The 72,089-nt window shown below is 37.0% G+C and overlaps 5 protein-coding genes across 5 annotated transcripts in view; all 5 read right to left on the bottom strand.

Moving 5' to 3' along the window:
• Nucleotides 1-9,192, bottom strand: part of LOC130829453 (olfactory receptor 6M1-like) — a 10,222-nt gene extending 1,030 nt beyond the window's left edge. Inside the window, exons 1-2 of the mRNA XM_057696000.1 lie at nucleotides 8,943-9,192; nucleotides 6,361-7,036 (exon numbers count right to left, since the gene is read on the bottom strand). Coding sequence (XP_057551983.1) covers nucleotides 6,361-7,036; nucleotides 8,943-9,192 — 926 coding nt within the window. The remainder of the gene's footprint in view (nucleotides 1-6,360; nucleotides 7,037-8,942) is intronic.
• Nucleotides 9,193-18,744: 9,552 nt separating this feature from the next.
• LOC130859868 (olfactory receptor 6M1-like) lies at nucleotides 18,745-19,692 on the bottom strand. The gene has a single exon (XM_057747330.1). The coding sequence runs from the start codon at nucleotides 19,690-19,692 to the stop codon at nucleotides 18,745-18,747; it is 948 nt and encodes a 315-aa protein (XP_057603313.1).
• A 17,216-nt stretch (nucleotides 19,693-36,908) lies between these two features.
• LOC130859869 (olfactory receptor 6M1-like) lies at nucleotides 36,909-37,856 on the bottom strand. Its single transcript, XM_057747331.1, has one exon. The coding sequence runs from the start codon at nucleotides 37,854-37,856 to the stop codon at nucleotides 36,909-36,911; it is 948 nt and encodes a 315-aa protein (XP_057603314.1).
• An 11,424-nt stretch (nucleotides 37,857-49,280) lies between these two features.
• LOC130860961 (olfactory receptor 6M1-like) lies at nucleotides 49,281-50,228 on the bottom strand. Its single transcript, XM_057749482.1, has one exon. It carries the CDS (start codon nucleotides 50,226-50,228, stop codon nucleotides 49,281-49,283), a length of 948 nt encoding a protein of 315 aa, XP_057605465.1.
• A 16,098-nt stretch (nucleotides 50,229-66,326) lies between these two features.
• On the bottom strand, nucleotides 66,327-67,295 carry LOC130829142 (olfactory receptor 8D4). Its single transcript, XM_057695367.1, has one exon. It carries the CDS (start codon nucleotides 67,260-67,262, stop codon nucleotides 66,327-66,329), a length of 936 nt encoding a protein of 311 aa, XP_057551350.1. The 5' UTR covers nucleotides 67,263-67,295.
• Between the last annotated feature and the right edge of the window lie 4,794 nt (nucleotides 67,296-72,089).

The raw sequence follows: 72,089 nt of genomic DNA, 5'->3' as shown, positions 1-72,089 counted from the left end.
GCACTTATAGGCCATTTCTGTTTTCAACCCGGGAACTCACACTAACTAGGCACAGGTCGCAGTGGGTCTGCTCCCAGGTTCAGCTGCTTCTCCTCCCACAGGCTCTCCCCAAACACGAGAGCAGCAAACCACGGTGCCTCACAATGCTGCGATAAAAGGATTCCGCCCTGTGACCCCAAAGTCCGGACTGTGCTCCAAAGGCCAAGTTCTGGGGGTCTGTGGCCAGTTCCACCGATTCAGGTCACACCAGAGCCTGGAGTAGTCAGTGTCACAGCTTCAGCTCCAGGTCATCTTTTTATTTTTTATTTTTTTTTCTCCACCCCGCCCCCCTGCCGTGGAGCATACGGGATCTCAGTTCCCTGACCAGGAAGTAAACCTGCGCCCCCTGCAGGGAAAGCGCAGAGTCTTACCCACTGGACCACCAGGGAAGTCCTCCAGGCAGTCTTGTTAAATTACTCGGATTTAGGAAGATGATGACATTAAACAGATATCACAGCCCTTTGCAGCAACCGGCTTCCCCTTCCGTCAAAGAAAAGGCAGAGACTGCCCTTAAAGCTAGCCCGTCCCCCAGCCGGCGTCCAAGACACAGGTGAACTTGGGCCAGGCGATCACAGGCGATGCCAGACGAGGAGTGGTGACGGTGTCACGACGGGTGTTCAGAAATGCGATCCTGGGGAAGCAGCCTGGGGGGTCCCGTGATGTCCCATATTCCTGAGGCCTTGCCAGCTGTGGCGGGTTAGCTCTGCTGGCTGCAGTCTGTGACGGTAGCCTTCTCGGGTGTCTTCCCCCCAAGAGCCGAAAGAGTCTATTTTCCTCACAACGTCCACGCCCTCTTTGACGTGGCCAAACATGTGTGCCCTCCCACCAGCCTACCTTCACGGTACAAACGAGGTCCCGGGAGACGCCGGTGTCGGCGCCGGCATTTGCCCCGCACAGGACACCTGGTCCCACGTGCTTCAGGTTGCAGTTCTCGGCAGGAAAGCTGCTTCCGTAGATAGATGTCCTCCCTGTGCCTCTGTGGTGGGTGAAGTCGCGGCCTGGCACAGGAAGAAGCGAATCGCTCTGCGAAAGGTGGAGCCTTTGGAGCCGAAGCCCTTCTCTCCGGTGCCCAGGGCTCTGAAGTTCTCTGCTGTCTTGGGGACGCCATCTGCCTTCAGCTCCAGCACCACGTGGCCCAGGGACTGCTCGTCCTACCCACATCCAGGTACAGGAGCCGGTTCTCGGAGGAAGAGGGCGGGGGGCGGGCATGGGCGCGGCGGCGCAGAGCGGAGCGCGGGCCGGCGAGCAGGAGGGGTCGCCGCGCAGCGCGGGCATCGCTGGCGCGGGTATGAGCCGGAGAGCGGCGCGGCCCGCTGAGACCGCAGAAGCCAGGGTCACGCGCGCCCAGGGGTCCGACAGCTTATCTAAACTTTGGACACACCCCAAGCAAATACCTTGCTATAGTTCATTGCATCCCTTGAGAATTTTTGTGGTTTAACTGGGATGTATGTTCACAGCTGTTCTTACTGAGAAATCTGTAACAGCTGAGTCAGGAGGAAGGCATTTATGAGGATTAGGAGGAAGGATAGATGAATTCATTACATAGCATAGTGGTTCTCTGATTGAAATGCCCTTTATCCATAGTTGGAGGGATATACTTTATCTAGCAAGTGGATATTGTTTAAAATGTCTACAGGTTATTTTGGTATATTTCCCCCCTCCATCTCCGATATTGAAAAACTAGTCACAGGTGAATATTGGAAAAGTGAAGAATTTTCTAGCTGTTTCAAAATTTGGTATAAGTTGTTCCCATTTTCCAAGTAACCCTACTAATTAGAATCAATGTATAAACAAATATCATTATCTGCTATTATAACAAGGTTGATCTTAAGCATAGCAAATCATCAAAGTGCAACAGTATACTTATACTATTTTTCAGAGTTTATGAAGTCTTTTTGTACTTTCAATTACAAGACTGGTCCAGCCTAAAGCCAGCTCTATTTGGGTACCTAAATCATGTTTATTTATTTATTTTTTTATAAATATATTTATATTGGCTGCATTGGGTCTTTGTTGCTGCACATGGGCTTTCTCTAGTCTCAGTGAGTGGGGGCTGCTCCTCATTGTGGTAGCTTCTTTCCTTGCAGAGCATGGGTTCTAGGCACATGGGCTTCAGCAGTTGTGGCACACAGGCTCAATAGTTGCAGCTCATGGGCTCTAGAACGCAGGCTCAATAGTTGTGGACCACGGGCTTAGTTGCTTTTTGGCATGTGGGATCTTCCTGGAGAAGGGATAGAACCCATGTCCCCTGCATTGGCAGATGGATTCTTAAACACTGCACCACCTAGGAAGTCCCTAAATCATGTTTAAATTGCATTATTTGTTCAGAATTTTCTTTTCTGTATTGGTGATATCCGAATGGGGCTTTTGAGTAACATGAAATTAGTTAAAAAGTTAAAACAGCACAAAGGGCCAACTATATTATCTTTACTTAACAATGACTTAAACCAAAACAAATACTTGATTGAAATAGGAATTTCCCAGTTATTTTGCTGCTTTTCAGTCTTTCATATTCTGTGGCTTGTAAATTCTTCTGGTTTTACAAGTGATGCAAATGATGAAAGAAAGAGTTTAGGATTTAGTATTGTCTTTAAAAAAACATACTGTGTCGTGTTCTTTACTTTTACATTCTTGCGTCATTAACACCAGCAATTTAACACAGGTAAGTAGAATAATGGCACCTAGATGTATCCTTGTCCTAATCTCCAGAATCTGTGAATACACTCCTCCATTGGTATCCAAGGGGGATTGGGTCCAGCACTTCCACACCAAAATCTATAGATGCTCAAGATGCTTATATAAAATGGCATAGTATTTGCCTTATAGACCTGTGTACACACTCTTGAAACTTTACATCATCTCTAGATTACCTATAAAACCTAATACAATGTAAATGTTATGTAAATAGCTACCAGCATGCGGCAGATTTAAATTTTGCTCTTTGGTAATTTCTGGAATTTAATTTTTTCCAATATTTTTGATTGATGGTTGGTTGAATCAGCAGATGTGGAACATAAGGATGTGAGGGGTCAACTGTATGCTGCTTTATTTGCAAAAGGGACTTTACAGAAGTAATTCAGGATGTGAACCTTGAGTTGGTGGTATTATTGTGGACTATCTGGGTGGGCTCACACCAATCAAATGAGTCCTTAAAAAGGAAGAACTTTTCCTAGCTGAGTCAGAGAGGAGATGGCAGAAGAAGGAGGAGAGATGTGAAACCTGAGAGAGACTTGCCCCCCTGTTGTGGGCTTTGAAAGTGGCAGAAGGGGGGCCATGAGCCAAGACTGCAGCACCTTCTAGAAACTGGGCCTGGGCCTTGGCTGATAGCCAGCAACATAACAGGGCCTTGGTCCTACAACTTCAAGGAACTGAATTCTGTCCACAACCCAAATGAGAAGGAAATGGATTTTCCCCTAGTCCTTCTAGAAAGGACTGCAGCCTGCTGATGTTAGCCTGGCGAGACCTGTATTGGACTCCTGACCTATAGAACTATAAGATAATAAATTTATATTGTTTTAAGCTACTAATTTTGTTATGGTAGCATTAGGATACTAAGATAGTAACTTTCAAAATCCCATCTTAATTAGTTTCTGATTATGAGTACAGAGCAGAAAATTTATGGATGCTTCATTCCTGGTGATGTTGTTTTACCTTCTTTTGCTCTTTAAATATTTGTCCACTCGGGATGCCCTCCTTTTCTCTGTTGGCCTGGAAACTTCATTCCTTCCCCACCTGTGAAGCAGCTCAGCTCCGACGTTACTACCTGTGCGAAGCCTGCTCCAACAGTCACCTCTCATACAAACAGAGTGTGTCACCCTCTCTTGTAACAACGGGAATATATTTCAATTGTTGATGGCAAAAAAAAAGAAAATATTTGTCCACTGCTTTGTCTTTTGATGGCCTGTGTTATTCTATAATATATAACTGTAATATTCTGAATCCATTCTGAAGATAGTACTTTCTCTACCTGCTCTTGCATGATGGATTCCTTGCCAGTTCTTAAGGTCTTCATCTTTGTCTTTGTAGCTAGAAGGTCAATGGTCACACTGGTAATGACCTATTTTGATCTTTGAGATGCTGCTTGTCTTCTCCCTGTTCCTAAGCTCTCCTTTTAGATTGCACCTGCTCAGTGGCTGTGTGGATGGAGGGCAGTTTATCTCCTGCCAAACCCTTCCTTTTACAAAGAGTGAATCAGGGGAAGACATCTCTCTTGGATCATGACAAAAAAGCGAATCAGGGGAAGACAGCTCACTTCGATCAGACCAATCAGATCCTCTTTCTAGGAATTTGGATTTAGAACTCAGATAATTTAAAATATATATCCACATAAATAATGTATATATCTCAATATATTTAAGTGTATTCAATATGTGTGCAAGCATACATATTGAATATATCTATGATTTAAATATACATATATTTGTGAATGACTGAAGTGGCCATTACCTTCCATCTCCACTGAGAAGTGTAAAGAAAGAGTCTGCAGAGAGAGAAACACCAATCAGGTATGTACTAATTTGCTGTGATGCTATAACAAGTTACCACAAGCTTGGTGGCTTAAAATAACACTAATGTATTTTGTTACAGCTCTGGAGGAAAGAAATCCAAAGTCAGTTTTACTGGGCCTAATAGGTGTCAACTGGGCCATGCCAGAGGCTCTAGGGGAGAAAGAATCCATTTCCTTGCTTTTTCCTGCTTTCAGATGTGCAGTCCTTGATGTGTGGCTCCTTCCTTCATTTTCAAAGCCAGCAGCAAAACATCTTCAAATCTCTGCTTCCAAGATCACATCACCTTCTCTTGTGTGGTAAAATCTCTCTCCTCCTCTCTCATATGATGACACTTGTGGTTACAGCTAGTTACCCACCCGGGTAATCCAGGATCATCTCCCTTTTGCAAGATCTTTAATTGCATCTGCAAAATCCCTTTGCCATATAAACTTTATATGTTACTTAGAGTCACAGGTATCAGGGATTAGGTCTGGATATCTTTCTGGGACATCATTCAACCTACCACAAGATATATGGGAAAAAATCAGTAACACAGAGACCAAATGACCCCTGAGAAAACTAGAGAGAGATCAGAGATTCAGAGGGAAGAGAGTGCCTGCCTTGGATTTTTAAGGATTTTTAAGGACCCTGATTCTAGTGCCTTAGCAGGTCTTGCTGTTTCTTACCTTCTGGGATTTCATGTGGCAATCTTTATGATTATAATAACAAATACCCATTTTACTTAAACTAATTTGATTACCTTCTGTTTTTATTTTTGCCAAATGCATCCTAGGATACTAATTCTTCTGTACATGATGGCCACATTGGCTAGTTGCCACAGGTGATCAGTCAGGACTCATTGTCAGTTACTGCTTGTGAATAATTGGTTTTCCTTTCAAACCTTTGCTTCTCACAGTCTCTTCTCACTCATCCTGATACTCCCTGGTCTTTAGGTTTTCCAGATAATTTGGACTGGTAGGGAATGCTCTTGTCTCAGAAAAAGTAGGTAATTTCCATGTTAACTTCTGTTTCCTGTCCTAAGTTTCTTGCCATTTCATATTTCGTGATATAAGGAAGTGCTAGAGTAGGCTGGAGTTCACATATATCTGCACATATATATTTAAAACCAGAAGTATAGTTTGGGGCAAGATGCTTAACCTCAGTGAACCCCAGTTTTCTCATCTATAAAATGGAGATAAAAATATCAGATTCTCAAGGTTAAGAGGATTAAATGAGATATATATGTACCTATTTAAGTACACTGTACAACACTGAGATATACTACTCTTCTTCCTTGTTTTGTTGTTATTTTTATAATGTTATCTACAGTATTTGGCTGACAGGGATGAAGCCAATGTCTTGCAAATTATGAAAATCCCAGTAATAAGAGTTCACTTTTAATTACACGTGGTTGCATGTCTTAGACTACTTTCGTTAAGCCTACTTTCACAAAAAGAAAAAGGAAAAGCACAAACTGTATTCCCTACTTTATAGATGGGAAACTAAGGTCAGAGAGCTTAACAGTTACCTAATAAAAAAGTAATAGAGCCAGGCTTAAAATTCAGGTTTTCTGACTTCGGTTTAGTATTTTTCTTTAATCGATGATATACTGTGTGTGAGATGGTCCAATAATAGAGTTCAGAGCATGTTATTTTCTCTGTGGTTGAATTGCCTCCTTTTAGCCTTGATTTTGCATCTGATGTGGCAAGAAGCTTTTTCTTTTCCTGCTATACATTTTTGATTTTATAGTCTTCAAGCATGCCTTTTCCCACATTCTGTCCAAGAGTTGAAAATGCCATTTTTAGCAAACAACCTTTCAAGGTTTCCTGTGAACATAATTTTGTTGATGGCATCTCTCAAAACTTCCTTTACTGTTTCATTCCTTAGACTATAAATGAAGGGGTTCAGAAGAGGGGTCACCATTATGGTGAGGACAGCTGTCACTTTGTCAAAATCCAGGGTATGATTCTGGCTGGGCCTCACGTACATGAAGATGTTGCTCCCATAGGCGATGGAGACCACAGTGATGTGAGAAGCGCAGGTGGAAAAGGCTTTCTGACGTCCTTGGGCCGAGGGGATGCACAGGATGGTAGAAATGATGTAGGTGTAGGACATGATGGTGAGCACCAGCGAGGTCAGGAGGATGAGAGAAGACAAGAGGAAGCTTATCATCTCAAGGAAATGAGTGTCTGCACAGGCCACCTGCAGCAGAGGGGCCATGTCACAGAAGAAGTGGTTAATCTCCTTATGGCAGAAAGGCAACCTAGACAGCAGAATCACTGGGCAGAGCACTGACAGGAAGGCCCCCACCCAGCAGCCCAGAACCAGCAGGAGACAGACCCTGCTGTTCATGATGATGCTGTAGCGCAGGGGGTTACAGATGGCCACGTAGCGGTCAAAGGACATCACCACCAAGAGGATAAACTCCACTGTTCCCAGGAAAAAAAAGAAGTATGTTTGGCTGATGCAGCCTGCAAGAGATATGGTCTTCCTGTTCTCAAGAAGACAGGCTAAAATACCTAGGAATAAACCTGCCTAAGGAGGCAAAAGATCTGTATGCAGAAAACTTTAAGACATTGATGAAAGAAATCAAAGATGACATAAACAGATGGAGGGATATACCATGTTCCTGGATTGGAAGAATCAACATCGTGAAAATGACTGTACTACCCAAAGCAATTTACAGATTTAATGCAATCCCGATCAGATTACCAATGGCATTTTTCACAGAACTAGAGCAAGAAATCTTACGATTTGTATGGAAACGCAAAAGACCCCGAATAGCCAAAGCAATCTTGAGAAGGAAAAATGGAGTTGGTGGAATCAGGCTTCCTGACTTCAAACTATACTACAAGGCCATAGTGATCAAGACAGTATGGTACTGGCACAAAAATAGAAAGGAAGATCAATGGAACAGAATAGAGAACTCAGAAGTAAGCCCAAACACATATGGGCACCTTATCTTTGACAAAGGAGGCACGAGTATACAATGGAAAAAAGACAGCCTCTTCAATAAGTGGTGCTGGGAAAATTGGACAGCAACATGTAAAAGAATGAAATTAGACCACTTCCTAACACCATACACAAAAATAAACTCCAAATGGATTAAAGACCTACATATAAGGCCAGACACTATCAAACTCCTAGAGGAAAACATAGGCAGAACACTCTTTGACATACATCAAAGCAAGATCCTTTTTCACCCACCTCCTAGAATCATGGAAAAAAAATCAAGAATAAATGAATGGGACCTCATGAAACTTAAAAGCTTTTGCACAGCAAAAGAAACCATAAACAAGACTAAAAGGCAACCCTCAGAATGGGAAAAAATAATTGCCTATGAAACAACGGACAAAGGATTAACCTCCAAAATATACAAGCAGCTCATGCAGCTTCATACCAAAAAAGCAAATAACCCAATCCACAAATGGGCAGAAGACCTAAATAGACATTTCTCCAAAGAAGACATACAGATGGCCAACAAACACATGAAAAGATGCTCAACATCACTCATCATCAGAGAAATGCAAGTCAAAGCCACAATGAGGTATCACCTCACACCAATCAGAATGGCCATCATCACAAAGTCTGGAAACAACAAATGTTGGAGAGGGTGTGGAGAAAAGGGAACTCTCCTGCACTGTTGGTGGGACTGTAAGTTGGTACAGCCACTATGGAAAACAATTTGGAGGTTCCTTAAAAAACTACAAATAGAACTACCATATGATCCAGTAATCCCACTCCTGGGCATATACCCAAAGAAAACCATAATCCCAAAAGAAACTTGTACCATAATGTTTATTGCAGCACTCTTTACAATAGCCAGGACATGGAAGCAACCTAAATGCCCATCAACAAATGAATGGATACAGAAGATGTGGCATATATATACAATGGAATATTACTCAGCTATAAAAAGGGATGAGATGGAGCTATATGTAATGAGGTGGATAGAACTACAATCTGTCATACAGAGTGAAGTAAGTCAGAAAGAGAAAGACAAATATTGTATGCTAACTCACATATACGGAATCTAAAAATGGTACTGATGAACTCAGTGACAAGAACAGGGAAGCAGATACAGGGAATGGACTGGAGAACTCGAGGTATGGGAGGGGGCGGGGGGTGAAGGGGAAACTGAGAAGAAGCGGGAGAGTAGTACAGACATATATAGACTACCAACTGTAAAATAGTCAGTGGGAAGTTGTTGTATAACAAAGGGAGTCCAACTCGAGGATGGAAGATGCCTTAGAGGACTGGGGCAGGGAGGGTGGGGGGGACTCGAGGGGGGGGCGTCAAGGAAGGGAGGGAATATGGGGATATGTGTATAAAAACAGTTGATTGAACCTGGTGTACCCCCCCAAAAAAAAAATAAAATAATAATAAAAATAAAAAAAAAAAAAAAAAAAAGAAGACAGGCTAACAGTTTTGGGGTAACTGAGCTAGTGTATAAAATATCCAAAAATGACAAATTACTGAGGAAGAAGTACATTGGGTTTTGGAGGCGATTATCAGCCCATATTAGGGAAATGATGACACCATTTCCTGTTAGAGTAAGCATGTAAGTAACCAAGAGGGCCCCGAAGAGGAAAATCTGAAGCTTTTGGAGAGCAGGGAAGGCAGTCAGGATAAACTCAGCCACTGTGGTCTGATTGTACACATCCATTGCACGCAGTGCAAGGTGGGCAGCACGTCTCTGGAAAAACAATAAAATGAAAAGATGAAAATCAGCTTAAATAAGTTTCAGCTGTCAATATCATTGATAAGATGCAGTAGAGGAAGGTCTGAATGAAGTGTCGAGAGTGATTTGTTTTCATTCTGTCTCTGACCCTAATGAAGTAAGGACCTTGGTTAAATAACATGAGTTCTCTAAACAGTAATCTTGTATTAAACATTTTTGATTGAACGAAATTATCTTCATGGTTCCATAAAGCCTAGTCTTAATGACTTTATTCTTTTTTTTTTCACACAAATCTTATTCCCTTTTCTTTTACTCTTCCTAAACTGCTATTTTCCCAGTTAAGTTCTGTGCCTACTTAACTGAGAATCCAATCAATCGATTTGGAAAATGGGAAAAAGTGAATGTTAATAAAGTTGAGCTACTTTTTGTCAGTTATTTCAGTGTTTCAGGTACTGTGTAAATGGAAAAGCAGAGATAATGAAACGTGGACAGTCAAATGGAAGGGATTCTGTTTGTGTCCCTCCTCACTTTTGCTATTGATATTATGTTGAGTATCAAGTTGTACCCAGGTTATTTTGGTGTAATAGTAATTGATCTCTCCATGAGGCTGCATAGGTTTTCTTTGTTTTTATTTCCTATAATGATATAAATTTTTATGTCTACACTGTTATACAAGTAGGTCAATGGTATATGTTTCATAATTTGCAAAAGTGATTTCATATATTTTGAAAAGATGTTTTTTGGGAGAATGGTCAATGTGTTTCTTTTAGGCTCTTTGCAGTGTTATATCTATGGCAACATCCAGACGAATAACAAAGTTTCTCCTCCCAGTCCCCAACTGATTCTTTTTTTTTATCTTTAAGAACTTTTATTGAGACACAATTGACATATAATAAACTGCATATATTTAGTGTACAATTTGATATTTTTTTTCTTATTAGTAATGTACATATGGCAATCCCAATCTCTCAATTCATTCCCCCCCCACCACCAAGCTTCCCCACTTGGTGTCCATATGTTGTTCTCTACGTCTGTGTCTCTATTTCTGCCCTGCAAACCGCCCCAACTGATTCTGATAGGTTTTATCAAATAGAATTCATATCTTATATTCTTTTCAGCCATTTGAATATCATGTTATTAATAGTAGTTCAAATATGGATGCAGACAGTGTTTGAAGCACTCAGCTTAACTGATACTGCTTAACTTTGCTGAACATCTATTGTATGTCTATAGAATGCAGTTGACCCACTGTCCTTTGTTTTATTATTTTGTAACTAATCCTTTAGTTTCAAGTTAAAACAAGAAACTTATGAACCCTGAGCTGGGTTCTTTCTAGGTTTGAAACTCACCTGGCTCCTCTTTAAAGGAGGTCATTTAGTTCAGGCTCTATTTGGAATAAGTAACTCCTAGCAACTGTTTTTGCCTTAAAGACTCTTTTTTATTTTTGTTTGTTTGGTGAACAAATTTCCATTTGAAAGGTTGGCTGTGGTTTTTGTGGTCCTGTGGGGAACCTCTTTTATTTCTATTCAACCCTCATTTATCCCACTTATCAATTTATCCTTATTATTTTAATAACAAGTGTTTTGTCTTCACCTGCTCTGTTCTAGGCAGGAAATATTGATATCTTAGAATTTTTAACCTTTCTAGGTTTTTGGTAAATAAACTCCTCTACAAATGCATAATTGTTTCTGTCCATCTCAGAGTAATCTTTGAACATAGTAAGATTTGAATCACTTAACTTGCTGGTGAATTTAGTAGTAGAGCTCTTTTTCTTCCTCTTAAATCGTTGGCCCCAGTTTCTACATCTATAAAAAAAGAGTATTGATCATCTACATTTTGCTTTCCAGTCTAAATACACTTCTTGTTTTCCATAAAGGCAGTCACACTATCTATTTAAGATTATATTTAAGAATGGGGCTTGTGGCCCTATTCTTTGGCCACAAGCCCTACTCATTTATTAAATAAATAAATAAATAAATAAATAAATAAATAAATAAATAAATCAGAATTGGTGATCCTCCTCCCTTAAGCATAGGGTTGCAGCTGCCCAGATTAAGCAATGGTAAGCTCTATAGTCTGCATTTTCATGTACCAGATACAGATTTTATCGTAACCTGTACCCTCCTGGTATATGTCACCCACACTGGTTGCTAGTGTGGGATCTGTGTGGTTCTAGATAACTGATTGCTGCAGTGTTAATGCTGGGCATGGGGAAGGGACCCAACACTAATATGCCTAATAGATCTAGTCTTTCAGGGTCTAGAGGTAGGGAGGGTCACAACAGGGGAAAGTCTGGGGTAAAAGAGAGCAGTTTACAACTGCAAGGTGCATTACTCCATTTCTTTTAATAGTCTTCCAAATTGTTACAAAGCAGTTTGTTTCATCTTCTTTTAAGTTATCAAAGGTCTTCAAGGGGTCTACCCATTGGAATAGGCTCTTGGTACCAGTAGGAATTCTTCCCACAACAAGTATTCTAATATTCACTCCTCATCCACTGCTCTTGCACCCAGATAATAAACTTCCAAACTGTTTACTACTGCAGGAAAGGCATAACAATATCTGGGTGAACAAGTGTTAGTATAATAGTAGAATGGAGCACACTTTGTAGAGAAGTAGAAATACCTTAAAATTCCCTTTCATTTCCAGGTCCCCATCTTGATCACTGACAACACTGGAGAATGACAGGTATCTTAACAGAAGACTGGGGGTTCTCATGAAGCTGCCTCTCATCTGTTCTATTGTTTCTTCCATTTATCTAGTTAATTGTTTCACCACCCGCATAATGTTTTCAATTTGCGTATATGGTCTTTGATGGCTCTGATAGGAGCTTGAATCCCCTCTAGTATTGTACATTGTGAATAATTTGATAGCTTCAAAATCATTATGCCATTTTAAAGCCTTTTTAAAAAAAAATTGGTTCAATTATAATTTTATTGTTAATGACACTTAGGTTTTGAATAAATCCACTCTAGATTTTTTTTTTTTGGCTGAGCCAGGCAGCATGCGCGATGTTAGTTCCCTGACCAGGGATCGAACCCTTGCCCCCTGCATTGGGAGCTTGAAGTCTTAACCACCGGACTGTCAGGGAAGTCCCCATTATGCCATTTTTTAACAATAAAATATGGAATGTTTGAACAGAAATGGAGTTGCTGTTTGCCGTGATTGTCCTAAGATTATATAACTATGGAAAAAATGGCTTTGAGGACTTTATATTCTGTATTTTGGTCAAATAAACTTCTCTGAGAAGAACTAACGATGTAGCATTGCTCTCCTTTGTAGAATCTCTCAAGTTCATGATAGTGAAAAAAACATGGGTTTGTGTTAGCTTTTTCTAGATGATCTTTGTGCCCTCAGGATCTCATCATGTCCAGGACGCAAGTTTCTGGACCATGACAGTCTCTGTAAAACAATTTAATTGCAACCTTGCCAAATGAGGGCTTTCTTTTGGTGGGGGGGCATTCTTCTCATTGTCATTTCTGTGGATTGTTACAGAACTGCCTAAAATCGCACATTTCAAGGATCCAGATTTAGTCAGAAAAACGTGGAATGATGGAAAGAGCAGAGCAGGTCTCAGAATTGGAGATCCTGTGTTGCATTTTTTTTTTGACCCCTTAGAACTTTGAGATCTTTAATAAGACTCTCAAGCAATCTGAGTCTTATCATCCTCAGCTCTAAAATGAGGATAGTTGTAATGCCAGACTGATGGTCCTAAGACAGGAGCTATGACAGCTATTTATACATACTTTGTGTTCAATAAATATTTAGGAACTTAGTGTTGGGGAAAGATGAAGAGAGAAGGACTAAGATGTGGTGAGGATGGGGAGATCTGCGCTATCAGGAAAACGTGAAAAAGTTTAATTGTAACTGATGTACATTAAAAACATGAATTTATATAGTCATGGGAAAGCTATCACATCTGACTTCTGTCATAAGTAATTTTTTTTGGTGAAGCAGTAATTGGATTTTAACTCATAAAATATACATGTAAACAAATTTAGTAAGACTCAGACTGTTTAAAATATAAATATGGACAACTACATAATAAAATATACTTACATCATACTGATTGCAGAACAGGTGGTATTTTCTTCATTCAAATATTAAAAGCCTTGAATTTTGGCTATTATCTTCTTATGCCTTCTATCTATTATTCTTTAAATTCTTTCATTGCTTCAATTTTGAATTCTATATAAATCTCTCTCAGTCTTAGTCTGACACTCTTCCCCATTTGATTCACACTCCTTTTTTCAAAACCACACCAAATGGTTATTCAGTTTTTGCTGAAATACATCATCTACTTCATTTGAATGAAAAACTGTCCTTTTTTAAGCTCTGATTACTTTTCTTAGCTTTTTTCTTATTCTCACAGAAAAAGTCTAAGTTTTGACTTGTACTAAGTCCAAGTATTAGATTATCACTTAATCTTTTTTTATACATGAATTCTGGATCACATTTTTGCCAAAATGGCAGAGTGGTGACTTTGATGATGACTCAGGAAGTTAGATCCAATGAATTAATGGCAGGTCCTCTGACTTGTAATTTAGATCTCTGGCACAAAGACTGGAAGACTTTCTGACTGAAATCTTCCCAAGTCTCAGATCTTTTTTTTCAATATGGAAATGTAATTTCCTGACAATTCAGTTAATTTCTATATATTCCGTGGATCTATCCAGAAACTTGGAACTATTCAAAACCATCGACTATCAGGTTGGAGGAGAACTAAAGGGCATATGAGAGAGTCTGGTTCTAAAATATTCTACCCTGTCTTTGTTGTCTAGTGATGTGCAACTTACTGTTTCCTGAGGCCTCTCATTCTACTCTATAAGGTCCTGATTGTTAGAAAAATTCATATTTGCATTCACTGAGCTATCACTCTAAATTTTCTCTTTGTTTACTCACTCTTGTTCATTCATCAGGCATCTTGTGACTTGAATTTAGACATATCCACCTTATTTACTTTCTTCAGGAAATAATATTATCTTGTGATTTTTAAAGTTATTACAACCGGAAAAACTGTGATATTGAAAGATTTTTTTTAAATTCAGCTTTAGAGATTTGGTCTAGAATGGCTCTTGGGATTCTGGCATTAAAAAAGGTTAATTATTATTGTAATCCGGATGTTAGAACTCAAGTTACTAATCACAGTTAGAAAGTTAAGGTCCCTTGAGAGACTCTCTTGGGTGTTTATTTATTTAAAGAAAAACTTAGAGAGCTGATTTAAAGCCTCAGTGAACTAGAAACTTGCAAAACTTAAATTAAAAAAATATTTATAATGAGTTTAATAAGCTTTAAGATGCTTTTCAAAATGAGATTACTTATATAGATATAGGTCTAGTACATATTAAAAACATTTTATTGAGATAAGATTTATAGACAGTAGACACGTTTAAGTATATAATTTGTTGAGTTTTGACAAAAGTACACAGCCATATAGTCACCATTACCATTACAACAATAGTTTAAAATATTTACATTATCTTAAACATTTCTTGTGACCTTTGCAAGTAAATGTTATACCCTCCCTACCTCAGCACTTGACAACCACTGATATGTTTTCTCAGAGTAATTTTGAATCTTCTAGAATATTATATAAATGCAGCCTTACAGTATATAATCTTTACCTTAAAAAATTAATCTGATACTTTGAGATTAATCCAAATATTACAGGTATCAGTATTACAGAGGATTATCTATTATATAGGTTGTGTAGATATAGGACAACATGCCTATCTATTCACCAGATGATAGGCACTTGAGTTGTTTTCAATTTTTGTGTATTATGAATAAAGCTTCTATGAATATTTGAATTCCTATTTTTATGTGAATATTTGTTTTCATTTCTGTTGGACACATTCCTAGGAGTGGAATTACTGTGTCATGTGATAAATGTATGTTTAATTCTGTAAGAAACTGTCAAAATATTTTCCAGAGTTGTTGTACCATTTTCATTTGTACTAGCTATTGTGAGAGTTCCTTAGATCCACACCATTGCTAATAGTTAGTGTTGTCCGTCTTTTTTTTTTTTTTTTCAAAAAGGTATTTTAGTGCATGTATAGTGGAATCATCTAATTTTTATTTATTTCATTTTTTAGCTTTATTGAGGAATAATTGACAAATAAAATTGTATATTTTAGTGTACGGTGTGATGATCTGGCATATGTCTTTTATGAAATGAATATCACAATCGAGTTAATTAACACATCCTTCACCTCACATAGTTATGATTTTTGGGTGTGTGAGATGCTTAAAGTCTACCTTCATGCAACTATCAAGCATACAATACAGTATTATTAACTATATTTACTGTGTTGTCAATTAGATACTCAGAGCTTATTCATCTTATAACTGAAGGTTTGTACCTTTTGACAAGCATCTTCCCCCAGACACTGGTAACCACCATTCTACCCTCTGTTTCTATGATTTTGATTTATTTTTCATTACACATATAAGTGAGATCACACAGTTTTTTTTTTTTTTTTGGGGGGGGTACATCAGGTTCAATCATCTGTTTTTATACACATATCCCCGTATTCCCTCCCTTCCTTGACTCCCCCCCCCGAGTCCCCACCACCCTCCCTGCCCCAGTCCTCTAAGGCATCTGCCATCCTCGAGTTGGACTCCCTTTGTTATACAACATCTTCCCACTGACTATTTTACAGTTGGTAGTATATATATGTCTGTGCTACTCTCTCGCTTCGTCTCAACTTCCCCTTCACCCCCCGCCCCCTCCCATACCTCGAGTTCTCCAGTCCATTCTCTGTATCTGCATCCTTATTCTTGTCACTGAGTTCATCAGTACCATTTTCAGATTCCGTATACATGAGTTAGCATACAATATTTGTCCTTCTCTTTCTGACTTACTTCACTATGTATGACAGATTGTAGTTCTATCCACCTCATTACATATAGCTCCATCTCATCCCTTTTTATAGCTGAGTAATATTCCATTGTATATATATGCCACATCTTCTGTATCCATTCATTTGTTGATGGGATCACACAGTTTTTATCTTTTTCTGGCAAATTAAACTTAGCAGAGTGTCTTCTAGTTTCATCCATGTTGTTGCAAATATTAGGATTTCCTACCTTTTTTAAAAGGCAGAATAAATAATAAATAATATTGTATATCTATGTCTATATCTATCTATCTATCTATCTATCTATCTATCTATCTATCTATCTATCTATCATCTATCATCTATCTATCTATCATCTATCTGTTCTTCTTTATTCATTCATACAGCAATGGACACATGTTGTTTCCGTATCTTGGCTAATGAACATGAAATTGCAGCTATCTCTTTGAGATACTGGGTTTGTTTCCTCTGAATATATTCCCAGGAATGGAATTGCTGGATCTTATGGATGTTCTATTTTCACATTTTTGAGGAGTCTCTATACTACTTTCTATAGTGCCTGTACCAATTTACATTTCCACCAACAATTCACAAGAGTTCCCTTTTTTCCACATGCTTGTCAACAATTGTTATCTGTTGTCTTTTTGATGACAGCTATCCTAATGTGTTAGGTGGTATCTCATTGCGGTTTTGATTAGCTTTCCCCGATGATTAGTGTTGTTGAGTGTCTTCTAAGGTACTTGTTGTTTATTTGAATACCTTCTTTGGAGAAATGACTGTTTAGATATGTAAAACAAGTACTATCATTTACCATTCTGTTATACAAGGATTAACTCATTAGCTACAGCAGTCACTGCCCTGCTCTACATCCTGAAATGAATTCAAGGCATTATGTGCTTTGAGATAACAGGCAAAATAGCCCTTAGATAGTTATATTACAGGAAAATTTTTTTATAAGCTCAGATTCTTGCATCTTCCCATATTTAGAAAATCACTAAAATCATTAACTGAGATATCTCTTTCTTATGATAGGCAGTGACTTTCTACCAAGGTGTATGCTCGATTGCACATACTTCTCAGCCAAAATCACATAGGTACTGGCTTCTATCCCTACCTCTTTTGAGCAGTTACTCAGAGCTATTTGAGAGGCTTTTCCCAGGCTATAGTCCTCAATAAGTCCCTGAATAAAACTGAAACTCGCAGCTCTCATGTTGTGTGTGGTGTGTGTGTGTTTGTGTTCTAACTTTCAGTTCACAAATACTTTGACCATTTTTAATTGGGTTGTATATATTATTTGCTATTGTGTTGTGTAAGTTCCTCATGAATTTTGGATATTAATATCTTATCATTGCCTCATTTATCAAAGATAAGGTGCCCATATATGCGTGGGTTTATCTCTGGGCTCTCTATTCTGTTCCATTGATCTATATTTCTGTTTTTGGGCCAGTACCATAGTGTCTTGATCACTGTAGCCTTGTAGTATAATTTGAGGTCAGGAAGCCTAATTCTACCAACTCTGTCTTTCCTTCTCAAGATTGCTTTGGCTATTCGGGGTCTTTTGTGTTTCCATACAAATCATAAGATTTCTTGTTCTAGTTCTGTGAAAAATGCCATTGGTAATTTGATAGGGATTGCATTGAATCTGTAAATTGCTTTGGGTAGTACAGTCATGTTCACAATGTTGATTCTTCCAATCCAAGAACATGATACGTCTCTCCATCTGTTTGTATTGTCTTTGATTTCTTTCATCAGTGTCTTATCGTTTTCTGCATACAGGTCTTTCGCCTCCTTAGGCAGGTTTATTCCTAGGTGTTTTATTCTTTTTGTGGCAGTGGTAAATGGGAGAGTTTCCTTAATTTCTCTTTCTGCTTTTTCGTTGTTAGTGTATAGGAATGCAAGAGATTTCTGTGCATTAATTTTGTATCCTGCTACTTTACTAAATTCATCAATTAGTGCTAGCAGTGTTCTGGTAGAGTCTTTAGGGTTTTCTATGTATAATATCATGTCATCTGCAAAGAGTGACAATTTTACTTCTTCTTTTCCAGTTTGGATTCCTTTTATTTCATTTTCTTCTCTGATTGCTGTGGCTAAAACTTTCAAAACTATGTTGAATAATAATGGTGAGAGTGGGCACCCTTGTCTTGTTCCTGTTCCTAGAGGGAATTCTTTCAGTTTATCACCATTTAGAATGATGTTGGCTTTTGATTTCTCATATATGGCTTTTATTATGTTGAGGTAATTTCCTTCTATGCCCATTTTCTGGAGAGTTTTTATCATAAATGGATGTTGAATTAACTCTAACTAAAAAAAAAAAAAAAGAAGGAAAAGCACAAACTATATTCCCCACTTAACAAATAATGTATTAGTTTCAGAGAGGCTGTCACCTGATTAAAAAAATGATAGAGTCAGGCTTAAAATTCAGGTTTTCTGACTTCAGTTTAGTATTTTTAAAAAAAAAAACCCATGATATTATGTGAGACTGTCCAATAATGGTTCAGAGCATATTGTTTTCTCTATGGCTGATTTGCCTCCTCTGGACCCTGACTGCAATACTTTGCATCTGATGTGGCACAATGCTTTTTCACCTCTTCCCACACATCTTTGATTTTATCGTCTTAAAGGACGCCTTTCTCCACATTGTGTCCAATAGTTGAAAATGCCATTTTTAGCAAACAAATTTTCAAGGTGTCCTGTGCGATAAGGAGATAATTTTGTTGATTGCATCTCTCAAAACTTCCTTTACTGTTTCATTCCTTAGACTGTAAATGAAGGGGTTCAGAAGAGGGGTCACCATTATGGTGAGGACAGCTGTCACTTTGTCAAATTCCAGGGAATGACTCTGGCTGGGCCTCACATACATGAAGATATTGCTCCCGTAGGCGATGGAGACGACAGTGATGTGAGAAGCGCAGGTGGAAAAGGCTTTCTGACGTCCTTGGGCCGAGGGGATGTGCAGGATGGTAGAAATGATGTAGGTGTAGGACACGGTGGTGATCACCAGTGAGGTCAGGAGGATGAGGGAAGACAAGAGGAAGCTTAACATCTCAAGGAAGTGAGTGTCTATGCAGGCCACCTGCAGCAGAGGGGCCATGTCACAGAAGAAGTGATTAATCTCCTTATGGCAGAAAGACAACCTAGACAGCAGAATCACTGGGCAGAGCAATGACAGGAAGGCCGCCACCCAGCAGCCCAGAACCAGCAAGAGACAGACCCTGCTGTTCATGATGATGGTGTAGCGCAGGGGGTTACAGATGGCCACGTAGCGGTCAAAGGACATCACTACCAAGAGGATAAACTCCACTGTTCCTAGAAAAAAAAAGAAGTATATTTGGCTGATGCAGCCTGCAAGAGATATGGTCTTCCTGTTCTCAAGGAGACAGGCTAACAGTTTTGGGGTAACTGAGCTAGTGTATAAAATATCCAAAAATGACAAATTACTGAGGAAGAAGTACATTGGGGTTTGGAGGCGATTATCAGCCCATATTAGGGAAATGATGACACCATTTCCTGTTAGAGTAAGCATGTAAGTAACCAAGAGGGCCCCGAAGAGGAAAATCTGAAGCTTTTGGAGAGCAGGGAAGGCAGTCAGGATAAACTCAGCCACTGTGGTCTGATTGTACACATCCATTGCACGCAGTGCAAGGTGAGCAGCACGTCTCTAAAAAGCAACAGAACATAAAGATGAAAATCAGTTTAAATGAGTTTTAAACTGTCAATGTTACTTATTAGATGCAGTAGAAAAAACTTGGAATGGAGAGTCAGGATTGACTGGTTTTCATTCTGTCTCTGATCCTAATAAAGGGAGGACCTTGGATAAACAACCTAACTTCTCTAAACTCAGTATTCTCATATTAAAATTTTTTGGTTGAATGAAATTGTGTCCATGGTCCCATAAAACTCTATTATTAATACTTTATTCTTTTTTTACACAGTGCTTCTTTCCTTTTCTATTTCACTCTTCCTGACCTACTCTTTTCCCAGCTACACTGTATGCCTATGAGGAGAAACCTATTTAACTGAGAATCCAGTCAATCAATTTGGAAAATGGAGAAAGGGAATGCTCATAAAAGTTGTTACTTTTTTGAAAATTATTTCAACTCTTCAGGTATTGTCTAAATCAAAGGGTAGAGAAAATGACAATTGGATAGTCAGATGAAGGGGAATATGTATTTCTACTTACTTTTCTTATTGGGATTATGTTTTGAGTATTAATGTAATATCTATTTGGACACAAGTTATTTTGATGTAATAGTAATTCTCCACGGGGTTGTATAGTTTTTATTTTTAAAAATTTTCTATTTTTTTAATATGTACACTGTTATAGAGCAAATAGGTTCGTGATACATGATTCAAAATTTGTTAAGCCAGTTTTATATATTTTGAAAAATGTTTTTGGGAAAATAGTCAGTGTGTTTCTTGCTTGTTCTTTGCAGTATTGTATCTATGGCAGCATCCAGACAAATAACAATGTTTCCCCTCCCGTTCTCCAACTGATTCTGATAGGTTCTCTCAAATAAGACTCATATTTTACATTCTTTTCAGCCCTTTAAAGATCATGTTATTAATAGTAATTCAAGTATGGATGCAGATAGTGTTTGAAGCACTCAGCTTAATCTCTGGATACTGCTCAACTTTGCTGAATATCTGTTGTATGTCTACAGAATGCAGTTGGCCCACTGTCCTTTTGTTGTATTATTTTGTGACTAATCCTTTAGTTTCAAATTAAAACAAGAAACTTATGAACCCAGAGCTGAGTTCTTTCTAGTTTTGGGAGCTCACCTGGTTCCTCTTTAAAGGAGGTCATTTTCCTCAGGCTCTGTCTGGGATAAATAACTCCTAGCTGCTGTCTTTGCCTTAAAGACTTTGTTTTTCTGAACAAATTCCAGTTGAAAAGTTGGCTGTGACTTTTCGTGGTCTTGTAGTTGCCTCTTTATTTCTATTCAACCCTCATTTATCCTACAAGTCAAATTATCTTTATTCTTTTAGAAACAAGTGTTTTGTCTTCACCTTCTTTCTTCTAGATCAGAAAATATTGGAGTTTTAGAATTATTTGACATTTCTATGTTAAGTAAACTCTTTTGCAAATGCATAATGGTTTCCGTTCATCGAAGAGTAAATTTCAAACGTGATCGAATCTGAATGACTTGACTTGCTGTTGTATTTAGTAGCAGAGCTCTTTTTCTTTCTTTTAAATCCTTGGCCCCAGTTTCTACATCTATAAAAAAAGAATATCGATCATCTACATTTTCCTTTCCAGTCCAAATACATCTTTTAAGGAAGACCGGCATCCTGTCTATTTAAGCCTCCATTCTTTGGGCACAATTAGCACTCATATTTTTACTAAATAAATCAGTCAGAATTGGTGGCACTCCCCGCTTAAGCATGGGGTTGCAGCTGCCAAGATTAAACAATGGTAAGGTCTATAGTCTGCATTTTCATGTACCAGATACAGATTTTATTGTAACCTGTACCTTCCTGGTACATGCCACTTTTTCTCTAGTTGTTAGTGTGGGATCTGTGTGGTTCTAGATAACTGATTGCTGCAGTGTTAAAGCTGGGCATGGGGAAGGGACCCAACACCAATGTGCCTAATAGATCTGGTCTTTCAGGGTCTAGAGGTAGGGAGGGTCACAACAGGGGAAAGTCTGGGGTAAAATAGAGCAGTTTACAACTGCAAGGTGCATTACTCCATTTCTCTCATCTTGTAACAGTCTTCCAAATTGTTACAAGGCAATTTGTTCCATCTTCTTTTAAGTTATCAAAAGTCTCCAAAGGGTCTCACCTATTGAAATAGGGTCTTAGTACCAGTAGGAACTCTTCCCGCAACACATATTCTAATATTCACTCCTCACCCACTGCTCCTGCACCCAGATAATAAACTTCCAAACAGTTTACTACTGCAAGAAAGGCATAACCATATCTGGGTGAACAAATGTTAATGTTATTGAGGTTTAGTAAAATAGTAGAATGGAGCACACTTTGTAGAGAAGTAGAAATACTTTAAAATTCCCTTTCATTTCCAGGTCCCCATCTTGATCACTGACAACACTGGGGAATGACAGGTATCTTAACAGGAGACTGTGGGTTCTCATGAAGCTGCTTCTCATCTATTCTATTGTTTCTTCCATTTATCTAGTTAATTGTTTCACCACCTCCACAATGTTTTCAATTTGCATATATGGTCTTTGATGGCCCTGATAGGAGCTTGAATCCCCTCTGGTATTATAAAATGTGAGTAATTTGATATCTTCCAAGCATTAAGCCATTTTTTAACAACAAAACTATGGGATGGTTGAACACAAATGGAGTTGCTGTTTGCCATGGTTGTCATAGAACTATATAACTATGGAAAAAATGGCATTGAGAACTTTTTATCCTGCTGTATTTTGGTTAAATGCCCTTCTCTGAGAAGAACTAAAGATTAGCATTGCTCTCCTTTGTGGAGTTTCTCAAGTTCATGATAGTGGAAAAAACCTGGTTTTGTGTTAGCTTTTTCTAGATGATCTCTGAGCCCTCGTGATCCCATCATGTCCAGGAGGAAAGCTTTGGAACATGACAGTATGTCTATATAACAAGTTAATTGTAACCTCGCTAAATCAAGTCTTTCTTGTTTTGGTCATTGTCTTCATCACCATTTCTGTGGATCCTTAAAATTTGGGTAAAAATTGCACATTTTAAGAATCTGGATTCAGTCAGGAAATTGTGGAATGATGGAAAGAGCCTAGTAGGTCTTTGAACTGGAGAACCTGTGTTTTATTTCTTGTTTGACCATTTAGAGCTTTGTGATCTTTATGAGGACTACTGAACAACCTGAGTGTTATCTTTCTCATCTTTAAAATAAGAATAATTGTGCCAGATTGAAGATCCTAAGACAGGAGCTACCACAGTGCTTTATACATACTTGATGTTCAATAAATATTTGTTAAAAGCATAGTGTTGGGGAAAGATGTGGTCCTTTAGTCCTTTTCTTAGTCCAGAAAAGGACTAAGATGTGGTAGGGATGGGAAGATCTGTGCTGCTATCAGGAAGACGTGAAAAAGTTTAATTGTAACCAAGGTACATTAAAAAGATGAATTTACATAGTTATGGGAAAGCTATCACATTTAACTTCTGTCATAATTAATTTTTTGGCAAAGCAGTAATTGGACTTTAACTTATAAAATGTACATGTAAACAAATTTAGTAAGACAGTTTAAAATATAAATATGGATAACTATGTGTTAAAATATACTTACCTCATCTTTACTGTAGAACAGCTGGTATTTTCTTTGTTCAAATATGTTCAGAACCATGATCGTTTACTGTTTTCTTCCTACTGGCTTCCATCCATTATTCTTTAAATTCTTTTATTGCTTCAGTTTTGAGTTCCATATAATTCTCTCTTGATCTTAGTCAGAGATTCTTTCCCAGGAGACCCATATTCCCTGTTTCACATCTTTACCAAATGGTTTTTTAGTTTTTGCCAAAATACTTCATCCACGTCGTTTGAATGAATACCTGTCCTTTTATAACCTCTGATTACTTTTCCCATTTTTTTCTTATTCTCACAAAAAATGTCTAAGTCTTGACTTACACTAAGATTGTGTCATATTATCATTTAATCTTTTATTTTATACATTCAGAGAATCTTAATCTTAGAATACTTTTCTGAGTTTCAAGTAGTATGTATTCTGGATCATGTTTTTGCCAAGGAAGCAGAATGGTGACTTTGGTGTTGACTCAAGAAATCAGATCCAATGAATTAAGAGCAGGTCCTCTGACTTCTAGTTTAGATCTCTGGCAAAAAGACTGAAAGACTTTCTGACAAATCTTCCCAAGTCTCAAATCTTCTTTTTTCACTCATAGGGATGTAATTTCCTGCCCATTCAGCTACTTTCTATATCTTGTGTGGATCCATCCAGAAATTTGGAACTATTCAAAACTATAGTTCATCAGGTTAGAAGAGAACTAAAGGGCATATGAGATAGTCTGGTGCTAAAATATTCTTCCCTGTCTCTGTTGTCTAGTGATGTGCAGCTCACTATTTCCTGAGGCCTCTCATTCTATTTTAAAGGTCCTGACTGTTAGAAAAATTCATATTTGCCTTCATTGAATTATCTATCTAAACTTTCTTCATATTGTTTTAGTTACTCCTGTTCATTCATCAGGCATATTGTGACTTGCTTTTAGATATATCCAACTTATTTACTTTCTCCTGGAAAAAATATTATCTTGTGGATATTAAAGTGATTACAACGAGAAGAACTGTGATATATAATGATTTTTTTTTTTATTCACCTTTAGAGATTTGGTTTAGAATGGCTCTTGGGACTACGGCATTAAAAAAGGTTAATTATTATTATTGCAATCCTGGGATGTTAGAACTCAAGTAACTAGTCACAAAAAGTTAAGGTCTCTTGAGAGACTCTCTTGGGTGCTTATTTTATTTATTTAAAGAAAAACTTATAGATCTGATTTAAAGCCTCAGTGAACTAGAAACTTGGAAAACAAATTTAAAAAATATTCATAATGTATTGAATAAGCTTTAAGATGCTTTGCAAAATGAGATTATTTACATAGATATATGTCTATATAAATTTAAAAACATTTTATTGAGATATGATTTATGCACAAAGGATATTTTAAAGTATATAATTTGTTGAGTTTTGACAAATGCATATAATTATGTAGCCATCACCACCATTACAACAATTGTTTAAAATATTTACATTACCTTAAAGATTTCTTTGTGTCCTTTTGCAAGTAAAGAAATCCCCTTCCTACCTCAGTACCTGACGACCACGAATGTGTTGTCTGTCAATGTAATTTTGAATTTTCTGGAATATTATGTATTATGTATGCAATCTTACAGCATGCAGTCTTTTAATTTTTTTTTCACTTAATCTGATGCTTGAGATTAATCCCATGCTTTAGGTATCGGTAGTTTCTTCCTTTGTATTACTGAGGATTACTTATTATATAGATTGTGTAGATATATGACAATTTGTTTATTTACCAAATAATGGGTACCTGAGTTTTCTTCAGTTTTTGGTTATTATGAATAAAGCTTCTATGGACGTTTGACTTCATGTTTTTATGTGAATATTTTCATTTCTCTTGGACACATGCCTAGGAATGAAATTACTGTGTCATATGGTAAATCTATGTTTAACTCTGTGAGAAACTGTCAAAGTGTTTTCCAGAGTTGTTGCTCAATTTTCATTTGTACTAGCCATTGTGAATTCCATAGATTCACACCCTTGCTAATACTTGGCATTGTCAGTGATTTCTTTTAAAGGAATTTTAGTGCATCTAGAGTGGAATCATCTAATTTAATTTTTTTTTTAATTTTAATTTTTATTTTTTTTTGGGGGGGCTACACCAGGTTCAATCATCTGTTTTTATACACATATCCCTGTATTCCCTCCCTTCCTTGACTCCCCCACCTCGAGTCCCCGCCACCCTCCCTGCCCCAGTCCTCTAAGGCATCTTCCATCCTCGAGTTGGACTCCCTTTGTTATACAACAACTTCCCACTGACTATTTTACAGTTGGTAGTCTATATATGTCTGTGCTACTCTCTCGCTTCATCTCAGCTTCCCCTTCACCCCCCGCCCCCTCCCATACCTCGAGTTCTCCAGTCCATTCTCTGTATCTGCATCCTTATTCTTGTCACTGAGTTCATCAGTACCATTTTTAGATTCCGTATATGTGAGTTAGCATACAATATTTGTCCTTCTCTTTCTGACTTACCTCACTCTGTATGACAGATTGTAGTTCTATCCACCTCATTACATATAGCTCCATCTCATCCCTTTTTATAGCTGAGTAATATTCCATTGTATATATATGCCACATCTTCTTTATCCATTCATTTGTTGATGGGCATTTAGGTTACTTCCATGTCCTGGCTATTGTAAAGAGTGCTGCAATAAACATTATGGTACATGTTTCTTTTGGGATTATGGTTTTCTTTGGATATATGCCCAGGAGTGGGATTACTGGATCATATGGTAGTTCTATTTGTAGTTTTTTAAGGAACCTCCAAATTGTTTTCCATAGTGGCTGTACCAACTTACATTCCCACCAACAGTGCAGGAGAGTTCCCTTTTCTCCACACCCTCTCCAACATTTGTGGTTTCCAGACTTTGTGATGATGGCCATTCTGATTGGTGTGAGGTGATACCTCATTGTGGCTTTGACTTGCATTTCTCTGATGATGAGTGATGTTGAGCATCTTTTCATGTGTTTGTTGGCCATCTGTATGTCTCCTTTGGAGAAATGTCTATTTAGGTCTTCTGCCCATTTGTGGATTGGGTTATTTGCTTTTTTGGTGTTAAGCTTCATGAGCTGCTTGTATATTTTGGAGGTTAATCCTTTTTCTGTTGTTTCATAGGCAATTATTTTTTCCCATTCTGAGGGTTGCCTTTTAGTCTTGTTTATGGTTTCTTTTGCTGTGCAAAAGCTTTTAAGTTTCATGAGGTCCCATTTGTTTATTCTTGATTTTTTTTCCATGATTCTAGGAGGTGGGTGAAAAAGGATCTTGCTTTGATGGATGTCATAGAGTGTTCTGCCTATGTTTTCCTCTAGGAGTTTTATAGTGTCTGGCCTTACATGGAGGTCTTTAATCCATTTGGAGTTTATTTTTGTGTATGGTGTTAGGAAGTGTTCTAATTTCATTCTTTTACATGTTGCTGTCCAATTTTCCCAGCACCACTTATTGAAGAGGCTGTCTTTTTTCCATTGTATACTCGTGCCTCCTTTGTCAAAGATAAGGTGCCCATATGTGTTTGGGCTTACTTCTGAGTTCTCTATTCTAGTCCATTGATCTTCCTTTCTGTTTTTGTGCCAGTACCATACTGTCTTGATCACTATGGCCTTGTAGTATAGTTTGAAGTCAGGAAGCCTGATGCCACCAACTCCATTTTTCCTTCTCAAGATGGCTTTGGCTATTCGGGGTCTTTTGCGTTTCCATACAAATCGTAAGATTTCTTGCTGTAGTTCTGTGAAAAATGCCATTGGTAATTTGATGGGGATTGCAGTGAATCTGTAAATTGCTTTGGGTAGTACAGACATTTTCACTATGTTGATTCTTCCAATCCAGGAACATTGTATGTCCCTCCATCTGTTTGTGTCGTCTTTGGTTTCTTTCATCAATGTCTTAAAGTTTTCTGCATACAGATCTTTTGCCTCCTTAGGCAGGTTTATTCCTAGGTATTTTATTCTTTTTGTCACAATCGTGAATGGGAGAGTTTCCTTAATTTCTCTTTCTGCTCTTCCGTTGTTAGTGTATAGGAATGCAAGAGATTTCTGTGCATTAATTTTGTATCCTGCTACTTTACTAAACTCTTCAATTAGTGCTAGCAGTTTTCTGGTAGAGTCTTTAGGGTTTTCTATATATAATATCATGTCATCTGCAAAGAGTGACAATTTTACTTCTTCTTTTCCAATTTGTATTCCTTTTATTTCTTTTTCTTCTCTGATTGCTGTGTCTAAAACTTCCAAAACTATGTTGAATAATAGTGGTGAGAGTGGACACCCTTGTCTTGTTCCTGTTCTTAGAGGGAATTCTTCCAGTTTTTCCCCATTGAGAACAATGTTGGCTTTTGGTTTTTCATATATGGCTTTTATTATGTTGAGGTAATTTCCTTCTATGCCCATTTTCTGGAGAGCTTTGATCATAAATGGATGTTGAACTTTGTCAAAAGCTTTTTCTGCATCTATTGAAATGATCATATGGTTTTTATCCTTCAAGTTGTTGATATGCTGTATCATGTTGATTGATTTGCGTATATTGAAGAATCCTTGCATCCCAGGGATAAACCCCACTTGATCATGGTGTATGATTTTTTTAATGTGCTGTTGGAGTCTGTTAGCTAGTATTTTGTTGAGGATTTTTGCATCTATATTCATCAGTGATATTGGTCTGTAGTTTTCTTTTTTTGTGACATCTTTGCCTGGTTTTGGTATCAGGGTGATGGTGGCCTCGTAGAATGAGTTTGGGAGTGCTCCGCCTTCTGCAATATTTTGGAAGAGTTTGAGAAGGATAGGTGTTAACTCTTCTCGAAATGTTTGATAGAATTCGCTCGTGAACCCATCTGGTCCTGGGCTTTTGTGTGTTGGGAGATTTTTAATCACTGCCTCAATTTCCGTACTTGTGATTGGTATGTTCATGGTTTCTATTTCTTCCTGGTTCAGTCTTGGAAGATTGTATTTTTCTAAGAATGTATCCATTTCTTCCAGGTTATCCAATTGATTGGCATATAGTTGCTTGTAGTAGTCTCTCATGATCTTTTGTATTTCTGAGTTGTCAGTTGTTACTTCTCCTTTTTCATTTCTAATTCTGTTGATTTGCATCTTCTCCCTTTTTTTCTTGATGAGTCTGGCTAATGGTTTATCAATTTTGTTAATCTTCTCAAAGAACCAGCTTTTAGTTTTATTTATTTTTCTTATGGTTTCTTTCCTTTCTTTTTCATTTATTTCTGCTCTGATCTTTATGATTTCTTTCCTTCTGCTCACTTTGGGGTTTCTTTGTTCTTCTTTCTCTAGTTGTTTGAGGTGTAAGGTTAGGTTGTTTATTCGATAATTTTCTTGTTTCTTAAGGTAGGACTGTATTGCTATAAACTTCCCTCTTAGAACTGCTTTTGCTGCATCCCATAGGTTTTGGGTTGTTGTATTTTCGTTGTCATTTGTTTCTAGATATTTTTGGATTTCCTCTTTGATTTCTTTAGTGATTTCTTGGTTGTTTAAGAGTGAATTGTTTAGCCTCCATGTGTTTGTCTTTTTTGCAGTTTTTTCCCTGTAATTGATATCTAGTCTCATGGCATTGTGGTCTGAGAAGATGCTTGATATGATTTCAGTTTTCTTGAATTTGCTGAGGTTTGATTTGTGACCCAAGATGTGATCTATCCTGGAAAATGTTCCATGTGCACTTGAGAAGAAAGTGTATTCTGTCGTTTTTGGATGGACTGTCCTATAAATATCAATGAAGTTGAGATGGTCTAATGTGTCATTTAAAGCTTGTGTGTCCTTATTTATTTTCTGTTTGGATGATCTGTCCATTGATGTAAGTGGGGTGTTCAAGTCTCCCACTATTATTGTGTTCCTGTCGATGTCCCCTTTTATGTCTGTTAGCATTTGCCTTATGTATTGAGGTGCTCCTATATTGGGGGCATAGATAGTTACCATTGTGATATGTTCTTCTTGAATGGATCCCTTGATCATTATGTAGTGTCCTTCCTTGTCTCTTTTAATGGTCTTTACTTTAAAGTCTAATTTGTCTGCTATGAGTATTGCTACTCCAGCTTTCTTTTGACTTCCATTTGCATGGAATATCTTTTTCCATGCCTTTACTTTCAGTCTATATGTATCCCTTGGTCTGAAGTGGGTTTCTTGTAGGCAGCATATAGAAGGGTCTTGTTTTTGTATCCATTCAGCCAGTCTGTGTCTTTTGGTTGGAGCATTTAATCCATTTACATTTAAAGTGATTATTGACATGTGTGTTCCAATTACCATTTTCTTAATTGTTTTGGGTTTGTATTTGTAGGTGTTTTCCTTTTCTTGTGTTTCCTGCTTGGAGAAGTTCCTTTAGCACTTGTTGTAAGGCTGGTTTGGTGGTGCTGAATTCTCTTAACTTTTGCTTGTCTGGAAAGCTTTTGATTTCTCCCTAAAATCTGAATGAGATTCTTGCTGGGTAGAGTATTCTTGGCTGTAGGTTTCTCTCTTTCAGGACTTTCAGTATATCCTGCCATTCCCTTCTGGCCTGCAGAGTTTCTGTAGAAAGGTCAGCTGTTATCCTGATGGGTTTTCCCTTATATGTTATTTGTTGCTTTTCTCTTGCTGCTTTTAATATTTTTTCTTTGTGTTTAATTGTCGTTAGTTTGATTAATATGTGTCTTGGTGTATTTCTCCTTGGGTTTATTCTGTATGGGACTCTCTGTGCTTCTTGGACTTGGTGAATTATTTCCTTTCCCATGTTGGGGAAGTTTTCCACTAGAACCTCTTCAAATATTTTCTCAGACCCTTTCTTGTTTTCTTCTTCTTCTGGGATGCCTATAATTCGAATGTTGGTACGTTTAAGGTTATCACTGAGGTCTCTGAGACTGTCTTCTAATCTTTTTATTCTTTTTTCTTTTTCCTGCTCTATGGCAGTTATTTCCCCCATTCTATCTTCCAACTCACTTATTTGTTCTTCTGCCTCAGTCATTCTGCTGGTTATAGCATCTAGAGTACTTTTAATTTCAGTTATTTTGTTATCCATTGCTGTTTGTTTTTCTGAGTTCTTATTTACTGTTTCTTGTACTTTCTCTCTTTTGTTATTGAGATTTTGTATCATTTTTACTATCATTACTCTAAATTCTTTTTCAGGCATTTTTCCTATTTCCTCTTCATTTATTTGGTCTTGTGGGTTTTTTTCCTGCTCCTTTGCCTGCATGGTGTTTCTTTGTTTCCTCATGGTTGTCCAAGCTTTTGGGGTTGCTTGTCCTGGTGATAGAGGTGTTTATAGAAGACTGTCCAAGCCTCAGACTAATGTCCAAGTATTGGATTAAACGAATATTAAGTCTAGGAAACACATACATATATAAGACACACAATTACTGAATCCGTTAGGACATAAGGCTCTAGAAAGACCTGACAGAACCCCTGTGTGCTATCAGATATTCAAAGAGAAACCCAACAGAAATTGACAACTGTAACAGAACAAATCAGAGACAAAAGCAAAAGCAAACAAACAACAAATAACACCCTATACATACAAACATCAATCCAGGGAGATTTTGTAAGCTAGAATCAAATATAGAAAAGAGCTGGAGTACCACCAGAGAGAATGGAGATTCTCAGAATGAAATTAGACAACTGTACTAAGAACTAAGATAAAGACAAAAGCCTAATATTAAATACCAAGGCAGTGCGTCATCTGGAGAATAGAGCAAGGAGTCTGAGCAGACCGATAGTGTTGCTTATAAGTATGTTAAGATAAAATAAACTAAAAATGGATGGAAGAAAGGGGAACAGAAGAGCGTAGCATGACTGGAAATATGCAAATAAAAAGAAAGGAATAGAAATGTATAAAAGATAGGGATGAAAGGAAAGTATGAGAGATATTTTGTCTGTACTAGCAAAAACTTGGCTAGATATAGAAGTATATAAAAAGGCAAAAAAAAAAAAAAAGAATAAAAAATATCATTAAAAATTTATGTTATAAAAACTTGTAGATCCCTTAGGGCTAAGATTGTATTTAATAAATCCAAAAAAAAAAAAAAAAAAGAGAGAGAGAGAGAGAGAAAGAAAAAAAAAAAAATCCAGAACTGATCCCAGAATGGACCAGTTCAATAGGTATTGATACTACTATTTCTGTTTCCTTAGCGTCTCAGCTGTGTCCTTCTCCTTGCCTTGGGTTTTTTTTGCGTTATTCTGTGACCAGCAGAGGTTCCTTTATTGTTCGTCTGTAAGTGTCGGTGTGTGGGGTGGGAGAGGGTACAATAGTGGCTCCTTCTCCTGGGAGTGAGTGAGCAGTGGCACACTGTTGTTTCAGCCAGGCTTGGAAGTGCCTGTTGCAGAGGGCGCTGGTGGCTCAGGCATAAACAGAAAGTCTTAGAGTTGGGCCTCTCTCGGGGTTTTTTTCTTTTTGATGCTGTTGTTTTTTTCTTTTTTTTTTTTTTTTTCTCGGCAGCCTCCCTGCTGCTGGCGTTGCAAGGGGTTTTAATCTAGCCCCACCTGAGTGCCTGAGAGTGCTTGTTATCCCTGAGCGCCTTAGGTGGCCCGCAGGGCGTCTCTCCACTGCCTGTTGCAGAGGCGCCGAAAGAGAGGGAGAGACTATGCGCGCGGCTCCTCCCCCCCTGCCCGTGAGCCTGCAGCCTCCAGCCGCCATCATGGCCGGGCAGCTCTCAGGGACGGGCACTTCTCTCCGCGGACCTCCTCCCTCCTGTGCTCTCGGTCCGTCACCCTACCGGCAACAGTGTTTCTCACCCTGAACCAGGTCTCCGATTCCCACGCTCCCGCTCCTGGACCCTCCGTTCAGCTGCGGATCAATGTCTCGGTCCGGGAACGCTGAGCTGTGCTGCGGACCCTCCGTATGTTTCTCACTCCCTCCCGTCTGCCACAGCTCCGCCGCTTCACCCTCTTTGAGCCCTCGTAGATGCCTCCCTACCGGTTATGTCGGGCTCCCCGCAGCCCTTTCTGGTGTCCGAGGCTGTCTGCTGGTGTTCAGCTGGTTCTCTGTGGGAATTACTGCATCCTTCCGTGCATTCCCCATGCATCTGTGGAGAGGGATGCACTCCACGTCTCTCTACTTCGCCGCCATCTTTTCTCCTAATTTAATTTTATTTTTCATCTTTATTGAGCTATACCTGACAAAATCTTATATATTTAAAGACTATATCATGATGATCTGGCATACATATCTCTTGTGAAATGAATGTCACAATTGAGTTAACACATCCTTTACCTCACATAGTTGTGATTTCTGTGTGTGTGAGATGCTTAAAGTCTACCTTCATGCAAATCCTCAAGCACACAATATAGTATTATTAGCTATAGTCACTGTGCTGTACATTAGATACACAGAGCTTATTCATCTTATACCTAAAGGTTTGTACCTTTTGACCAGCATCTTCCCCCAGACACTGGGCAACCGCCATTCTACTCTCTGTTTGTATGAGTTTGATTTATTTTTTATTCCACGTATAAGTGAGATCATACAGTTTTTATCTTTCTCTTTCTGACTAATTTCATTCCACATAATGTCTTCTAAGTTTCATCCATGTTGTTGCAAATGTCAGGATTTTCTTCCTGCAATTAGTATGAAATTGCATCAATCTCTTTGAGATACTGATTTTGTTTCCTTTGGAGATATATATGCAGGAGTGGAATGCCTGGATATTATGGTTGTTCTATTTTAAAAACTTTGAGGGGGGCTTCCTAGGTGGTGCAGTGGTTAAGAATCCACCTGCCAATGTGGAGGTCACGGGTTCGATCCCAGCTCCAGGAAGATCCCACATGCCGCGGAGCAACTAAGCCCGTGTGCCAAAAAAAAAAAAAAAAAAGAAAAGAAAAAACTTTGAGGAACCTCCATTCTGTTTCCTATAGTGCCTTATCAATTTACATTCCCACCAACAATGCACAGGGTTCCTTTTTTCCCACATGTTGTAAAGACTTGTTACCTGTTGTCTTTTTGATGACAGCCATCCTAAGAGGTGTTAGGTGATATCTCACTGTGGTTTTGGTTTGCATTTCCCTGGTGATCAGTGATGTTGAGCACCTTCTCATGTACCTGTTGGTTATTTGTATGCCTCTGTAGATATAGCTATTTAAGTATGTAAAACAAGAAATGTCACTTGTCATCCAGGTCTACAAGCATTAAGTCATTAAGCCACTTAAGTGATTAAAGCCATTAAGTCATTAGTCATTAACTCCTTTCCCTGAAAGGAATTCAGAAGGAAGGACAGGAGAAGGCACTCTGTGCTTTGGGAAAACAGGCAATTTGGGCCCCAGATAATTACAATTAAGGGAATTTTTTTTTTTAATAAACACGTATTCTTGCATCTTCCCATACTTAGAAAAGGACAGATTATTAACTGAGTTATCTGTTCCTCATGACAAGCAGTGACCTTCTAGCAAGGTGTTATGATGGATTGCACATGGTCCTCAGCCAAAATCATGTATATACTGGCCTCTCCCCTAACCTCTTTGGAGTAGTTCCCGAGAATTATCTGAGAGGCTGTCTCCTGGGCTATAGTCCTCAGTAAGTCCCAGAATAAAACTGAAATTCATAGCTCTCATGTTATTATTATTTTTTTTAAATTTCTGTTGACCAGTACTTTGCTCATTTTTACACTAGGTTGTATATATATCTTGCTATTGCATTGTATAAGTTCCTCATGTATTTCAGATATTAACATCTTATCAGGATATATGATTCCTAAATATTTTCTCCTATTTCATAGGTTGCCTTTCACTCTGTTGTTTGCTGGTCCTTGTATGAGCTTTATGGTCATGGCAACAAAAAGTCAGCTGTCATGGAGCTGGTGGGAGTGTCATTTATCACCCTAATGCATTACAATGAGCTTATGATGAGGCCCAAGTCTACCAGAAGTCAAATCTCCCACCAGCTTGGGCCTGGTTGGTTCTAACCAGTTCTTATTTTCTCCTCTTTGCAGCTTCCTCCTGAAACTTAGATAAGAGTAATTGGTTTCCATTCGTGGGAGGAGCAGGGGTATGATTCTGAGGCGCCAGCCTTGGTAACAAGACCTGTGTTGGACTTCTGATCTATAGAACTGTAAGATAATAAATCTGTATAGTTTTAAGCTGCTAATTTTGTTATGGTAGCATTCGGACACTATGTTAGTAACTTTCAAAATTCTATCTTAATTAGTGTCTAATTATGAAGACAGAGCAGAAAATTATCTGGATGCTTCATTCCTGGTGGTGTTGTTTTACCTTCTTTTGATCTTTAAACATTTGTCCACTGCTTTATCTTTTGATGGCCTGTGTTATTCTATAATATTTTTAAATATAATATTCTGAATCTATTCTGAAGATAGCACTTTTCCTACCTGCTCTCCCATGATAGATTTCCTGCCAGTTCTTAAGGTCTTCATTTTTGTCTACATAGCTAGAAGGTCAGTGGCCACTGGTATTGACCCACTGCAATCTTCGAGATGCCGCTTCTCTTCTCCCTGTTCCTAAGCTCTCCTTTTAGATGCTTGTCCCCATTGTACCTGCTCAGTGGCTGTGTGGATGGAGGGCAATTTACCTCTTGCCAAACCCTTCCTCCTACAAATAAGTATATTAGGGGAAGACATCTCACTTCAATCAGATCAATCCTCTTTCCAGGAATTTGGGTTTAGAATTCAGATAATTTAAAATAAATGTCGATATAAATAATTTATACCTCAAATATTTAAATGTGTGCTATATATATATACACATACATTTGTATATATATTGAATATATCTATGATTGAAAAATACATATATTGGTAAATGACTGAAGTAGCCATTATCTTCCACATACACTGAGAAGTGGAAAGAAAGAATCTGCAGAGAGAGAAACATGAATCAGGTATGTACCAGTTTGCTGTGATGCTATAAAATGTTACCAGAAGCTTGGTTGCTTAAAATAACACTAATATATTCTGTTACAGCTCTGGAGGACAGAAATCCAAAGTCAGTTTTACTGGACCTAATAGGTGTCAACTGGGCTATGCCAGAGGCTCTAGGGTAGAAAGACCATTTCCTTGCTTTTTCCTGCTTTCAGATGTGCAGTCCTTGATGTGTGGCTTCAAAGCCAGGAGCACATGTCCTTAAATATCTGCTTCCAAGATCACATCACCTTCTCTTGTGTGGTAAAATCTTCCTCCTCCTCTCTCATATGATGACACTTGTGATTACAGCTAGTTACCCACGTGGGTAATCCAGGATCATCTCTCTATCGCAAGATCTTTAATTGCATCTGCAAAATCCCTTTGCCATATAAACTTTATATGTTACTTAGAGTCACAGGCATCAGGGATTAGGTCTGGATATCTTTCTGGGCCATCGCTCAGCCTACCACGAGATATATGGAAAAAAATCAGTAATACAGAGACCAAATGACCCCTGAGAAAACTAGAGAGAGATCAGAGATTCAGAGGGAGGAGAGTGCCTGCCTTGGTTTTTTAAGGATTTTTAAGGACCCTGATTCTAGTGCCTTAGCAGGTCTTGCTGTTTCTTACCTTCTGGGATTTCATGTGGCCATCTTTATTATTATAACAATAAATACCCATTTTACTTAAGCTAGCTTGATTACTTTTCTGCCTTTATTTTTCCCAAGCTAATGAATCCTAGGATGGTAATTCTTGTGTAGGTGATGGCCACATTGTCCAGTTGCCATAGACAGTCAGTCTGGACTCATAACTTACTGCTTGAAAAACTGGTTTTCCTTTCAAACTGTGGCGTCTCGTAGTCTATTCTCATTGATCCTGATACTCTCTGGTCTGTAGTTTCTCCAGATAATTAGGACTGGCAGGGAATGCTCTTGTCTCAGAAAAAGTGAATAATTTCCATGTTAACTTCTGTTTCCCCTCTTAAGTTTCTCTCCATTCCACACTTCATGACATAGTGAAGTGCTAAAGTAGGCTGGAGGTCACATATATCTGCATATACGTAGTTGAAACCAGTGGTATAGTTTGGGGTAAGATGCTTAATTTCAGTGAACCTTAATTTCCTCATCTGTAAAATGGAGATAATGCCACATTCTCAAGGTTGTTAAAAGGCTTAAATGAGATATATATGTACATATTTGAATACACTGTACAAACACTGGGATATGTTACTCCTCTTCCTTACTTTGTTGCTATCATTGTTACTGTTATTATTATTATTTACAGTATTTGGCTGCCAGCAAGGAAGCCAGTCATCTTGAAATGTCTGAAAAGATCCAGTAAGAAATACTTACATTTAATTACATGTGGTTTCATTTCTTAGACTATCTTGGTTGAGCCTATTGATACATTAACAAAAAGAAAAAGGAAAAGCACAAAGTATATTCCCCACTTTACAGATAATATAATTAGGTTCAGAAAGGCTAAGTGTCACCTGATAGAAAAGTGGTAGAGCCGGGCTTAAAATTCAGGTTTCCTGAGTTCAGTTGAGTATTTTTCTTTAATGGATGATATTCTGTGTGTGAGAGGGTCCCATAGTAGAGTTCAGAGCATGTTATTGTCTCTACAGCTGAATTGCCTCCCCTGGACCCTGACTGCAATACTTTGCATCTGATGTGGCATGAAGTTTTTTCATCTCTTCCCACACATTTTATCATCTTCAAGTATGCCTTATTCCATATTGTGTCCAATAGTTTAAAATGCCATTTTTAGCAAACAACCTTTCAAGGTTTCCTGTGTGATAAGGATGTAATTTTGTTGACTGCATCTCTCAAAACTTCCTTTACCTTTTCATTCCTTAGACTATAAATGAAGGGGTTCAGAAGAGGGGTCACCATTGTGGTGAGGACAGCTGTCACTTTGTCAAAATCCAGGGAATGACTCTGGCTGGGCCTCACGTACATGAAGATGTTGCTCCCATAGGCCATGGAGACCACAGTGATGTGAGAAGCACATGTAGAAAAAGCTTTCTGACGTCCTTGGGCTGAGGGGATGCGCAGGATGGTAGAAATGATGTAGGTGTAGGACACGGTGGTGAGCACCAGTGAGGTCAGCAGAATGAGACAAGATAAGAGGAAGTTTATCATCTCAAGGAAATGAGTGTCTATGCAGGCCACTTGTAGCAGAGGGGCAATGTCACAGAAGAAGTGACTAATTTCCTTATAACAAAAAGGCAGTCTGGATACTACAATAGTTGGGCAGAGCACTGACAGGAAGGCCCCTACCCAGCAGCCCAGAACCAGCAGGAGACAGACCCTGCTGTTCATGATGATGGTGTAGCGCAGGGGGTTACAGATGGCCACATAGCGGTCAAAGGACATCACTGCCAAGAGGATAAACTCCACTGTTCCCAGGAAAAAAAAGAAGTATGTTTGGCTGATGCAGCCTGCAAAAGATATGATTTTCCTGTCCTCAAGGAGACAGGCTAACAGTTTTGGGGTAACTGAGCTAGTGTATAAAATATCCAAAAATGACAAATTACTGAGGAAGAAGTACATTGGGGTTTGGAGGCGATTATCAGCCCATATTAGGGAAATGATGACACCATTTCCTGTTAGAGTAAGCATGTAAGTAACCAAGAGGGCCATGAAGAGGAGAATCTGAAGCCTCTGGAGAGCAGGGAAGGCAGTCAGGATAAACTCAGTCACTGTGGTCTGATTAAACACATCCATTGCACGCAGTGCAAGGTGGGCAGCACATCTCTGAAAAGTAACAGAACATGACAAAAATCAGATTAAATGAGTTTTTAACTGCCATTATCATTGATAAGATGCAGTAGAAAAGGCTCTGAATGAAGAGTCAAGAGTGCTTTTGTTTTTCATCCTGCCTCTGACCCTCATAAACATAGCATCTTGGATAAATTACATGACTTCTTCTAATCAGTATTCTCATATTTAAAATTTTTGATTGAAATTTTCTTTGTGGTTCCATAAGACTCTAGTCTTAATGATTTATTTTGCTTTTTACACAATGCTTCTTTCCTTTACCATTTCACTCTTCCTGAACTGCTATTTTCTCATCTAAATTCTGTGGTTAAGAAGAGAGGCCTATTTAGAAATTAGAACACTTCCTAACACCATACACAAAAATAAACTCCAGATGGATTAAAGAGCGAAATGTAAGGCCAGACACTATAAAACTCTTAGAGGAAAACAGGCAGAACACTCTGTGACATACATCAAAGCAAGATCCTTTTTGACCCACCTCCTAGAATTATGGAAATAAAATCAAGAATAAACAAATGAGACCTAATGAAACTCAAAAGCTTTTGCACAGCGAAAGAAACCATAAACAAGACTAGAAGACAACCCTCAGAATGGGAGAAAATATTTGCCAACGAAGCAACAAAGGATTAATCTCCAAAATATACAAGCAGCTCATGCAGCTTAATACCAAAAAAGCAAATAACCCAATCCACAAATGGGCAGAAGGCCTAAATAGACATTTCTCCAAAGAAGATGGGCAGATGGCCAACAAGCACATGAAAAGATGCTCAATATCACTAATCATTAGAGAAATGCACGTCAAAGTCACAATGAGGTATCACCTCACACCAATCAGAATGGCCATCATCAAAAAAACTAGAAACAATAAATGTTGGAGAGGGTGTGGAGAAAAGGAAACCCTCCTGTGCTGTTGGTGGGAATGTAAGTTAGTACAGCCACTATGGAAAACAGTTTGGAGGTTCCTTAAAAAACTAAAACTGGAACTACCATATGAACCAGTAATCCCACTTCTGGGCATATACCCAGAGAAAACCATAATCCAAAAAGAAACATGTACCATAATGTTCATTGCAGCACTCTTTACAATAGCCAGGACATGGAAGCCACCTAAATGCCCATCAACAGTTGAATGGATAAAGAAGATGTGGCTCATATATATAATGGAATATTACTCAGGCATAAAAAATTAAGTTATTTGTAATGAGGTGGATAGACCTAGAGACTGTCATACAGAGCAAAGTAAGCCAGAAAGAGAAAAACAAATACCGCGTACTAACTCATATATATGGAATCTAAAAAAAAAAAAAAGCTACTGATGAACCCAGTGACATGGCAAGAATAAAGATGCAGATGTAGAGAACGGACTTGAGGACACAGGGTGGAGGGGAGGGCAAAGGGGAAGCTGGTATGAAGTGAGAGAGTATCATTGACATATATACACCACCAAATGTAAAATAGATAGCTCGTGGGAAGTTCCTGCATAACATAAGGAGATAAACTTGATGATGGGTGATGACTTAGAGGGCCAGGATAGGGAAGGTGGTAGGGGGTCGTGGAAGAGTGGGGATATATGTATAAATACAGCTGATTCACTTTGGTGTACCTCAAAAATTGGCACAGCAGTGTAAAGCAATTATATTCCAATAAAGAGTTTTAAAAAAAATCTTCTTTTAAATTATCGAGGGTCTCCAAAAGGTCTCACCTATCGAAATAGGCTCTTGGTACCGGTAGGAACTCTTTCCACTGCAAATATTCTAATGTTCTCTCCTTACCAACTGCTCATGCACCCAGATAATAAACTTCCAAACTATTTACTACTGCAAGAAAGGCATAACCATATCTAGGTGAACAACTGTTAATGCTATTGAGATTTAGTATAATAATAGCATAGAGCACACTTTGTAGAGAAGTAGAAATGCTTTAACCTTTCCTTTCCTTTACCCCTCCCCACCTTCTTCACTGACAACACTGGAGAATGACAGGTATCTTAACAGAATACTGTGGGTTCCCATGAAGCTGCCTCTCATCTATTTTATTGTTTCTTCCATTTATCTAGTTGTTTCATCACCTCTATAATGTCTTCCATTTTCCTACTTACCTAAATGGTCTTTGATGGCCCTGGTAGGAGCTCGATTCTCCTCCAGTATTGTAAAATTTGAGCAATTTTATATTTTCAAAAGCATTATGCATTTTTTAATAACAAAAATCAGAGATGGTTGAACACAGAGTTGCTGTTGCCGTGGTTTTCATAGAATCATATAACTATGGGAAAAATGGTATTGAGGGCTCTCTATTCTGCTGTATTTTGGTCAAATCAACTTCTCTGAAAAGAATTAAAGATGTAGCATTTCTCTCCTTTGTGGAGTCTCTCAAGTTCACAACAGTGAATACAACCTGGCTTTATTTTAACCTTTTCTAGATGATCTCTGCACCCTCAGGATCCCATCATGTCTAGGAGGAAAGGTTCTGGACCATGACAATCTGTGTATAACAATTTAATGTAACCTTGCCAAATGAAGGCTTTTTTTTTTCTTTGTAGTTTTCCTCATTACCATTTCTGTGGATCCTTAAAATTTGCGTAAAAATGTACATTTGCACAATTCAAGAATCCAGATTTAGTCAGGAAAATGTGGAGTGATAGAAAGAAGGTATTAGGTCTTAGAATTAGGGAACAAATGTTGTGTTTCTGTATTTGGCCACTTAGAGCTTTGTAATCTTTAATAAAACTCTCAAGCAACCTGAATCTTATCTTCATCTCTAAAAATGAAGATACTCATAATGGCAGGTTGAAGGTCCTAAGACAGGCGCTACCACAGCGATTTGTACATACTTTATGTTCAATAAATATTTGCTGAGAACATAGAGTTGGGGAAGGATGAACAGAAAATGACTGAGATGTGAAGGGGAAATGGGTTAGTGATAATTTCAGATCAGTGCTGCTATCAGTTAAAATGTGAAAAAATTTTAACTGTAACAGAGGTTACCTTAACAACATGAATTTACACACATGATAAAGCTATCACATTTGACAACTGCATCACTAAACTTTTTGGCAGAGCAGTGATTACACTTTAATTTATACAATACATATGTAAATAAATTTAGTAAGATTCAGACTGTTTCAAATATAAATACAGATAACTATATAATAAAATATACTTACATCACCTTGATTGTAGAACAGTTGGTATTTTCTTCACTCAAATATATTAAAAACCATGAACTTTGGCTATTTTCTTCCTACTGCCTTCCATCCATTTTCCTTTAAATTCTTTTATTGCTTCAATTTGAGTTCCATATAACCCTCAGTCTTAGTCTGAGGCTCTTTCACACCCAATACACATCCCCTTTTTCAAAATCACACCAAATGGTTATTCAGTTTTTGCTGAAGTACTTCATTCTCTGCATTTGAATGAAAATCTGTCCTTTTATAATCTCCACTTTTCCCAGTTCTTTTTCTTATTCCCACAAAAAAGTCTAAGTTTTGATTTACACTAAGATTAACTTCGTGTTATATTATCATTTAAGCTTGCATTTTAAAACATTCAGTGAATCTTAATGTTAGAATATTTCTCTGAGCTTCAAGTAGTATTTATTCTGGATGACATTTTTGCCAAGAAAGCGGAATGGTGAGTTTGGTGATAAGTCAAGAAATCAGACCTAATGAATCAAGAGCAGGTCCTCTGACTTCTAGTTTAGATCTCTGGCAAAAAGACTGAAAGACTTTCTGACTGAAATCTTCCCAAGTCTCAGATTTTCTTCCCCACTATTCAGTTATTTTCTATATCTTGTGTGGCTTCATCCAGAAACTTGGAACTGTTCAAAACCATAGACTGTCAGATTAGAAGAGGACTAAAGGGCATATGAGAGAGTCTGGTGCTAAAATATTCTGCACTGTCTCTGTTGTCTAGTGATGTGAAACCCACTATTTCTTGAGGCCTCTCATTCTACTTTAATGGTCCTGATTGTTAGAAAAATTCATATTTATATTGACTCAACTATCTCTCTGAAGTTTCATCATATTTTTTGTCACTCCCGTTCACTCATGAGGCATCTTGTGACTTGATTTTAGATATATCCACCTAATTTACTTTCTACAGGAAATAATATTACCTTGTGTGTACTAAAGTGATTACAACTGGATAAGCTCTGATATTTAATAATTTTTTAAATTTGCCTTTGGAAGTTGGTTTAGAATGGCTCTTGGGATTCCGGCATAAAAAAGTTAATTACTATTATTGCAATCATGGGATGTTAGAACTGAAGTAACTAGTCACAGTTAGAAAGTTAAGGTCCCCTGGGAGACTCTCCTGGGTGTTTATTTTATTTATTTAAAGAAAAATTTAGAGATCTGCTTAAAGCCTCTGGAAACTAAAACCTTGGAAAACTTAAATTTAAAAAAATGTTCATAATATATTGAAATAAGCTTTAAACTGCTTTTCAAGCTGAAATTATTTACATATGTACATATACATACACATAAATTACTTACATATGTACATATGTCTATGTACATATTTAAAACATTTTATACAAATACACACAATAGACAAATTTAAGTGTATAACTTGTTTTGACAAATGTAAGCATTCAGGTCGCCACCACCACCACTAGAGCAATGGTTTAAAATATTTACATTACCTTAAACATTTGCTTATGCCCTTTTGCAGTAAACGCTGTCCCCTCCCTTCCTCATCCCCTGACAACCAAGGATTTGTTTTCTGTCAGTGTAAGTTTGAATTTTCTAGAATATTATATAAATGCAATATCACAACATGTAGTTTTGATATTTTCCACTTAATCTGATGCTTTGAAATTAATCCAAGTGTTTCAGGCACGAGTAGTTTCTTCCTTTGTGTTATTGAAGATTATCTATTATACAGATTGTGTAGATAGATAACAGTGTGTTTATCTGTTCACCGGGTGATGGGCACCTGAGCTGTCTTCCATTTTTAGTTATTATGAATTAAGCTTCTGTGAACATTGAGTTTGTGCTTTTATGTGAATATTTGTTTTCATTTCTCTTAGACACATTCCTAGGAGTGAAATTACTATGTTGTATGGTAAATATGTTCAACTATATAAAAAACTGTCAAAGTGTTCTCCAGAGTCACTGTATTACTTTCATTTCTACTAGGCATGTGTGTGAATCCCATAGTTCCACACCCTTGCTTACGCTTGGTGTTGTCAGTCTTTATTTTTAGCCATTAGATCATGTATAGTGGAATCATCTAATTAACTTTTTTTATTTCTTAGCTTTATTGAGGAATAATTGACAAATCAAATTGTATGTAAAGTGTGCTGTGTGATGATTTGACATACATGTATTTGTGAAAAGAATATCAAATTTAATTATTAACACATCTTTCATTCACATAGTTACAATTTTTTTTTTGATGAGTATGTTTAAGGCCTCCCTTCTTAGCAAATTTCAAGCATGCAATACAGTATTATTCCCTACAGTCACCATGCTATACATTAATAACTGGAGCTTATTTATCTTGCAACTGAAGGTTTATACCCTTTGACCAGTATCTTTCCATCTCCCTCCTTCCCTCAGGTCCTGGTAACCACCATTCTACTCTCTGTTTCTATGAGTTAGATTTTTAAAATTCCATGTAAAAGTGAGATCATGCAGTTTTTATCTTTCTCTTTCTGGCAAATTTCACTTAGCATAATGTTCTCTAGGTTCATCTCTGTTGTGGCAAATATCAGGATTTTCTTCTTGATTAAGGCTGAATGAATAATATACCATTACATACACATATATATTTCATCTTCTTTATCCATTCATCCATCAGTGGGCTTTTAGTTGTTTTCATATCTTGACTATTTTGAATAATGATGCCCTGGATATGGGAATCCTGATATCTCTTTGAGATTCTGATTTCATTTTCTTTGCATATATACCCAAGAGTGGAATTGCTGAATCTTATGGTTATTCTGTTTTTAATTTTTTTGAGGAATCTCCATGTTGTTTTCTATAATGCTTGTACCCACTTACATCCCTACCATCAATGCACAAGGGTTCCCTTTTTTCCACATCCTTGTCAAGGCACTGTATGCCTCTGATATTCAAATGATATTAGTATCTTTAGCAGTGCACACTTAGGCAAACTGAATCTTTTTTTTTCTTTTGTAAATTTTATTTAATTAATTTATTTTTATTGGGGTGTAGTTGTTTTACAATGTTGTGTTAGTTTCTACTGTACAGTGAAGTGGAGTTCTCTGTGCTGTACAGCAGGTTCTCATTAGTTGTCTATTTTATACACATTAATGTATATATGTCAATCCCAATCTCCCAATTCATTCACTGCCCCCCCCCCCCAGCTTCCCCCCTTGGTGTCCATACGTTTGTTCTCTACATAGGCAGCCTGAATCTTTACAAAGGCCTGTGACTGGCATGTAGAGATAATTTTGAACCAGAAAATCATCAAAGGCTATCTTCAGGTGTATTCTTTTTCATAGGTAATTTTTAAAAAAAGGTTTATTTATTTATTTATTTAGGCTGCGCCAGACGTTAGTCGTGGCACGTGGGATCTTCGCTGAGGCATGTGGGATCTTTTAGTTGTAGCATGTGGACTCTTAGTTGGGGCATACAGACTTCTTAGTTGTGGCATGTATGTGGGGATCGAACCAGGGATCGAACCTGAGCCCCCTGAATTGGGAGCAAGGAGTCTTACCCACTGGACCACCAGGAAGTTCCTTCATAGGTAATTTTGTCCTTCAGTTGAAATTGTTTGTTGGCTTTAATTGAAACTTCTATAATAGAGATACATAAAATTATTTGAGATTTGAAATATTTATGCCGTCATGGGTTTTGTCAGGATGACCTTCTAATAGAGAGGTAAATGCATAGAGAGTTTCCCCAATAGAGTGAAAATGGTATATTAAAAAACATGCAAGGTTGAGGGTCACTGTAGGTACTCATTGGATATATGAATAGTTGGTTGCTATCCCTTTTGGCCCTACAGCAGATACCCCAAGGTGAGTTATTTAACTCCGTATCTGAGTAGTACCCTCCTTGTAAACAGTTCTCAGGATGCCAAATAAGCAGCGTGGTTTAAAGGTGGTAACTCGGATTTGAGAGACTAACATTTTATCTGGAAGGCAGTGACATTGCAAGTGGTGAATGGCTATGCTCTGAAAAACAAAACAATAAATAAACTTAATGGAAAAAAGTAAGAATGATATTCTCCATTGCATCAGAGGAAATAGACAATAAAAATTATGGTACAGTATGTATTTATAGCAGTTCTTGGAAACTAGGCAATGGATTGATAATGTGGTGTGAAAAGGGGATATTACATGACAGAATAAAAGGAACCACAGGATGGGGCACCAAGTTATGGAAAATTTTATGGACATGGAAAGAGAAAATCAAAGTGGGGTATTTTGATGCCCATCAAAGAAAAGAATCTGAATTTGAGTGTCACCAAAAAGGAGATATCCTTGTTATTCTTGCTTCTTGGAAGTACCCATGTGGCCTCTGAATACCTGAAATGAGCAATTGTAGAGGAATTCAAGTACTGTGATGATGGATAGGAAAAATGATATTCCATTGTGCCCTCTCATAAGCTTGAAATGTAACCAAAAGTCTCACTGTCAACAGGAACATCAGAGACTAAAAACAGCTACAGGCCAATTTTCAAGAGGATCTGCACTATAGATTACATTGGTTAATTCCATGGTGCTTCAGGTATATTCTGAGGGAGATGCTTATTCTGAATTTGGATTTGCGTATCTGGTAACTGAAGGAAATGCCTCTAAGGCTATTAGAGGCCTAGAACAGATTATTTCAGTTTGAAAGCTATGTTCATTGTATTATCTAATCAAGGACTCATTTTGCTGCATGTGTAACAAAAAGCACGAAATCCAATGAACTTTTTTTTTAACCAAACTCACAGTAAAGGACAGACTGAAAATTGGGGTGGACATTTGAAACATCTTCTTCCTAAGTTGGGGGGTGGTAAGTGACTGAAGGAATGACTTACATGATTGAGTAAATGTGGTTACTTAAAGGGGGGAATCACCATTGTATAGATTATGGATACAACATGGAGGAGAGAGTAAGAAGGGGATGAAGGTAGGAAGCAGAAAAAAAGGCCTGACCACTGAGATAAGAGTCTGTGATTTACTCTAGTTTCTGACATAGAAGATCAGATAGCTTTTGGCGACTTTAAAATTATTTGGAAATTCTTGCTTAAAGACCCAGTGTATCATGTAGCTCCAGACACTCTCTTGATGTGCTATTTTGCACATCCCACTACAGTATATCAGATTGTGCTTCATAGATAATCACAAATAATACATTCTTTCAAAAGTTTACAGAATTGTCACTTGAGGTGAGACTCTGAATATCGTGATAGTCATCCTTTGTTGATAGATTAGTTTGACTTTTTATTAATTTCAATTCTACTCCAAAGCTACAATTTATTGATATATTGGGTATGTGGTCTAGAGTCCCAGATTAATTACTGTATTCTTTAGTTACTATGACCATTTAGGAACTTCATCACTAACTTACTGTAAGTGGAGATAGTCTGAATATAGTAAATGTTTCAATCAGTTTGGTTTGGCTCAATATATTTCCCTCAGGATTAATTTTCAAACTTAAGGAAAAAAGGAATTCCTTGGTGTTTAACTGTAATAATAAGGCAGAAAATAATTGGGCTTTTAAAAGGAAGAAAGTTTAGGTATTTGTTGCAACTTCTACAATGGACATCAAATTTAAGAACACGAACTATGTGGGTTTAACAGATTAGATAAAATAATTTCCTGTTTATAACCCAAATACCAAATATGGAATTCACTTCTTAGAGAGGTTCCTGTGCATCAGTATAGAAATGAATTTAGCCTCTTCAGAAAAATTCCCATTCAAATATTTTAAAATTAAAATTTATGCATTCCAGGCATAGAAACTGTAGGAAACATACAAAAGTATAGTTAAAAAATATGTCACCTAAAGCAACACCCAAATTAATCAGCATTGATTATTTGGAATATTTCCTTTCCGCCTTTAAGGAATTTTCATGTGCAAGATTACTATGAATGAATGAAGAAGTTTTGAAGCTTCCTTTTCTAACTATTTAGCTTCATATTTACCTTTATAGGCTTTCTCTAGTGAAAGTGTGAACACCTTTACATTTCAAAATAACTTTCCCCCTCCTCCAGGCTTCCATTATATAAGCCAAATGGGATGTAATTATTCTCAGGTAATTGAGACCATCCTGGACATTTTTAAATGCTTGGGTGAAATCAGGTACTGCTACTTGAATCCAGTTATTACCAGGATGTCAAAACCATGTACATGAATGGAAAAAAATTGCCATAAATAATTTCAACTTAACCTTTTAGTACACAGGACAGAAGCTTGTGTTTAGAAAACTGTTCTCAAGAAATCTGGGACAGTCAACTCTCTCAGAACAATGGTGAGCATGGTGAAAAAGTGGAGGGAAACATAGAAAGAAAAGACACTTAAAAATGATTGATTTTATAACTGACAAGGCCTTAGATAACTTAATATTTTCCAACTATCACAAAATTGCATGAGGAAATCTAGTAATGAGAGCAGCTTAGTAAATTGGATTTGTAAATGGATTCAAACATATCTCGTTGAATGTAGAGTCTGGATCCTCAAGCAAAAGACAATAGGAATTAAAAACTGGGCAGTTCCAAAACAGAAATAAAAATCTAAGTAGGATTTGACGAAGAAGTAATCAAAATAGGGCTTTTCTGATTGCAAAGTGTTACGCAGATTTCTCTGCAATTCCTTATTAGGTCTATTCTCTTTTTATACCAGATGGGTTAGAAGTGTTCTGGTAACTGGTGACCTCACGAGCCTTTGTCATCAAACTCGTAAACGAATATTGACTCTATCCACTTATGTTTACCTGTTCTGCATGAACAGTACCTAAATGGATTCTTTAATTCAGGGATTTAATAACATAGGTATTATTGATAACTGAGAGGACAAAACTAGTTTTATGGGTAAACAAAACACAGTCTTATATACCCTTTATTGAGGTATGCAAAGACAGCTAATGCAATCTGTATCTTATGGTGTCTTATTTAATCATTAATCCCTTCTAATTAGGAATTTTTAGATTCATCAGGTGATAAAGAGCTCGAGGTAGATTCTTGGTCCTTTTTGTGGCCCCTTCTTACATTATTATGTGTTTTTGTCCTTATTTTGGGGTTTCTCAGATGTCCTGTGACCTGGATTCAGGAGCTCTAAGGCTTGCTCTGCTTTTTATCAGGGCCTTATGTCCTGCTTATGACAATACTATGTGTCATTGACTTTACACGAAAGACTACCAGGCACACGTCTATAGTTGAAAAAGTTGGGTTTATTATTCACTGCTGTGAGAAAGAATTCATAATATGGAGAATGTGGAATGTCTCAGTAGGACAATGAACTCGAGGAAGTGGGGGCTTTTTCTGGACTGGGTGTTATCAGGAAGATATGGCAATTCTATGATTGGGTATCTCAGTAAATCTTATCTCTAATGAGGGTAGACCGAGTGAGATAAAGCTGTAATTGGTAAAGAGGCAGCAGTGTGTTGCACAGTGACCTTATGTGAAATGGATGTTTTGTGAAATTTTTTGTGTTCAAATGGAGAAAAATATGACTTATCTGTAAGCATTATATCAGTTTGCAACAATATTGAGACCTATTTGTGAACATCAGATCAGTTCTGGATCAGGGCTGCTTTTTCTTTCTTATATGTTATTACAATCCTCCTTACAATGGCAATGTGATGCTCCCTTCTTTGGGTTGAATCTGCTTCAATCTTTAAGATTACATTTATTTGTTGAACCCCTTGGGCTTCTTATCTTCTAAAATACTCAGCAACAGGGTCAGAACTTCCAGCATCTCAAGGCTGGTGAAAGCTTCCTATTTTCTACCCCACCAATCTCTACATGTGACGACAACATTACTTTTATGCAAACGGTCTCATATTGTAGCCACAAGTGCCCTGTAAAATAAACAGAGCAGAAGTTTCTGCCACCATTTTACAGATGAGCAAGTGGAAGCTTAGAGAAGTAACATAACTAATCTAAGTCCATTGAAGTTAGTGCCTGAACAAATGTTAGATGTCAGCTCTTAGGACTCAGGATCTGTAGTGTTTCTGCAATTCTGCATTAATTTATGCAAAATATTTCAAGGACTAAGGGGCTGTGGAGTCCTTATTTTTTCCTGGTTTTCCACAGCAAGTTTATAACACTTGACTACTGGTGATATGTGATGCTTTTTCATCCTACCTATAGATTGTGAGACTTCGGTTACACTTCTGTGCGACTCTTCATGCAGAGCAAGGTGACATAGAGAGGAAGCACACCTTAGATGTCCTGAAATTGCTCTGAGTGTCATGCTCCTTTGGAACGTGGTGGAACTATCCGGATAATTGACTTTCTCAAGACTTCCTTTACTTTTTCATTCCTCAAGCTATAAATGAAGGGGTTCAGAAGAGGGGTCACTATGGTAATGAGGACAGCGGCTATCTTGTCAAGATCCAGGGAGTGATTCTGGCTGGGCCTTGCATACACGAAGATGTTGCTCCCGTAGGCCATGGAGACCACAGTGATGTGAGAAGCACAGGTGGAAAAGGCTCTCTGACGTCCTTGGGCCGAGGGGATGCGCAGGATGGTAGAAATGATGTAGGTGTAGGACACGGTGGTGAGCACCAGTGAGGTCAGCAGAATGAGACAAGATAAGAGGAAGTTTATCATCTCAAGGAAATGAGTATCTGTGCAGGCCACCTGTAGCAGAGGGGCAATGTCACAGAAGAAGTGACTAATTTCCTTATAACAAAAAGGCAGTCTGGATACTATAATAGTTGGGCAGAGCACTGACAGGAAGGCCCCCAGCCAGCAGCCCAGAACCAGCAGGAGACAGACCCTGCTGTTCATGATGATGGTGTAGCGCAGGGGGTTACAGATGGCCACATAGCGGTCAAAGGACATCACTGCCAAGAGGATAAACTCCACTGTCCCAAGAAAGAAGTAGAAATAGGTTTGGATGATGCAGCCTGCAAAAGATATGGTTTTCTTCTCCTCTAAGAGGCAAACTAGCAACTTTGGGGCAATAGTAGTTGTGAATAAAATATCCAAAAATGACAAATTACTGAGGAAGAAGTACATTGGGGTTTGGAGATGATTATCAGTCCATATTAAGGAAATGATGACAATGTTTCCTGTTATGGTGAGTGTATAAATCAGCAGGAGAACAACAAATAGCAAGATCTGAAGCTCCTGGACAGTGGGAAAGGAGACGAGGGTGAATTCAGTCACCACAGTCTGGTTTCTCACAGCCATTCCTGTGTGAGGGGCAAAGAGACAAAGGAGGTTAGAACAGTTTAAGATATATTTCAAATGTTCTATGATTTTGCTGAATATGGAATAGAGAGAACATAAGAAGAAGTTTATCATCTCAAGGAGTTGAGAGAGGGGTTCTAGTCCTGTCTGTGACTCTATTATGTGACGTTGGGTAAATCAAATTATATCACTTGACCTCAGTTCTCATCTCTATAATTGATGGGCTGGGAAAAAAAAAAAAAACACAAAAAACAAACAAACAAAAAAACCACCAGCAACTCTCTGATCCTTTTAAACATTACCTTTTTGATTTTTATTTAACTAGTATATTTCTTCTCTCTATTTCCTTCCTTAAACCCAAATTTATTCAAACTAACCGAAATATGTAATTAACTGAAAATCACTCAAGTTATTTTGATTGTATATTTTAATTATTAATAATATGGATATCCTATCTGAAAACCTCACATTATATTTATTGAGGGAAGAGAAGCTATCAGACAGAAATTCTATTTTCATTCCTCTGTTAAGATGGACCAGCATATCATGAACTGAAGGATCCTTTTAACCTATCATGATGGAAATAACAACAGAGTTATTTCAAGTGAGTTGAGATGGTTTAACGATAGATTAGGTATAATTTTAAATAGAATTAGTAATTAGGAACATATATCAAAAGAATTTATCTTTAATGAAGAAAAGAGAGATAGATATTGAAAATATGAAAGAATGTTCAAAGAAATGGAAGACACAATGGAAACATTTATATACATCGTTTGTATCCTGCAGGAGAGAATAGAGGCAGTGAAGGTGGGGCAGTATTTAAAGGAAACAGATTCAGAACACCCAAGGGAGGAAATGGAAAACAACCAGAGAGAAAGGGAATATCACGTATATAGGAACAGCAGTTAAAATTACTATCAGCTTCTCAACAGCAGCAAAGGAAGCCCCAAAGTTAGTTAAATAATATCTTTAACGTAAGGTGAGAAAATAACTGCAAACTCAAAATTGTATATTTAGTAAGATTATCTTCCATTGTAAAATAAATATATTACAGACAAAAACTTCAAGAATTTATTACCAAGGGACCAGCTGTAAAGTAATTTCTAAAAATTACAATTCAAGAACAAAAAAAGACTTTAAGATCATTTAATATGTAGAAAGAAATAATAAAAAAATAAAATGGTAAACATGTACATAAATCTAAATAAAAATTCTTTATAAAAAGCCATAATAGTGTTGAATTTGTGAAGTTAAGCTAGGATGACAATAGAATGTATGAGTGGAGAGGAAAAATTGGAGCTTCCAAGCCAACTGATACAAGCCTTCCAGTATCATTTTAAAGGGCATTAAATACTGTTTCATTTTATATATTTTTTTAAATTTATTTATTGGATGCGTTAATATATTTATTGCTGCACACGGGCTTTCTCTAGTTGTGGCAAGTGGGAGCTACTCTTCGTTGCAGTGTGTGGGCTTCCCATTGCGGTGGCTTCTTTTGTTGCAGAGCACGGGCTCTAGGCTCCTGGACTTCAGTAATTGTGGCACACGGGCTCAGTAGTTGTGGCTCGCAGGCTCTAGAGCACAGGCTCAGTAGTTGTGGCACACAGGCTTAGTTGCTCTGTGGCATGTGGGATTTTCCAAGACCAGGGCTGGAACCCATCTTCCCTGCATTGGCAGGCAGATTCTTAACAACTGCACTACCAGGGAAGTCCCCATTTTAGATTTTAAGTTAAATAAACTTGATAAATTTTCTAGGGTACTCACTGAAAGAATAGAAATAGAGTATAATTTCCAAATTTGTAGACAGGAAAAAATGCTATAAGAGAAACAAAACTCAACTGTAAGAAAAATATAAGTAAATACCAAGTCAACACAATTAATTAAAATATGGAAAAAGAAACAGAAAATTCAAGCAAATAGAAATAAAAAGTAGAACATAGAAAGCATTTCAAATATATCAATTTTTGCAGTAAAGAAAAAGGGACTAAATTCCTTAGTTAAAAGATAGATATTGTAATATATTAAAAAATAATTCCAGCTGTATTGTATTTGCAAGAGACACATATAGAAGGTAAGAACATGAAAACATTGATAAAGAAAGGGTTAAAAAAAAAAGGTATTTCCAAACACACACTAACCCCAAAGAAAGCTAATGTGGCTATACTAATAACTGGTAAAATAGACGTTGAGACAAAAGCATCATCAGGGGTTGACAGGACCACTCTATGATAAAAAAATAGTTTTAATTCATCACAACTTCCTACAATTCTAAACATGTATTTACCTACTAAACAGCTTCAGCACATAGAACTATAAGATGAAACTATGATCATAGTGCAAGATTTCAATAAAACTCTTTCAATAACTCTTAAAACATACAGATAATATGAATAGCACAGTAAAGAAACTTGATGGAATTCTATAAAGAATTCTATATGGATAATCATACGGTAGAGAATATATACCCTTGTTAAACATGTATGAAAGATTTAAAAACATTTCATACTTTGCCATAAAGCATACCTTGAAAAACTTTAGGGACTAGGTAGCAGAAAATATGTTCTCAGGACCCAACACAATTAATTAATTGATTAGTAATAAAATAATGTATTAAAATATCCATATATTTGAAAATTAAAAAATACTCTCCCAGATAATTCATGGATCAAAAAGGAAATGGAAAATAGAATTGAATGGTACATATCAAAATTTGTGGAATATAGGAAAGTGATTCTATGAGTGACCTTTATAGACCTAAAAACTTCATTTATAAAAGAAGAAAGGTTGACAATTAGAAAAGTTTAGAAAAAAATTAGAAAAATAAAAAATGTAGATGAAAGCAGACATAGATTAAAGCAGAAATCAATTAAAATGGGGAAACAAAGATAAAAAAGAAATGATTAATACAGCCAAAATTGGTTTTCGGAAAAGGCTACTTACTAGTGGGATTCATCAGGGAACAAAAAGGAAGAGAGAGAAAGCAAAATTACATTATATTGAGAATCAATAAAAGAATAAGGCAAACATTAAACAGTTAATGAGACTATATCACCAACTATATGCCATCTCATTTGAAAGTTAAGAAAAAATGGATAAATTACATTTTTGTCACAACAAACTGAAGGAAATTGAAAGACCTGAATAGTCTTAAGACTCCTTCGATTGAAGGAATTGAAGAAGTTACAATCTTCTCATAAAGACAACACAAGGTCCACATGATTTCACAAGTGAATTCTCTTGAACTTTTTATGGAACGAATTATTGCAATGTCATAACAACCTAAGAAAATTAAAAAGAGAGGAGATATTCTTCAACTTATTCTCTGAAGTCAGTAATAATGGTAAGATTAAAACCAGACAAATATGGGAAAAAGCCCTTACAGGGCTACTTTACTCATGACTATATGCAAATATCCACCATAAAGAATTAGCAAATCAAAATCAACAGTGTATATGCATTTATCCTAGGGATTAAAATTTCTATAAATATTTTGTCACATTGACAGGCTCAAGGACAAACCACATTATCATCTCAAGTGACAGATAAAGTATTTAATACATTTCAATACTCATGTTAAAAACAAGTAGAAGATAGAAAGAGAAATGAACTTATTTGATTTGCTGTAAAGTATCTATCAAAAATACTATTCTAAATGAGGGTACATTAGAAATATTGAAACTCGGGATTAGGTAAGGATGTCCACTATCACCACTTTAATCTGCAGTGTATAGGAGACAAGGTTTACACTATCACATATTAATAATAAAGTGATTATAATTAAGAATGTGACCTAAATAGACATTTCTCCAAAGAAGACCTGCAGACGACTAACAAACACATGAAAAGATGCTCAGCATCACTACTCATTAGAGAAATGCAAGTCAAAGCCACAATGAGGTATCACCTCACACCAGTCAGAATGACCATCATCAAAAAAAACTAAACGCAGTAAATGCTGGAGAGGGTGTGGAGAAAAGGGAACCCTCTTGCACTGCTGGGGGAATGTAAGTTAGTACAGCCACTATGGAAAACAGTTTGGAGGTTCCTTAAAAAACTAAAAATGGCACTACCATATGACCCAGCAATCCCACTACTGGGCATATACCCAGAGAAAACCATAATCCAGAAAGAAACGTACCGTAATGTTCATTGCAGCACTATTTACAATAGCCAGGACATGGAAGCCACCTAAATGCCCATCAGCAGATGAATGGATAAGGAAGATTGGCACATATATACAATGAAATATTACTCAGCCATAAAAAAGAATGAAATTGAGTTATTTGTAATGAGGTGGATAGACCTAGAGACTGTCACACAGAGCGAAGCAAGCCAGAAAGAGAAAAACAAATACTGTATGCTAACTCACATATATGGAATCTAAAAAAAAAAATGGTACTGATGAACCCAGTGACAGGGCAAGAATAAAGATGCAGATGTAGAGAACGGACCTGAGGACACAAGGTTGGGGGTGGGGAGAAATGGGGAAGCTGGGATGAAGTGAGAGAATAGCTTTGACATTATACACCACCAAATGTAAAATAGATAGCTTGTGGGAAGTTCCTGCATAACATAAGGAGACAAACTCAATGATGGGTGATGACTTAGAGGGCCAGGATAGGGAGGGTGGGAGGGAGTCACGGGAGGGTGGGGATATGTGTATAAATACAGCTGATTCATTTTGGTGGACCTTAAAATTGGCACAGCATTGTAAAGCAATTATATTCCAATACAGAGCTTAAAAAAAAAGAACGTGTGGTATTTGTGCAGAGAGAGACAAATAGGCTAGAGAACAGAAAATGCATAAAACAGACCCATGGAAAATAGAGGACTTTGATATGTGATCGATATGCATAACAAACCAGTGGAGAAAGAAATATTGAAAAAGAGGTGGAAAAATACATACAATAAAATTGTGTTATTACCTGCACAAATATCAATTTCAGCTGGGCTATAGATTTAAATATAAAAGCAAAACTTAGACAGTTAGAAAGACATATAAACAAACATGTTTCTGAAATTCTATAGTTTCTTACTAATACGAAAGAAGTTTAACCATAAGAACTAATATTAATAAATTCAGATATTTTAAAATTAAGAATGCTTACTGTTTTTGATAGAAAACAGAAAAGATGAGCATCCAGTTGGGCAAGATACTCACAATATCTTTTTTTTTTTTAATTGAAGTACAGATGATTTACAATGTTGTGTTAGTTTCTGGTGTACAGCAAAGCAATTCAGTTTTACATATATATATTCTTTTTCATATTCTTTTCCATAATAAGTTATTACAAGATATTGACTATCATTTCTTGTGCTATACAGTAGGACCTTGTTGTTTATCTATTTTGTATATAATAGTTGTATCTGCTAATCCCAAATTCCTGAATTATCCCCTCCCCTTCCCCCTTTGGTAAGCATAAGTTTGTTTTCTATGTCTGTGAGTCTGCTTCTGTTTTGTAAATAAATTCATTCTATCATATTTTAGGCCACATATAAGTGATATCAGATGATATTTGTCTTGCTCTGTCTGACTTAATTCACTTAGTATGATAATAAATGGATAAAAAAGATGTGGTGTATATATATATATATATATATATATATATATACACACACACACACACAGTGGAATACTACTTAGCCATAAAAAAGAATGAAATAATGCCACAATATCTTTGTGTAAAATACAAAGTAAATGCCAGATATCTAAAGCATCCTTAAAAATCAATAACAAATACAAACAACCCAATGGAAAAATCAGTGAAAATTATTAATAGAAACTCACAGAAACACATACAATAGTAAACATGTGAAGAGATGCTCAATCTTTCTAGTTAACAGGGAATACATATCAAAACCACTATGAGATACCAATTCATATCCACTCAATTATCTAAAAGCGGGAATTTTGAAAATACCAGAGATTTGTCAGAGAATATGTGTATCAACAGAATCTTAGATATTGCTGATGATTGTGTAAAATGAAACAGTCATTTTGGAAAAAAAGTTGCCATTATTTTGTAAAGTTGAAAAACTGCCAGCTCTGCAACCCATCACTACACTCAAGAGAAACTTGTGCATCTGAACTAGGAAACATATGCAGAATTATTCAGAGTATTAGTGATTGTGATAGCAAAAATGAAAGCAACTTAAATGCCCTTTGGCAGAGAAAGCATAAATAATTATTCACAATGAAATATAACCATAATGAAAAAAAAATGAATGAGCTACAGCTACAAGTGAAAAAACAGATAACTTCCAGTAACTTGTTTGAGTAAAAAAAAGCAAGCCCATTTTCTCCACATCCTCACCAACATTTGTTTTTTTTTGGCTTTTTGAAGGGAGCACTTGTACATTGTTGGTGGGAATGTAAATCATTACAGCCATTATGGAAAACAGTGTGAATATTCCTAAAAAAACTGAAAGTAGTATTATTATGTGATCCAGCAATTCCACTTCTAGGTATGTATCCAAAGGAAATGAAATTAGTATTTAGAATAGATACCTGCATTCCCATGTTCATTGTAGCATTATTCACAGTAGCCAAGATTATAGAAACATTTTTGTGTCAAGATATGTGTCCATGAACAGATGTAATAAAGAAAACAATATATATATGTGTGTGTGTGCGCACATGTGTATATACACATGCGTGCACACACACACACACAATGGAATAATATTCAGCCTTAAAAAAGAAGGAAATCCTGCCATTTGTGACAACATAGATGAATCTGGAGGACATTATGCTAAGTGAAATAAGCCAGGGAAAAAAAATGTTGAACTCATAGTAACAGGGTAGAATGGTGATTACCAGAGGCTGGGGTGGGGGTGCAGTGATGGAGGAAAGCAGAGATATTGATCAAAGGGTACAAACTTTCAGTTATAAGATGAGTAAGTTATGAAGACCTAATGCACAGCATGGTGACTATCGTTAACAATAACATATTGTATTCTTGAAAGTTCCTGAGAGTAAATCTCAGGTGTTCCCATCACGCACACATACACATAAAGGCAAGAATGTGAGATAATGAATATGTTAATTAACTTGATTGTGGTAATCATTTCACAATGCATGCATTTGTAAAACTATCACATTGTCCACCTTAAATATATACAATTTTAATTTGTCAATCATAACTCAGTGAAGCTGGGGGGGAAACAAGCAAGTTACAGAAGACCATAGAGAGTGGTTTTACAACTAAAATGAAACCATATATTGTTTAGAATATGTGTATTTGTGATAAAACAATATATAAACAGGAGACGATAAAATTGTTTGTGGTTATGTGAAGGAAGAGGGGAATGGGGTGAAGGAAGAACATATAGGTAGTTACAATTTCTTAATAATGTTCTAGTTCTTGGGTAGGTGGTAGGATAATACATTTTTATTTTATTATTAAAAAAAGCATACAGCAAAATAAAAGAAAGTCATGAATGGACCAAAGGTCAAAATTTATTATGAATCAAAAGTTATAATTATTCTAATCCTGTGCACAAGAGATGATTAAAAAAACATAACAATAGCAGCAGCAAAGTAAATAGTGATAATTTAGTGATGGTTTAACAATTGAATTAGAATACTGAACTATTGATAAGTGGCCTTAAAATTTCTGAGTGTGTGTGATTCTATACAAATTTTTCAGGGCAATCCTCAAAATTTTCACATTATACCACATATGGAAATAGAAGATTTCTGTTATTAGAATTAGAAGGAAGCGTCTTCTCTTGGAACTTTATGCCATTAGCCCATCATGCTTTTAGCCCATCATGTGGAGAAAAAAGCTGGTTAACTATTTTGTGAGAAAATCTTAGAGCACAATCTATGTAAGGATGGGTGATTAGAAATGTGTAGTTTATTAATTGGATTCAACATTACCTAATTAAATGCAGAAAATTGCAATACCAGGCTATTCAGTTTATTCACTACCCAGCATTCAAATTCATTGTTCCTTTCTGTCTGACTTCAACTGTTTGGTTTTAGTTGGAACCATTTTTTAGATTCTGGCTTGTATTCAAGTGCTTCCTGAAATCCACCAAATGTCTCACCTATTTATTGTGTAACATTTCCTGTGCCATTTTCTTCTTGGGAAAATACTCCCCTCGCTTTCTTCTTGTTCCTTTGTCAATGTATGCCTATTTCGTTAAATGAGATTAAATGTTCATCTTCACTTTATTTTCTGAACAAGATTTATTTTTTTGTTTTGCTTGTTTTTAACATCCTAACCTCCAGCTAGCAATGATTTAAAAGCAAAAAACCCGACTTATTTTATAATCTTTTACATTCTAAAACATTTATGTGTATGTATAACAAGCTCAACAAGACAATGTTTACTGGACAATTCATTAAAGGCATATATAGCTTAATTTTGTATGATTTTTTCTTGGTAGTTATGAAGGTAGATCTCTTTCAAAGTTATGTTCATGGTACATATTGATATGTCACTACTCCTTTTGCTAAACAAACTTGTTCCCATCTGATTGGGCTGTAGATGGAACAGGTAACTGAGCTTAAACTGAGTAAAACTGGAAAATAATTAAATATTTTCTTTCTTAATATCTCTTTTAAATTCCAGGTTTTGGTTCCTTACTAAACTGTAGCATATGAGGTTTCCATTTCCTTCTATTTCCAAGGATCAATTAATGTATATATATGAATTACTCTGACCCCCTCTCACAAGATTTTAATTACCTTAAGCATCTGAAAACCCAAATAATTTCTCACTTTAAGTTTTACTGATAAGCTGAGCAACATGATATAGTGGTAAGTGTGCTTGCAGTTAGAGACCTGCAGTATGAGGTCTATTTCTGTTTTAGATGTGACTTCAGTTTTCTCACTTGTAAATGGAAATGCCATAAATATCTTCCACTCAGGATGATAGTGAGGGTTGAAATGAGATAAAGTTCTTACCAGCAAACAACTAACACAGTACCCGACACAAAGTAGCTGTTCAATAAATGTTTTGCTAAAAAAACAAACAAAAATAAATGCGACCTAGGAATAAACCGGCCTGAGAAGGCAAAAGAACTGTATGCAAAAAACTATGACACTGATGAAAGAAATCAAAGACAATACAAACAGATGGAGAGACATATCATGTACTTGGATTGGAAGAATCAACATTGTGAAAATGACTGTACTACCCAAAGCAATTTACAGATTCAACGCAATCCCTATCAAATTACCAATGCCATTTTCCACAGAACTAGAACAAGAAATCTTACGATTTGTATGGAAACGAAAAAGACCCCAAATAGCCAAAGCAATCTTGAGAAGGAAAGGTGGAGTGGTGGAATTAGGCATCCTGACTTCAAACTCTACTACAAGGCCACAGTGATCAAGACAGTATGGTACTGGCACAAAAATAGAAAGGAAGATCAATGGAACAGAGATTCCAGAGGTAAACCCACGCACATATGGGCAGCTTATTTTGACAAAGCAGGCAAGAATATACAATGGAAAAAAGACAGTCTCTTCAATAAGTGGTGCTGGGAAAATTGGACAGCAACATGTAAAAGAATGAAATTAGAACACTTCCTAACACCATACACAAAAATAACCTCAAAATGGATTCAAGACCGAAACGTAAGGCCAGACACTATAAAACTCCTAGAGGAAAACATAGGCAGAACACTCTATGACATCCATCAAAGCAAGATCCTTTTTGACCCACCTCCTAGAATAATGGAAAAAAAATCAAGAATAAACAAATGGGACCTCATGAAACTTAAAAGCTTTTGCACAGCGAAAGAAACCATAAACAAGACAAGAAGATAACCCTCAGAATGGGAGAAAATACTTGCCAACGAAGCAATGGACAAAGGATTAATCTCCAAAATATACAAGCAGCTCATGCAGCTTAATACCGAAAAAGCAAATAACCCAATCCACAAATGGGTGGAAGACCTAAATAGATATTTCTCCAAAGAAGACATACAGATGGCCAACAAACACAACTCTTTGTTGGAATATAATTGCTTTACACACTTGTACCAGCTATTGAGGTACACCAAAGTGAATCAGCTGTATTTATACATATATCCCCATATCCCCTCCCTCCTGTGACTCCCTCCCACCCTCCCTGTCCTGGCCCTCTCAGTCATCACCCATCATCGCGTTGATCTCCCTTTGTTATACAGCAACTTCCCACTAGCTATCTACTTTACAGTTGGTAGTGTGTATATGTATATGCTACTCTCTCACTTCATCCAAGCTTCCCCTTTGCACCAACCCCCCCAGCCCTGTGTCCTCCAGTCCGTTCTCTGCCTCTGCATCTTTATTCTTGCCCTATCACTGGGTTCATCAGTACTATTTTTTAGATTCCATATATATGAGTTAGCATACAGTATTTGTTTTTCTCTTTCTGGCCTACTTCGCTCTGTATGACAGTCGGTCTATCCACCTCATTACAAATAACTCAATTTTTTATGCCTGAGTAATATTCCATTGTATATATGTGCCACATCTTCTTTATCCATTCATCTGTTGATGGACATTTAGGTTGCTTCCACGTCCTGGCTATTGTAAATAGTGCTGCAATGAACATTATGGTACATGTTTCTTTTGGATTGTGGTTTTCTCTGGGTATTTGCCCAGTATTGGGATTACTCGATTATGTGGTAGTTCTATTTTTAGTTTTTTAAGGAACCTCCAAGCTGTTTTCCATAATGGCTGTACCAACTTACATTCCCACCAACAGTGCAGGAGGGTTCCCTTTTCTCCACACCCTCTCCAACATTTATTGTTTCTAGATGTTTTGATGATGGCCGTTCTGACAGGTGTGAGGTGATACCTCATTGTAAGGAAGATATTTCTTATACCTTGTGGGCAATTCAAAATTGACCCCACAATTCTCAGCATGTATTTTGCATGTTTAAATATAAAAAGAACATTAATTTTTCAGAATTTATTTGTTTGATTCCTTCTAAATGAGGATGAGCTATTTTCTTCCTGTGACTTGGGTTTCTTGGAAAATTTAACTATCCAGGGGTCCATCTGTTCAAATCTACACATATCTTCCTCTCCAAAAAGTCAAACTACCTATACTTAGAATCTTTCAGTTGTGGAAAACTGACTGCTTGTTCATGTATATTATATCATATTTGATCATCTCTGACCCTTCGAAAATTCTTTACTAACTTGAGGTAAAAACTTTTTTCTCAGTAACTTTCACCATTTGGTCCCAATACTAGCCTAAAGCTTGTATAGGTGAAGTCGCTCTTCTCATCTTCTCAAAAGGCTTTGGTTTCTATGTTTAGGTTTCAGGTAATAGCTGTGATTCTATTTACTTAACATTGAGTTCTTGGTCATTATGTGCCGGGCACTTTGTTAAGTGCTTTCAGTTAGAAAAGAATGTGTATCACCTATTTCTTAGATGCAAAATTTCCTTGCTGATTTTTAGGTTTGCAGTGTTTGTTTCCATACTACCTTTTTGTTTTGATCTATTAGTTTGTGATAGATGAATATCAAATCATCCCTATAACTGATTTTGAATTTGTCATAGTTTCCTTGCAGTTTTGTCAGTAGCTGTTTTAATCTGCTTCAAGTTTCTGCTATTTCATACACAGAAGTTCGACAATCTTTTGAAGTACAGAGTAGGTATTGTGATCTACATTTTGCACATGAGAAACTTGAAATTTATGGAATTTAAATAATTTACCTAGAGTCACATAACTAGTGGGTGGCAAAGCCAGATTCAGTTCCAGGCCTTTTTAATGCCAAAGACTTGGATTCTTTAGCAATAGTCACAATATGGACTCTTATTCCCACTTTTGTTGAGAGGGAAGAAAGGTCAGAGAGGCTTTGGTTATGGTCTAAATGAGTATATGAGTCACATAAAACTGAACCAGGACTCAGTTCTCTAGTTTAGTCAATGCAGAAATGTTACCCTCACCACTATGTTCCACATTTGGAAATGTCCTTTCTACTTTGAATAATTGAGTAACTGGAACATTTTAGATTCAGAAAAATCTTAGCATTGGAAGGGGTATTTAGGATCATGTAGCTCTATCAAGGGCTAAATATAAACACTCTTTCCAAATATTTTTCTAGCCCAAGGGACTTACTGTGGATGGCCTATTATATCTTTGTTCAACTCTGTCACAAAATCCATCATTACCTTGACTTGAAATCGGCTTACCAGTTGTTTCCAAATGTTTATTCTGAAACTCCAAATCCTTTATAAGATAAATGGAACTTTGAAATTCTACTTCATTTTTTCTTCTTCTGTATCTAGGATATGATGTGTCCTTTTCTCTATGAAAATAGGCCATAAATAAACTGTGATATTTAAAGCTTTTGCTTGCTCTTAAGGATTTAATTGAGAATGACTCTTGGGAATATGAGGTAAAAGGGGTTAATTACTATTTTTGTAATGAAAGAATTTTAACCCTGAAAAACAATCACAATTACAAATTTAGTTGGAGATGCCAAATAGACATGTTTAGGACTCTAGGGGAATAACACTATGTGTTTTGCTTTATTCAATTAATAAAAGCCTGGTGACCTGCTTCAAGAGTTTTAGAGAAACTGAAACATAGAAAACTTTTGAGGGAGTCCCCTGGTGGCCTAGTAGTTAGGATTCCAGGCTTTTACTACAGAGGGCCTGGGTTCAGTCCCTGGTCAAGGAACTGAGATCTCGCAAGCTGTGTAGCATGGCCAAAAAAAAAAAAAAAAAAAAAAAAAAAAGGAAATTTGATGTTCCCAAATAATTGAAAAAATTATGTCAGATCTAATGCTCTGAAAATGATAATCTTTCCCTTCTTTCTTTGTTAAAATGGAGAAAAATTCTTCAGTTCTTGCCAAAACCTGCAAAAGGTGACATTGTCTTCATTTATTATCTTAATTTATCCTTGTTAGCCTAAAAATCCTTAGGCTGTGATTTGGAGTGATGTTAGGTGCCAGTAAGTGAACACAGACATTTTCTAGATTAATCAAATGTAATCTCCAAAAGATAGGGGATAGAGACCCTCCAAAGTAGCCAGACATGGAATAGAGAGATGTACAGGTGGCATTATTCTTGGGCAGTGGACTTCTGCACGTGTTTCTTTTTTCTTTTCTTTCTTCTTATTTTTTTTTTTTTGTATCATGGTTCTTGTCTGCTCCAAAGTTAGAAAGTTTGACATTTCTACCTACTAAAAGTCAGAAATTGTTGGATTAGTTTTAAAAAATCCAACTATAAAGACACATATAAAACAGAAGCAGAAATAGTGATTGAAAAATAAAGGAAAAAAAAAGATAAACAAGGCAACATGAACCAACTTTGGTAGATTGCATTATTGCTCTTAATCATTGTGCACCCCTTTCTTCATAAGATAGTTACGTATCTCCACTTATACATCCTGTTCTCACACTGACAGTGTGACATGCTTTAGAAAATGGCACACGAGTGGACCTGAAGTGCTCAACACTTGAGCGAAAGTTTAAGCTATTGCTCTATAAACTCTGTCACAAAAATGGCATGTCCCTGGTAGGGGCTGCTGCTTTCACTTGAATCCAGGATGAGAACATATGTGGGGGAGAGGCAAAGCAGATAGGGAACCATTAACATGCAATGTGGTTGAGAAATAAATTTTATTTTTTGTTAGCCATTGAAATGTGGGAGATTGTTTGTTAATGTAGCATAACATAACCAAATTGACTAGTATGTTAATGCTTGGGGAAAGGGGAAAAGGAACTGCTAACCTAGAATTTAAGTCCAGAAAAAAAAATCCATAAAAAAAGATGAAATAAAGATATTTTCAAGTAAAAAATAACCTGATAGTATTTATTATCAGCACATCTGCATGAAAAAAATACTGAAGATTTTTATTAACATAAAAGAGAAATTTGGATACATAGAAAGAAATTAATATCACAGAAGTTAAATATGTGCACAATGAGAATTAATTTAGACTTTATAAAATAATAATTTCATAAAGTTGTAATATATTTATAATAAAAACTCATGATAATAATAATGTGAAATGGAGTTAAGGACAGAGATATGTTGATATGTATATTATGTGTAAATATGTTAAATTTTCAAATTAAAAGATCTTAATTTTCAGACTAGATACAAATTCCAACTATATGCTGCTACAAGAGACCTTAACTATAAGGGCACACACATGTTGAAAGTGAAAGAATTGAAAAAGATACACAATGTAAATGCTAAGGAAAGAAAGTAAGTGTAGCTATATTAATATCAAACCAAGTAGACTTTATGACAAGAAGTTACTAGAGCTAAACTGGGATATTCTGAAATATAACAATTCTAAATCTGTACCTACTAAAACTATCACTTCAGAATATATAAAGCAAATGCTGACAGTACTAGTAGGAGAAACAGACAAATTCATATTTGTCATGGGAGTTTTACTGATCCTTAAGAGATAAATGATCTCTTAAGAAATAGAAAGCAGGCAAAACAATTAGTATGAATAAATAAGATTTGAATAATACAATAAACAATTTGATCCAACTACTATACAGGATATTGCAGCCAACAGTGACAAGTTAAAGAGGAGCTTTACATAATGATAAAGGGGTCAATCCTAAAGAAGACAAAACAATCATTATTGTGTACGTGCCTACTGACAATGGCAGAGTGTCAAAATATGTGAGGCAAAAACTGATAGAACTGCAAGGAGAAGTAGATGAATCCATGATTATAGTTGGAGAATTCTACAGCTCTCTATCAGAAATGAAGAAATTCAGCAGGTAGGGAAAAAGTATACAGTTGAACTCAATAGCACTACTAATCAACTGGATATAATTGACATCCATAGACTAATTCATCCCCAAACAGAAAAATATACATTCTTCCGAGGCTCACACTGAACATTCTTCAAGATAGACTGCATTTTGGACCATAAAACACACCTTAACAAATTTAGAAGATTAGAAATCCCACACATTGCCTTCCCCATCCAGTGCCTTATCTTGGTTTATTGTGTATGAGTTTATTATTGAAAACCATAAACTTTTTTCATTATGTTTAATTCAAAATGTCTTATAAGGAGGAAATCAAAGGCACCTAGTTTACAGCCTAGAGAGAAATATCAACTCAAAAGAAACAGAAAGTTGTTAAATACTGCACATATACTGGTCCGCAGGAAAAAACAAGATATTTAGATAAGTCTGTAAAAGTATCATCACTCAATCTAGATATTCTAAGTCTTATACTTTGATCACCTGAGGCCAAATATTGGGACTATATTAGCTTAAACTTTTGGTGAACCTTCTTTATTAAATTGCACTTTGACTTAGCATTGGCCTTTAATAAGCCAATTATTAAAATTTATTAAAATTAAAATTCTTCCACATTTATTTACAGTTGTTGTAATGATTTCAACCATAGTATTCAATGTTTCCTATTCAGATTTCCATTAAAGAAATCTCTTTCTGTTAAATAAGAGGACAGACTGTCATAGAATTTAGCGTGTTTTTGTTTCTGATATGACTGTACATTTCATGATTTTGTTTTCTTTTTGCTTAGATTCAGGAAACTAAAGGTAAAAATTGATGTTCAAGCCCAAGAATGATATTAAACTTTAAGTTTAAAATATTTGCTCTTTCTCAATTTTATACTTGTTTTACATTTTATTAATCTTGTGTGTGAATATATTTAGTAATCTGAATGCATGTAATATTAGATATATATTCAGAATTATACATATATAAAATTTTACTTCACTTCAGATTATTTTTAAATACCCAGGGCATAAGCACAAACAAACACACATATGATTATGAATACATAAATAAATCTTAATAAAAACATATTCAATGAGCCATTTACAAAACAGAAGTAGAGTCACAGATGTGGAAAACAAACTTATGGTTACCAGGGGGTAAAGGGGAGAGGGATAAAATGGGAGATTAGGATTGACATATACACACTACTATATATAAAATAGATAACGAATAAGGACCTGCTGTATAGCACAGGGAGCTCTACTCAATACTCTGTAATGGCCTACATGGGAAAATAATCTAAAAATATGAGTGGATATATGTATATGTATAACTGATTCACTTTGCTGTACACCTGAAACTAACACAACATTGTATATCAACTATACTCCAATAAAAATTTAAAAACATATTCATTACGAAGATATTTTTCTTCTTAAGAGTTTCATCAGTGCATTTTTCACTTCCTTGTTCCTCAAACTGTATATCAGGGGATTCAGCATAGGTATCACGTTGGTGTAAAATACTGAGGACACTTTCTCCTGGGTGAGTGAACTGCTGGAAGCAGGTTTGAGATACATGGACATGAGAGAACCATAAAATATAAGAACAGCTGTCAAGTGGGAGCTGCAGGTGCTGAAGGCTTTGGACCGGCCCTCTTTAGAGTGGATGTGGAGGATGCTGGAGATGATAAAAGCATATGAAATGATGATTGTCAAGCTGGTGGCTACCATGTTAAATCCTCCAATGACAAAAATCAAAAGCTTATCAATATATGCGCTGGAACAGGAGAGTTTAATGAGAGGAACGATGTCACAGAAATAATGTTTAATGATGTTTGATCCGCAGAAAGTCAACCTTAACATACAACCTCCATGAATCACAGCATCAGTAAAACCTACTGAGAAGACAGCAGCCACCAGCAGAGAACAGACTCTGGGAGACATGATGACCTGGTAGAGCAGGGGGCTGCAAATGGCGACATAGCGGTCATAGGCCATTGCTGCCAGCATGTAGCACTCAGAAATGAGAAAAATACAGAAAAAAAACAGCTGAGTCATGCACCCAGAATAGGATATAGCTTTATCTCTGCATAAAAACCCTGCTAGCATTTTGGGAGTAATGACAGAAGAATAGCAGAAATCTATAACAGACAAGCTACTGAGGAAATAGTACATGGGGGTGTGGAGTTGAGAACTCAACCCTATTATTGAGATCATGCTGAGATTTCCCACTGCAGTGACTATATAAATCCCTAAGAAGAGGCAGAAGAGGGGCCCCTGAAGCTCAGGTTGTTCAGTTAATCCTGAAAGAAGAAACTCGGTCACTGCAGATTGATTTCTTATACCCATTCTCCTCTGAGAAATCTGTGGAGATGAGAGAGGAAAGAGTCAGGTTAGACAGGCGGAACCCCAGCTTGTCTCCAGTTCTTCACAGCTCAGATATTCTACCTGTGAAAACACTGAACCCAGGTCTTACCCTTTGGCACTAAGCCTGTGCTTCCATTGATGTGCAGGAAGTTTGACCCACCAAAAAGTCAGGTCTCGGATAAAACAGAGTAAGTAATCATCTCCCTGTAGATTTTAGGAACCATATATAAATTCTCACATCTTCACAAGTAGTGTCTCAAGTTCTTTTAGCAAAGTATAAAAGCTTTAACTTCGAAATTAAAAACAAGTCTAATGCTAAAGACCATTGGGGAATTTTTCTAAAGAAAATCAGTTGAAGAGGTGCATAAAGAAGAGGCGATGGACTGAGAAAATACTTCTGCTAATGACACAGTTGCCTAGGGCTGACCCTGCTGCCAGGATTCCCTACAGAGAAGGTATTTATTGTTAAAATCAGTTATGATTTACATGTCAAGGATGTTCTACAGAATATTAAGTCCAGGGATGTGTTAATAGGTGCACATGAAATAAGTATCTTAGGATCATATTGATTTTAGACATGCAGAGTTATGAAGTGAAACAGGTTTTTCTTTAACTTTATTGTGATTTTTTATTTTAGTGAAAATATTTGTAACATGAAACTTACGATTTTAACTATTTTTAACAGTTCAGTAACGTTAAGTACACTCACACTGTGTACAACCATCACCACCAGCCATCTCCAGAGTATTTTCATTTCCCCACACTGAAACTCCATGCCAACTAAACACCAACTCCCCAGTCTCCTTCCCGCCAGCTCTGGCAACCTCCGTTCACTACCTGTCTCCATGAATTTGACTGCTCTACATGTTTCATGTAAGTGGAATAATACATTTGCCCTTTTGTGACTGATTCATTTTATCTAGTATAACATCTTTAGGGTTTATCCATGATGTAGCATGTGTCTTAGTACTTTAATTAAAAAACAATTTTTTTTGACATGCAATAAGCATGTGTCTTAATGTCTTGCCTTTTTAAGGTCAAATAATATTCTATTGTGCCTGTATATGTATATCTATATGTATATACCCATACATATAGATATACATATATAGACCTCCTTTTTTATTCATTCATCCATTGAGGGACTTTTTTTTTTTAAAGATTTACTTATTATTTATTTGTTTATTTGGCTGTGTGCGTCTTAGTTGTGGCACCCGGGATCTTTGTTGAGGCATGCAGGATCTTTCATTGCAGTGCGTGGTCTCTTCATTGTGGCACCTGGGCTTCTCTCTAGTTGTGGTGTGTGGGTTTTTTCTGTTCTCTAGTTGTTGTGCGCAGCCTCCAGGGCAGTAGTTGTGGTGTACGGGCTTAGTTGCTCCAAGGCTTGTGGGATCTTAGTTCCCTGACCAGGGATCGAACCCGCGTCCCCTGCACTGGAAGGTGGATTCTTTACCACTGGACGACCAGGGAAGTCCCCATCAAGGTACGTTTGAGTTAAACAGGTTTCTTAACTGAAGGATATTTCAGATTATCCTGGATGGCTATATAACAAACAATATTTCCCAAATGAATTTGATGACAGATTCCCCTTCCCACTTTAAAACATGGCTCTAGTGTGGCTCAGAACATGTTTCAGGGGAACTGTATTTTCATTTTTGTTATTCTATTGTAATCTAATCAGAAGCTGATTTCCAAATGGGAAGCTTATTCTAACACTTCAGTAAAGCTGGATAATAGTAGAATGGCAGCTGTCTCAAAACTCTTTCTCTGACCAGCCTCTGAGCTAAGCCTACCTGTCTCACCAAGGCTACTGAGCAAGATTTTGTGCACTACTGCTAGTGCTGCCACCTAGGGATGTGCAAACAACACAGGATTTGTATTTCTGCACTGGAGACTCTCCTGTAGTGCTTCCTGTCTTTCACCCACATTCCTCCCAGGAGGGGGCAATGAGGGCACATGACTTGGATTTGCCTGTCCTGGGGTCAACCAAGGCCTTATCTCTGAAAAATCAGACCACTTTTCTTTTGGTGTTAGACAGTCTCATATCTACCCAGAGATTACGCAGGGCACTGCTCAGACATCTGGTTTCGCATTTTCTCAACCTGCCACACCAGGATCTATGCTTCTCCCTGAGTCTTCAAGAGGCTCTTTGTGTCTTCTTACTTCCATCCATCACTGCTATATTAGGACAGGGCACACTTCCTTTGACCACATGCATTTCCAAAATCAGTTTGAAACAAAGAAGCTTCTTAACACTGAGTATATGTTTTCTGGGCAGGTTTCCAGATTCTACAGAACACATGACCTTTGCATCCTCTCTTCTTCTCCTGCCCTGAAGGATGCAGATAGGGGAACCATGTACAAAAGAGAGATTGTCCAGTTTCCCTTAGCCTGTTCCTAAAGTATCCGTTCTTTCATCTCTTGCCAATTAACATGCACAGGTAGAGTCTAGTCACAGAGACTACACAGAGAGAAATATAAAAGGAATCTTCAAGAAGACCCAATGAGTGTCACAAACTCACTAACCATTCTCCTCATGTGTCTAACTCTCCCACATTTCCCCTGATTCCTACTGGGCTCTTGATCACAGTAAAATGTCTTCCTTCCTGACCACATTCCTTGTTCTGTTCCAGGGCCCTGCACCTGTCTTCCCTCTACTCCAGCCAGCTCAGTTTCTCTGGCCTGTCTTTCCTCTTTCCCAAACGTTTCTGTGCGCCGGGTCCTTGCTACTCAACGTGCAGCATCACTAACATCACTGGGAATTTGTTACAATGCAGAGTCTCAGGTCCTAAACCGCACCAATTGTGTCAGGATCTGCATTTTAGCAAGATCCCCACATGATGTGTGTGCACGTTAAAGTCTGAAGGCACTGTCTGGGTTATTCTCTCCCGGAGCTGAAACCATCTTTCATTGTTCTTGTTTTCTCCTCTGAACCTCTTTCTGCTGCTTCTTTGCGCCAGAAAGCATTATGTGATTATTTAAAGCCCATCCTTGAAAACATCCTCTCAAGAATGGCCTTTTGGATGAAGGATAGAACTGTACCATTTTACATTTCAGTATTTTTTCACCTTTATGTAGACTCAGAGATTCCATGGCAGTGTAATGTGCATTCCAATGGCTTATTAGAACATATCGCATTAGGATGTTTTGTTTATAGAAAGAATTCTTATACAAGTTACATCATAATCCATATAAAAATGAATAATGCTAGCCAGTATCTACTATATTTAACCATCTACCAAGCAGTAAGTTCCACTAGGTCAGGGCTAAAATTTTTTATGTTGTATGCTTGACTCCCCTTGAAATAATCTACTACACTGACTCAGAGCTGATTCAGGCCTTATGCAAATTATGGAATTCAAAAGCAATTTAGCAATTTTAGGTAAATTTTTTTAAGGTGAGTTTTTAAACATTCCTGTGCACCACACAGTAACATTAAAACTATGACAATTGAAAGTATTTTTTTCAAAGCTTAAGTCTAGATCAGCACTGCTCAATAGAAAGGTAACTTAACATGTAATGATATTAAAATTTTCATGATGTATTTTACATTTTTTTGTACAAATCTTTGAAATTAATAATGTAGGGACTTCTCTGTTGATGCAGTGGTTGACTCCATGCTCCCAATGTAGGGAGCCTAGGTTCGATATCTGGTCAGGGAACTAGATCCTACATGCACGCCTCAACTAAGAGTTCACATGCTGCAACTAAGGAGCCGCCTGCTGCAAATAAGGAGCCCATGAGCTGCAACTAAAGAGCCCGCCTGCCGCAACTAAGACTGGGCACAACCAACTAACTAACTAACTAACTAAACAATTATTTAACAAAATAACATATTTATACTTACATCTCAAATCACACTACATTTCAAATGCTCAGTGGCCACACACGGTTGGTGGCTACAGCACTGGACAGCACAGGTGTAGAATATGGGACTTGATTGTCGAATAATTGCCCTCTTTTAAAGAAGAAAACCATTAACAGAGAAGTGGCAGAAAGAGCACCGAATCACGACTCAAAAATATTTTGTTTCAATGCCAACTCTAACATATTGTAACATTGGACTCATCGGAGACTCTCTCTGAGCTTCATGTTTTAATCTGTAAGAAATAATAAATACTTCTAAGGATTGTCATGCAAGTTAAATAAGACATTTTGTGCATTGTCCATTCTGTATAAAAATTATTTCTAGTGTTTTAATTCCTATTTTAGAGGCTGATGATTTCCCAGATTAATTCACACATTAGACACTAGGTTACTGACATAAGGTGAGTGGACAATGCACTTCTGAGTCTAAGATAGGTGTCCACAACCTCTTCCCTCCACTCCTGTGACTCAGTGGCCTGAAAACATCAGAACCTCTAGCTTGAGGGAAAATCAGTTAATTTTAGAACATGCTTGTTTTAATACCTATGCAATATGGACATTTTCATTGTGAAACTCACCTTCCTCCTCTGAAACTGAGTGTTTTTTCTTTTCCTGTTCTCATCACTTTAAGAATAAAGATGGGTCAACTGTACCGTTTCATCTTTACGCTAAGAAGAAGCAGATTTAAATTAATCTGTGACTTCTGTTCTCAGTTCAAGTATTCTATGCCTAGAAATATAAAAGCAAGTGTCCCCCAAGGGATTCTGATCTCCAGGGTTTAGTGGCCTGTATATTTGTAAGAATATATTCTATCATATTCTTTCTACGTAAAGAAACCTAACCATGTAATATCATCACATTTCCAGAACAATGCAATTAGTATAGCCCAAAATCAGAAATATATTTAGAACACATCATGAAGAAATAGAATGTATGAGGAAA

This window comes from Hippopotamus amphibius, chromosome 9 (genome assembly GCF_030028045.1).
Source record: "Hippopotamus amphibius kiboko isolate mHipAmp2 chromosome 9, mHipAmp2.hap2, whole genome shotgun sequence".
NCBI classification, from domain to species: Eukaryota; Metazoa; Chordata; class Mammalia; order Artiodactyla; family Hippopotamidae; genus Hippopotamus; species Hippopotamus amphibius.
Note: the sequence above shows the minus strand (reverse complement) of the source record. Positions and strands in the feature narration are given on the sequence as shown.

Bases quoted from the DNA above. Each gene is read 5' to 3' on its own strand.
- LOC130860961 (XM_057749482.1), bottom strand. From the start codon at position 50,228: ATGGCTGTGAGAAACCAGACTGTGGTGACTGAATTCACCCTCGTCTCC.
- LOC130829142 (XM_057695367.1), bottom strand. From the start codon at position 67,262: ATGGGTATAAGAAATCAATCTGCAGTGACCGAGTTTCTTCTTTCAGGA.
- LOC130859868 (XM_057747330.1), bottom strand. From the start codon at position 19,692: ATGGATGTGTACAATCAGACCACAGTGGCTGAGTTTATCCTGACTGCC.
- LOC130859869 (XM_057747331.1), bottom strand. From the start codon at position 37,856: ATGGATGTGTTTAATCAGACCACAGTGACTGAGTTTATCCTGACTGCC.